Source organism: Notothenia coriiceps, unplaced genomic scaffold (assembly GCF_000735185.1).
Source record: "Notothenia coriiceps isolate Sejong01 unplaced genomic scaffold, NC01 NC01_scaffold00032523, whole genome shotgun sequence".
NCBI lineage: Eukaryota > Metazoa > Chordata > Actinopteri > Perciformes > Nototheniidae > Notothenia > Notothenia coriiceps.
In genome coordinates this window covers 174615-242780 of record NW_011365224.1, presented here as the reverse complement: position 1 = coordinate 242780, position 68166 = coordinate 174615, and the positions used below count along the sequence as shown (strand labels likewise).

The 68166-nt window shown below is 41.5% G+C and overlaps 5 protein-coding genes across 9 annotated transcripts in view; 1 reads left to right on the top strand and 4 right to left on the bottom strand.

Moving 5' to 3' along the window:
- pgfb (placental growth factor b) overlaps positions 1-3486 on the bottom strand; it is a 16685-nt gene extending 13199 nt beyond the window's left edge. Inside the window, exons 1-2 of the mRNA XM_010789133.1 lie at positions 3294-3486; positions 3135-3220 (exon numbers count right to left, since the gene is read on the bottom strand). Of these exons, the coding sequence (XP_010787435.1) occupies positions 3135-3220; positions 3294-3486 (279 nt within the window). The remainder of the gene's footprint in view (positions 1-3134; positions 3221-3293) is intronic.
- Positions 3487-11324: 7838 nt separating this feature from the next.
- exoc5 (exocyst complex component 5) lies at positions 11325-19778 on the bottom strand. Its single transcript, XM_010789113.1, has 18 exons — positions 19608-19778; positions 19118-19212; positions 17550-17697; positions 17238-17432; positions 15783-15847; positions 15578-15606; positions 15365-15474; positions 15155-15199; positions 14927-15067; positions 14760-14842; positions 14459-14668; positions 14194-14341; positions 13988-14096; positions 13328-13448; positions 13104-13190; positions 12899-13007; positions 12522-12737; positions 11325-11941 (listed from the first exon to the last, which is right to left on the bottom strand). Exons 1-18 carry the CDS (start codon positions 19632-19634, stop codon positions 11753-11755), a joined length of 2127 nt encoding a protein of 708 aa, XP_010787415.1. The 5' UTR covers positions 19635-19778; the 3' UTR covers positions 11325-11752.
- An 83-nt stretch (positions 19779-19861) lies between these two features.
- ap5m1 (adaptor related protein complex 5 subunit mu 1) lies at positions 19862-23081 on the top strand. Its single transcript, XM_010789114.1, has 8 exons — positions 19862-20062; positions 20192-20852; positions 20937-21164; positions 21246-21385; positions 22176-22261; positions 22368-22480; positions 22648-22744; positions 22834-23081. The coding sequence occupies exons 1-8, from the start codon at positions 19995-19997 to the stop codon at positions 22914-22916; spliced, it is 1476 nt and encodes a 491-aa protein (XP_010787416.1). The 5' UTR covers positions 19862-19994; the 3' UTR covers positions 22917-23081.
- A 98-nt stretch (positions 23082-23179) lies between these two features.
- On the bottom strand, positions 23180-27877 carry LOC104960928 (uncharacterized). Of its 3 annotated transcripts, XM_010789116.1 has the most exons (7): positions 27700-27877; positions 27381-27626; positions 27196-27263; positions 26968-27027; positions 26788-26871; positions 25854-25968; positions 23180-25775 (listed from the first exon to the last, which is right to left on the bottom strand). In XM_010789116.1, the coding sequence occupies exons 2-7, from the start codon at positions 27574-27576 to the stop codon at positions 25360-25362; spliced, it is 939 nt and encodes a 312-aa protein (XP_010787418.1). In that variant the 5' UTR covers positions 27577-27626; positions 27700-27877; the 3' UTR covers positions 23180-25359. The 3 variants fall into 3 exon arrangements, with proteins under 3 accessions (XP_010787418.1, XP_010787417.1, XP_010787419.1); XM_010789115.1 differs by having other exon boundaries at positions 27381-27877; XM_010789117.1 differs by lacking the exon at positions 26968-27027 and having other exon boundaries at positions 27381-27877.
- A 1764-nt stretch (positions 27878-29641) lies between these two features.
- Positions 29642-47350, bottom strand: slc35f4 (solute carrier family 35 member F4). Of its 3 annotated transcripts, none has more exons than XM_010789119.1 (7): positions 46977-47350; positions 32440-32740; positions 31975-32194; positions 31752-31877; positions 31461-31653; positions 30911-31000; positions 29642-30373 (listed from the first exon to the last, which is right to left on the bottom strand). In XM_010789119.1, exons 1-7 carry the CDS (start codon positions 47197-47199, stop codon positions 30132-30134), a joined length of 1395 nt encoding a protein of 464 aa, XP_010787421.1. In that variant the 5' UTR covers positions 47200-47350; the 3' UTR covers positions 29642-30131. The 3 variants fall into 3 exon arrangements, with proteins under 3 accessions (XP_010787421.1, XP_010787423.1, XP_010787422.1); XM_010789121.1 differs by having other exon boundaries at positions 46903-47069; XM_010789120.1 differs by lacking the exon at positions 46977-47350 and adding an exon at positions 37144-37569.
- Positions 47351-68166: the final 20816 nt, after the last annotated feature.

The following is a 68166-nucleotide window of genomic DNA, read 5'->3' as shown; positions in this document are numbered from 1 at the left end:
AACGACTGACAATTAACAGGAGGGAGCTAACACATATATACACAGGTAAAGGGGACCAGTTGGAAACAAATCAGGGCGGTGGGAAATAATCAAGGACGCAGGAGACAGAAAAGGGGCGGGGAGCGTGGAGGCCTGAAATGAGAGGAAGAAATAATTAAGGGTATAGACATAAAGCACAAGACAAAGGGACATGACAACTCTAACATAAAGAATAAACTTTCACTATAAGTTTCTTGGACATGACATATATAAGTCGTCATGAACACATCCGTCCATCAGACAGAGGGCTGATGTGCCTCCTGTAATCATTGATGGACGTCTCTTTAAAATGACCGCTCAGAGGAGAGGAGTTCTCATTTCTCTAACCGCCTGCTGCTTCCCCTCCTCTCTCCTCGGTTCCCCTCCTCAGTCCTCCGCTCGCATCTTCTGTTTGCGGGACTAAGTATCGAGGATAGGAGTCGAGGAAGGGAAATTAGAGTATTGAGAAACCTCTACTGTGAAATGTACTTTGCACTTCAATGGAGTAATAAAAAGTTAAAATGGGCATTTTCTTTGTTTTTCTTTGTTGATTGAGCTGATTGAATTGTGTAGTTATGGTACAATCCCAGTCAAATTTACAATATTATCGTATTATTTAGATTTGTATATTTACAGTAAATTACTGGCTACTGTGTTGCATTACTTCTACAGTAATAGTGTGAACATACATGTAATTACTGTAATTTATGTAAAGCAAGGTACCATAATACCACAGCTCTATACTGCTATATCACAGTAATGCCATGGGCATGGCAACTGTAAAGTCACAGTATTTAGTTGTACTTTTATTCTAATTTACTGTAAAATATCTACAGTAAATTACTGTGAAATATTTACAGTCAATTAATGTGAAATATTTATAGTAAATTACTGTGAAATCTATGCAACTAGTAGCCAGTAATTTACTGTAATTTTACAGCCAAACATTTGACAGTGTAGTAATATCAAACATAATATTACTATTAACTTTATTGTGAAATTAAAACAGAACGGTAAAGAAAAATACAGTTTCAGTCTCTCGATTTGAAGCTTATGCATTGTACCATGAACCTATGAGGGGCCGTACAGGCCATAATTCATACTGGTCCTCTCACATACATACATTCTCCTTATACATACATATATTTTCACTCTTACACACGTATATTTAAGCAATAGCTCACGACAGGCCGTGGTATATGCTCATTATATCAGAGCTAAGGGGCGTGGTTCGGCCGACGCGAATCCGTGTATCTACCACGGGCGTCGCAGCCATTATATGAGGGTGGGACAAGTCCCCCCCACTTTTTGAAATGATTAGTTTAGACCCCCCCACTTTTACCATGTGGAAAGTCCGTGAATTAGGGGTGGGCGATACCACAAAATCTGGATTCGATCCGATACCAAGTATTTCAGGGCCAGTATCGCCAATACCGATATCGATACCGATACTTTTTAAAATGAAAAGCGTCTTATGTACTTTCATATAGGGGGGAGCTGCATGACATGATTTTTGAGCTGAAAGCATCATAAATAGACTAAATCTGAATTCATTTTCATGAATACAGACACGACAGTTTTTATACTTTAGACAAATAAACGTTTTACTTTTGCAAATTTAAAGTGCAAACATGAAAAATAACAATACAAAGTGGCCAGAGTAGCGAACTGTCTTCTTGCACACATCACATTTCGCTAAGTTTGAATTGCCAGTTGTGAAACTGCTCCACACAACGCTGCTCTTTCTCTCAGCCATCATGCGTGTGTGTGTGTTGCACTCGCGAGTCGCTGGCTGCTGCTGTCCTGCCCGCTGCTGTCCTGCCCGCTGCTGCTGTCCTGCCGGCTGCTGTCAGTCAGCTTGATAATCGGCGTTCAGGCAGGGAGTGCGTTGCGCGTGCACGAGCCTCCAGGAGAGGAGGACAGCAGTGGAGAGAGAAGAAAAGAGCATATACTTGTGTTCGTCTGCACATAGTTTTTTGAAGAAATTGACGAGTAGAGGAGACGGGAAAAAAAGTATAAAAGTATCGATCCTATTCGCTCTAGTATCGATATTTTGAAACGTAACGTAATATCGGAAGTATCGATATTTTGGGATCGATCCGCCCACCCCTAGTGGTGGGACGGGGAAGGTGTTTTTATCGTCAGAGGAGAGTCTCGTGATCACTTTGAAAGAGTGTGTTCATAATCTCGATGGAGGGGTTACTGTAGTGAGAATTGTTTTGGTAATGGTGGTCAACTTCTGGCTGAGGAGCCGGGATGGGTCATCGCCACTGAACTTAATTTAACTTAGTCCTTCTGAATCCATCTGATATGAGTCCTTCAAAAACCCGCTCAAAAATCCCTGTATTATTCCAGCGGGGCTGTTATCACCTGCATGTGTTGCAACTGTATCACTCAGCTCATGTCTGCGACTGAGCTCTTGACCATGAACCCCTTTAACTTGTCAATACGCCATTGGAAATATTTGAGGGATTCTTTTGCATGGGCGAGTAGAAGAAGAGGGAGCTAGGTGAGTGTGGATAATTGAGCAGTCTGCAGGCATGGAGCCCAGAGATAAGTGAAAGAGTCAGAAATTGAGTGTGATGCTGAGGCGAGGGCCAGGCCCTTTATTTGATGGAGAAAAGAGGAAACAGAGTAAAAGGAGAGGAGGATGTCTCTGAGGAGGAGAGATAGACGGCAGCAGAGCGAGGGACTCAGAGACAGAGAAGAGGAAAGATATGGATGGCAGGCAGCAATTACTGAGACTGAGGCTCCATGTGAACACAGCCAAGTGTGTGTGTGTGTGTGTGTGTGTGTGTGTGTGTGTGTGTGTGTGTGTGTGACAGTATGTGAGGAAGAGAGAGGCACAGAGCGAGAGGGGGGGGGGAAGCGGAAGAGGGAGGATTGAGATCTCTGCCTGCCTGGGCCCCTGCTGACTCTCATACAGGCAGATCACAGGCTCATCATGTCAGCCCTGTTTGTGGAAATCCTCCCTCATCAAATGACAAATTTGCTACACGTTTACCTTTATCAGATCTGGGAAGAGAGGCAGAGGAGACGAGCGAGGGGTGTGTGCGCGAGTGTGTGTGTGTAAGTGCCTCTCTCTCTATCGCCGCTACCGTCAAGGGGCCAATTACTTGCTCCTCTGAGAGCAACTCTGCCATCTCAGGCCTTTCATTCAACCTGCCGCCCTCCTCCTCCTCGTCCTCGGAAACATCTGTCCCTGAATATGCAATGAGTGTGTCAAAGAGAGTACACCACGTCCTGCACAAAGCTAATATTTGCTAACATCAAACCTGTCTGTTCTGCCTCTAGTGCCGTGTACGCCGCTGGAGCAGGATGCCGCCGGTGCTGCTGGGAGCCTCTCCCCCCCGCTGTAAGATTACTGCCCTTGTTACTGACACCATGCCTCGCTGCCCTCCTCCTCGTCCTCCTCTCTTCCTCCCCTTTGGCCGTCCTCCTCTGCTGCCCCTTCTTCTTCCATTTCATCTATTAAGGTTTAATTACCTGAACTCATCAGCCTTCTTGAATAAACATCAATATTGAACAAAGTTTTGCATGTCAGCTTTAGTTATCTACGGCTCGTAGATGATGAGTTCATTTAACCTGGCTTTACCTGCCTGTTCTCTTTATAATATACATTGAAAAGAAGCCTAAGATAGCAAGATATCAAGATTTGATTATATATATTTTTGTAAAATGGGAGCATGTCAAATAAGAATATTCTCATGTAATTGTTGTTTTATTTTATGATATTGACTCTGCAGTTTATCTTATCAGTTAGTTTTTATAACAAGGAGGACAAGGTGAATCCAAATCCAAACCTGTTTTCCAGGTTTCCGAATTTAAGTTTAAACATGGTAAATATTTCAAAATGTAATTTGTGTTCATGTCTTTAGTTCTGTTTTTGACACACTGTTTCACGTCACTTTGTTTGGAAGACTTTAAATGTTGACCTTTTGACCATTGATGCATAACAACTAAGAATACACAAATATTGATGTTCATTCAGCCTCCTTCTGTATGCCTTTTACTTTCCCCCATAAAGTTTAAAACAAAAAGGATGGAGCAGAATCAGAGTTATCATATTATTTGAATTTCCTTTCTTGATCTTCTTTGTCAATACCTGGCACATAAATAGACCACAATCCAATGTTACCCAAGTTGAGTTGAAGATTTGGGTGTAAGGGCTGTAGCCTTGAGCTTCTAGCCTTCAGCAGAATGAGAAGGTCCAGTTAGTTAATTTCTTTCTAACTCTACATCACAATTCTGTTTTTCCTTTTTTAAACCTGTGGTATTTAGCTTAAACTAACGCTGATCGGTGACATCACTTGAGCTGACTTATCAGATTTTGCGCAGCTAAAAGGCTTTAAACAACTTGTTTTTTTACATATACAGCATAAACTGTCTGGAGTTCCCCTTACTTTAGGTATCATGTGATATAACATTTAATGCTTCAAGGAAAATAAGAATTCTGCTTCCTCAAGTGCTCCCGCCTAGGACTCCAAAACCTCTTGGTAAATCCTATCGATCCTCAGATCCATACACCTCACTGATGATAAAGTGACAGAGAATGGGATGGTTCCTGTCTGGTTTCAGAATCTCTTCTTGACCTTTTCATTTGCTTTTGTAGATTTTGGGAACCAACACTTTATGAATGAGATAGGAGAGAATAGAGAGGAGACACTCTCTTTACGCTGTCTCTGCTGACTGATGAAGATTAAAGAGACAGAGACACAGGGAGAAAGATTATAGGAGAGCAGAGATTGACTGCTAGAGAGTGAGGAAGGGTGAAAGAGGGAGGGAGGTAGAGAGAATGGGTGATAGAGAAAGAGAGCATTTGCATAATGTCCTCCACCACAGTAAGTCCCTGAGGCTCCATGCTGGATAACAGAGGACCAATACTCTTAATTCAATCTCTTTATTTTTCTAATACTTCAGAAATTAATCATTCGTCCCCATTCCACCCCCAGACACCCCCTCTCGTCCACAAAACCACCGTGAGCGCCGAGCTGAGCTGCCTAAGTTTGTAACTTTAACCCAATAAATTGATGTGAGCAGGCCTTGAGGCAGACCTGCTAATGAATGGATAGAGAGAGAAAGAAGAAAGTTAAAAGATGGTCTTTTATAAAGTAATTTAAGAAAATCCTGTTAGCTGGATCAAGTACAAGAGTATAATTTCTCAAAATGGGAAAAAGAGGAGCTTTCTCGCCTCTCCCGCACACTTAATAACAACATTAGGGAGGTAAAAAGATAAAGAGAGGGAATCAATTAGGCCAGGGCTGGTAAACAGTGCTAAGAGGGTGGGATGGCCCATGGAGGTGGGATGATGGGTGCTATGCTCAAGTGCTCAACACCCTCAGGCGGCCTAATTCCACACCGCCTCCCACACTGACACCCTGGGAGAGAAGTGGGCTGGGTGAGGCCAGAGGGGGAGGAAACTCAGAACAGGTAGACAGGAGGAGAGTTTTGCAACAAACATGTCATATCCCAAATGAATACTCTACATCATTTGTTCCTTTTAATATAGATGTATCCTCTCTGGTGTGGTGTAGCCTTCAGTCTCTTTTACCTCAGGTTCACGATGACACGATCATTCCCCTACAGCAGAGGAGAGACACCCATCAAGCAGACAGCCTGTTAACCAGGCACTAAACACACTGGAGATAAGAGGAGATTATCAGACTGTTATTGTTCCAAAGGGGAGTCCTCTGTCACAGAGACCTGGCCAGGCTCAGCCAGACAGAGAGGAGCGACGGATGGATGGAGGGTACAGTATGTGGCGGTGATTACTGAGAGGGAAGAGGCTCCCTCACTATCTCTTCCTACTCTTGTAAGCTTAACCTTGGCAGTGTTGCTTCAGGGACTCCAGATCTGATAAATATAGATGAGGGATATTTGATATTTGTTCTGAAAATGACACCTTTGTTATTAGTATATTTTAAATGTGGAGTGATGGGTAAATGGTGCAAAGCCGAGATGTGTTTCCATTCACTCTTTTCTGATATCATAATAAGGTTTCACCCATTAACAGCTTTTTATTTTTATTATTGATCCCTCACTATAGATTTATTTTTACAAATAATATATCAGCTGGTTCCAACTCTTGATATATCACTATATATATTAACAGGATTTTATTTTTATTTGACTGAATGAAAAATGAAACTCATAATTTCATGGTTCTATGGCTGCAACATTTCATTAAATGGACATATTGTAGATTGCATCATTTTATAAACATTTGGAGATCTGCTAAAACTAAAAAAAACGATGTTAGTGTACACGGTCTGAGAGCAGTCTAATCCAGGAGTTAATTATATTATCATTTATATTTGCTTTTTGTAATTAGGATAACCTTACGCCTTGCATCTAGATAATTCAAAAATGTATACATAGATACAGATTACATTCTTAATCCAATAATTTGGCCTAAAAAAATAAATATTATAATGTATGTTCTTTTTTTGATTTAACAAAACTGTACAAAGTGACATATAATGGTTTGATTCTATATGTATTTGTCAGTATTTGGATCTGCATTTAAACTACAAATAAAAAGTGGCATTTTGCATTTATCTTTGTATTTACTCATGATTTAAAATGACTTATGTCCTACTACACATGCGTTATATGAAGTCTTAAGACACGTTGCATAAATGATCATGAAATCTAAATATATTTGAATATTCAGTATTACATTATATCAAAGCAGATGATTATTTTATCTTGCCTTATCTCTACATTTAATTTGTCCCTTTACCTTACACTGAAACGTGACCCCTCTGACCTTTTATCCGGTGTTTCATTTCTGTTCCACTTCCTCAGTAGATAAAGTGAGGATGAATGGTCTCTGTGGGCATACCAAACACTGAGCATTATTTGATTCAGACTCCCCTGGGTGTTATGACTGGGAAATAATTGTACGTATTTGTTTTTGTTTCTCTTTCACTGTGGTGTGCTCTGGGTAATTCTTAATACCTTCTAGAGATTATACGGTAACTCCCAAACTCCCATGATTATAATTAAGCCTGACTTGGTTATAAAATGAGCAAATAGCAATTTAGTTTTGCATCGTGTGAGGGAGCATCTCTGTGTGTTCCTCCGCGTTCCCACGTCTTCATGCATCTTTACATTTCTGAATATACGTGTGATTGTGCTTGAGAGTTTGAATATGCATTGTGTTTGTGACTGTGACAGGGGAAAGTGCTGCAGAGGAAAGGCATATATACGCTGGTGTTTGGTTGGGCATGGAGACTGCTATCATCTTCCTTCTGGCAAAGAAGAAGAAAAGCCCACAAACATTCCCTCATCCATTCTATTTCTCCTCCTTATTCTCTATTTTGCACTCGCTGTTCAGCGTTCTCCCTCTCTCTTTCTGTATCACTTACAAAGCCAGCCGTTTCCTCCAAAATGAGGCCACGTACGGTAGGTATGCAAATGAAATCACTGCTCGTGGATTAGAATGGGACACCATATACCCTAAATCATGATTGTCAATCATGGCTGGGGATTAAGGGATATGGGCTCACAGACCTAAAAAAGCAACATTTCCCCCCTCAGGCAGATCCCCATTGTGAGGAGCTCTGAGGAAGAGAGGGCTCCACGGGGGAGCAGAGCAACTCTGGAGCACTAGTGCCCCCTTCTGTCTGATGTTCAGCGCACCATTTCATCATCAAACAGCAGCCAGTCTGAACGGAAATAGAGGCTGGCACACACAAGCCTTTTCATTTACATTCAGTGTAGCCGCAGGCAAAAGCTTGATTAGACAACTGCACATGCTTTGGTGATGCAGTGTTTCATCTTTGGTGGAGGAGAGAGAGAGAACTCATTTGTGTCTCTGGCATGTGTGCAGGCTTGGTTCAACATCAGTGGGTTAGGAGGGCCATAGGCCGTACAAACAAACAGATGTTTGTTTGCCCTGTTAGTGAATGTGTTAGACACTGAAGTCCCTTAACCATCAGAATCAATTTGTTCTCTATACTGTTACTGTGGGATTTTAATATGTTGTGTATGCATTTTCACGTGTAGTTGTACATCTGCCAATATGACAGTCAGTGGGTGTGTGTTGCAGGACTTTAAATATATATTATATCATTATAACAATATAAATATATACTTTGTTTCTGTATATTGCTGCTGCTACTACTTTACATCATTATTAATTGTAACAACGAGTGGTTCACATTAATTATTATAATAATAGCGAATTAAATAGGCCTAATATGTGGTAAATCAGGGCCCATATTTCATATTTGGGAGGCAGTGCAGCTCCTCACACAGAGACATGTTTAGTGGATTGTGTGTGCAGACCCTGGAGCCCTCAGCTAGAGTGCCAGTCTGTTCCTGTGGAGCAGTCAACCAGACAGACCCAGCCAAGAGAGCAAGGCACAGGCACCGGGCCAGGAAATAGCAGTGGAAAACACTCCACTATGGCAGAGAATTAATAGTGTTCTTATAGGAGAGAAGGCGTGGGGGAGGGTAAAAAAAAAAAAAGGACAAGCACAGTAGTTGAGGATCATCAAAACGACGGTTGTGTGATTGCAGGAATCAAGGGAGAGTTTCTTTAAGCCCCATCAGACTAGATCTTGGTAATGAGGAAAGTGAGCAAAGGAGGAGAGTTGGCACCGGTCACATCCTGCACAGTGCAGCGCCCGGCTGCCCAAGACTGAAGGTGGCGCCGCACCTGTGCCATTTTGGCCCCGGCATCGTATGGGCAGGAGGTCAAGGCCAGGGCAACATCTGCAGCACATCAGAGGGCCTGGCTCTGTGCCCTGAAGGACTCCCACTGAGAAACCCTTAAGAATGGATTTGAAGGGACCATGGATGCTCAGTTTATTCACTAATATCAACTCACCTGCAGTATAATTATCAATATTTATACTCTGATGTTTCTTTAATAATCAAACAGTTGCATTATTCGTAAATGCATAATAATGTTTGAAAATAGTAAGAGTTATCCTGCTGAGAGCATTAGGCTCTGCAGAGTGTCTAGTCACAATTACCTGACTATTTTTAACAGGGGGATCCTTAATTCCCTCCCCGTCTGTCTGCTGCAGCTAGACCACCTGAGTCATCTTTCCGATGGAGTGTAAAATAAACCACAGAAATTGATAGGAGCCGCCAGCACACTAAAGAGCAAATCATTATGCATCATTAGGTGAAGATTTAGTTGAAACGTGTTTAGCAGGAATTAAGCAAAGCTGTTGTTGACATGGATTGACTGCTGTAATGCTTTATTGTCAGTGCTCCAGGAGGCAGAGGGAGGGCCGGCCTAGTTGGGGTAGCAGCAATACGCCGAAAGCAAGGATTTATGGGATGTTGGAGGACTAGCAGGGCGTGCAGAAAGAGTGGAAAGACAGGACAGCATGGTTGATGGTTTGGCAGAGGAGACAAAGGGAGGGAGATGCATGAAAAGGGGAAACAAATGAGGGTGTCTGTGGTCAGTGGAACAATGGATTGAGCTGCAAAATTTCAACATTTGAATCTTAACTTGAATATGGATGTGTACGCGCTTTTACACTCACATGAAAAGGTTCTGTTTCATTCAAGAAAATGTGTATTTGATGTGTTATTGTATATTCAAAAGATAGTAAGACGAAGTTCAGTAGAGTGATTTATATATCGACATACTGAACGCTTAACTTTAAGAATCCATGTTTTAGTGAGTGCAAAGGTACTAATTTAGGGCTGCTGATCACTGTTTGTAGGAAGTTTTCCTAGTATGTACATTTATACCGGAGTTTACTTAAGGTGTTTAATGAGGGTTATTGTCTTTACAGGATGTGCATGAGTCATACTCCTGCAGCAGGAAACAACCTCAACGTGAAGTACAATCAAAGGTGGAACATGAACAACTTGTCCATGGTCAGTTCAACACAACAGATACGTTTCCCCCTCCTGTCCTCACGCCCCTGTGTTTGTGTGTGTTGGCGTCTTTCTGTGTCTGAATGTGTATGCAAGAGCTGCTCAAACCCACGAGTAAGAGAGGACAGTCTTATCCAGCTCTCCAGTGTTGACAGTATTACTAATCCCCTCCACCTGCTCAAACACCCACCCCAAAAAACACATCCCTCCCCCTCTCCCATGTGCCTGCGCTGGGAGTCCCTGGGGCCCGGCTGCGCCTCTGCCTCCGTCTCCGCGGCAGTTATCGTGCCTGGCCCGGCTCCGCTCCCCCAACCCCTTCCTGGGCCACGCACATTAATCGCCGCAAAAACAAATAGTTTTCAAATGTTTGGAAAAGACCCAGTGTTTGCATCAGGGCCTAACAAAATAATTTTTACAAGCTATCCAGTTGTGATTAGGGTAGCGAGAATTGAATTTATGTGGCATTGATAATATTAATATTAGCCTAATTAATTATGTTGTTTGAACTTGCACAGCACTGTGTGTACCTTCTACACAACACTAACCAGCCGGAGCTGGAACTGAGCTCTCAGGCGTCTCTATCTCCCCGGCTCTCCCCCAGTCCATGACTACTGCACACAATTCATCAACTCGTAGATATCTAATCCCCTCTGGCTCTGCTCACTTCCTGAAGTCTAAGAAAGAACTTTACTCTGGAGGCAAGAATTCCCATGAATACTTGATGACTTCTATAGAAGCGAAGACTGTTTCATCTCACTTTGAAAGTGACATTCGCGGAGAGGAACTGGCCAAACTTTCAAATCACAGCTCCCAAATTTATTGAGGAAGTTCAGAAGAGGGACAATAATAATAAAATGCAACATCTTTTCAATGAGTCACTAATTAAAGTAAACAGCTGTAGGAGACAGTTTCAGGCATCAAGGACACGATCAGCCCTCTTTTTTTAAGTGCAGAAGACAGTGACTGAGATCAAATAAAGCCCCGTGTGAAGAAGTCCCCTCTAGTTTGTTTCCTTAATCAGCAAAGGGTCAACATTTTAATGTCCCCTGACCCAGAAACACTGCCGATCCAGCCAACAATGTCTTTGGACTGTGTGCAATGCTGGATGAGCAGGTGTTGATTTGTGCAATTACAGTGACACATACCCACTGACCCATCACACCAGTCATCTTAGCCTAAGAGGGGACCACCCAGACCTCCAGAGAGATTCTCAGACCTGCTAATAGTTCAGATCACACTTCTCAGTGATGGCCTCTTGACCTCGACTTTGTGGTCAGAAGTCAAAGGTTACATAGGTGGTCATGTGTCTCTTTTAGCCAGACAGAGCTCTATGTCTCATGCTTGGTGGGGTTGTGTCTGTCAGGTCCCCTACACTTCATTACAGAGGGGTAGCTGTTCCCCACACAGGCCTGATGTGTGACGCTACATTCTCATTGTTGACTCTTTACAGCAGCTTCAGGGAGTTTTTCTCTGCACAACTGCAGCCACAGAATTTATATATTTGGCACAATCAAAAACAAGTTTCCTTTTTACATAAGCACAGAAATTGATTATGTCCATTTACTTAGATTATGGCAGAAATGTTATCCATGTGCATTGGTGTGTTGGATTAGTATTTAAAAACAAATTAAATTGTAATTCAATAGACATTTAAATTTCATCCGCTTGGAGAATTTAACAATGAAAAAAAAAAAGATAAAATGCACATTTCCCACATTCAAGGAGCAGTAGCCTTCGTCTCCATGGTGTACAAAGCAACCCCGCAATAGTCTGTATACCGGGGCCGGGCTGATGCGTCCTCTGCAGCAGGGATGGGTGTCTTCAAGGTGCATTGTTTCATCAAAGCATGGTTAACTGGACGGAGGGCAGCGCGGTGATGAACCAGTCATTAACTGAAGTGTCGGCCCAGTCTGGAGGAACGGTAGTCCACTCTGAGCTGGACGAAGGCGTGCAGGAGGTTTCGGTCCAGGTTGGTGAGCTGCTCACCTGAACACACCTGCTTCAGGTTGTCAGGGGCAACAACCAGGAGGTTACAGAGGGCGTGGAGCGTGTCGAAGAGCTGCAGCACCAGAGGGACCTGGAGGACAGACAAGCACACAAACCTATTAGACGTCCTTACTATTCTACACGCGAGGCTGTCATGACAAAATATATTAATAGTTTAACTCTAGCTCCGGACCTTAATCCTGTGGTGTGGAGCACAATACAAAATCTACAATAATATCAAAACAATGGCATGGATTTAAACTATATTTGAATATTTCTAATCTAATATCCATTTGTCCATAGCCACAGTGATGAAAACATGTTCTCCATCTTCTGCTTTTACTTGGATGGAATGCGTCATGATTGGCCATTAATTTTTTAACAAAGAAATAAAAGTTATTTATCAAAGAAACATTTTAAAGTTTTATCTTTTCTATCAAATATAATTATAAATCATTACCCTTTAACTGCTGTTGTCACAAAGAAAATAATCTTCAGGTTGACAGTTTCTAAACTTACTTATTTTGTGTAAAACTACCAAATATTACGAGCGTTCACCTGAATCGACCTAACCATTTAAATGTAATGACAAACATAATGAGGGTCTGTCAGAGGATCCATGTTTTGCCCTGCGAGCAGTGTATCCTGGACCTATGCCCCCCCCCGCTCACCCTGAATTCCTTGGCGGAGCGTCGGTACTCCGCCACGTCGCAGATGGCCAGCATGCCTCCCATGGAGCTGTAGCTGTACTGCTGCAGGTGCTCGTGGATCAGCCGGTGGAAACGAACGCCCAGCTCCGTCAGCACCGTGTCCACATTTTTCCCATCCATGGATTTTCGTACGTGCTCCACCTGCCGACTGACGTAGGAGCACACCTTGGAGCAGGCCTGCCGGGCGGGGACACACACAGAGACACATGGAAGATTTGCTGACCAGAGGCAAAATAACAATTCAAAACATTCAAAGATAAACAAATCAGCAAAATGCATTTCCTGCTTTGCTTTGCATGTGAGCTCAGTAGTGCACGCAGAGGCCTTGTATCTCTTACTGTAGTGTATTGGATCATCACGTTGTTCTCGTCTTCGGGCCTAAAATCAGTCTTCTTCTGCTCTGTTGTCAAGATGTGCTTCATTTGTCCCACCATACAGTTTGTCGTTCTGTACATCAGAAGAATACATTGGAACATATTTGTATTATGGGTTTCTGTTGGCACATAGGAAACATAAGTAAGCGCAACTTACAAACATACTGACCTGTCGATCCCTGTGTCCAGTTTCACTTCCATCTGTTCAATCACCTCTTTCTTCTTCTGCAGGCACTCTGCCAACTTTGGAGATGAGCTGGAGACAGATAAAAAAATTAAAAAAGAGAGGTAAAAATCACTTTCATCTAAAAGTATGAGAGATTCAAAGATAAGTCTTTGAATGACCAAAATCTGGGGAGTACACATGATTTTAAGCTTTGACCAAGAGCTGACCTTATTAGAGGCATGAGCTGGTCATTAAACTGCTTGTCAAACAAGTGGAAGATAGAGTTCGCCTGTTGAACCACATCCAGGAAGTACAGGTTGGCATTTTTGGCATCTGATGAGGGAATCGCTGTAGATCAAAGAGAAGGGGGGAAAAACATCACAAAAAGAAACCAAAAGCTAGGTGGAAGGATGGATCAATGTGATTTACACAGGGCAGACAACCACTGTAAATAAACATTCATAGCAAGGTTCTGCTTCAGTTGTTGGCAGTGTGGATGTGATCATTGCCAGATTTCACAGACAAATACAAATTGTTTGTATTTACTGCTGACCCTGTACATTGCTTTCCAGTTGTACATCATGTGTTCATGTAAGACATGATCAATTGGGCTGTGATTAGAATATCAAACAACCTTGCATAGAGAATGATGTTGTAAACTCTTTTGTTGGCTGTTTGGATGGAAATGTCGCCCATTAGTTCACACGATCTACCTAAATGCTTGGCCTTATCTAGAAAGGAGAATGCAGTGTGGCCTTTGGGTTCTGTGAAGGTCTTTGTGGCCTGCATCCCTAATAAAAACCCACTCCCTGATTTAGCACACAGCCAAGTTAGCATAAACATGAAAAAGATATATATCTTTTTTAAATCATCTGAATCTGATGTACCTGAGAGGCCTATCTCCAGGGCGTAGTCGACGTGCTCCACACACAGATGGTCAACCAGCAGCAGGAAGATTAAAAATGCGTTCTTGGGCAGGTCTGAAGGATCTGAAAGCTGTCACAAACAGAAAGAAAGGGAACAGAGTCAGATATTCTAGCCCACAGGATGGTCCGTTTGGATCGGCTTTTCTCAGTCTTTTTATTGGCCTTACCCTGTTGCATCTCTCAAAGGCATGTCGCGTCTCCTGCAGCAGGTTGACAACGAGCTCTGGGGACAAGAAGGTCTCCCCATGTGTGTCAATGATAGGGCCGAGTGGGAGGTTGGTGCGTTGTCTGATCCGCTCCTTGAGTTCTTGAATACTGTGGAAAGACACAGAGGATGGTTGTTTTGTTACACAATGTCTTATCCTTTTTGCAAAACGTACTTAAATAATCAATTCGGATGTGGGGGGGAAAAAAGTTAGATTAAAATCTGACCTGCCGGTGCCAATAAGGCGTTTCTGGTGATTCTTGGAGTCGTAGTAGCGCTGCAGAATCATGGCACCTCGAGTGCGAAGGTAATCCCTCTCTATGTCAATGTAGCTTTCCAGGTACGAGGAGAAGATGCTCTTTATCAGCTTGGACAGGAAAGTGTGCTTGTCTGAGCCCAGGTTGAACTCTGTCAGCTTGGTGGCCAATGCTGTACTCCTGGAAAACATAAAAGTGTGTAACATTGTTAGCATGTATGGTTATGTGTAGAAAGGAAGTGGATCAAATCATATGCGAGCAAGGTAAATACCTGGAGTAAAGGTCATAGAGGTTCTTGAGGTACTGTTCCACATCAGAGTGTCGTGTCTCATCCAGCTTTTCCTTAACATGGGCCTGCAGACGCAAAGGTGATGAATACAACAGGACAAATAAGGCATGTCTAAATAAAAGTAAACAAATGAGAAGTATTGAAAATACCTGTAGTTTGTTTTCAAAGATGTTCTGGATGAGTTTGGCCATCACAGTCTCAGGGCTGCTGAAGACCTCGCCCACCTGCTTGTTGACCCTCTGGCAGAGGACTGCAGTGTCCTCAAACACATCATTCCTCTGGTAGGCCCCCTGCGGAGACAAACAAAGGGTTAACCAGGAGTCTGAGGGTGATGAAAAGTGGAATGTTATCTGTCAGGAGAAACCTTTTACACTCACCTCCTGACACTGCTTGATATAGACGTCCACACAGTATGCATAGCCCTGAAACAAAAAGACCAAGAAGTTACTTTTCTGCAATTGCCGTACGAATAGGCTGTTAGAACACTATATAATGTATGACGCGAGTGACTATCCCAATAATATAAGACCAATTAAATGCGGTCTAAAAATAAAACCTAGACATCCAATGTGATTCTTTCAGGTCACCTTGAAATGTAATAGAACCGCTGCCACCTCCCGCATACGTCCAATCTCACCCCTGCGCTGGGCAGCTGTGAACTCCTGGATTAACTGCCTCTCCAGGTCATGGTACTTACCTGGGTAGAATCACAGAAAACACAAAGAAAGAAATAATCAGTTTTGGTAGCCAACATCTAATGTATATGTAATGGGAACATGAGGAGTTTTAAAAAAACTTACTTGCAATTTTTGCCTTGACATCAGCAAATCTGTCAGAGGAAAACAAAGTCAGTACTTTTCATTTCTATAAATATATAATGAATCTGAATAAAAGGCTTTAATGCTCGATATGTACTGCGAGGAATAGTCTACATCGCTAATACACCACCTTCCCCTTGTTTGACAGTGCTCTTGTCTAAAGCTGCCTGCAGGATTCCTGACTGACCTGTCGAATGGCAGCTCCTGGGCAATGAGATGCAGCTTCTGAATTATATCAGCAGCCTCCTTAATCTGGGGGATAGAGAGAATGAGTGAGTGTGAGAGAGAGAGAGTCAGGTGAGGCGAAAAGAGAGACAGAGCACGACAGGACCATGAGAGGTGGACACCCAGACAGAAAGCTGGCAGGCCGCCGGTGGTCTCTCCACCTGGGGGGGATCATCATTTCAGAGCTGCCCTCCTCCACCTCCCCATGTTGAACAGAGAGCTGATAACAGGCAGGCGGCGCTCACCTGGGCATCGGGAGCAGCAGCAGTTCTGACTTAGCAGCACATCCAACTCTATATTGGCATGCCTTTTCTGAATGGGCTGTAATCCCACAGGAGTCTAAATCGCCTTCAATAATCTGTCCGGCCAGGGATATCTGTCTTAAAAAAAGGGGGCCCTGTCGAGAACCCCCCCTCCCTCCCGTCCCTCCTGACACACACACACTGGCTGAAAAAAGCCCCAGACCCACGAAAGGCCCGCCGTCCGCAACTCCTCTGTTCCCGCAGATGCCTGCCTCAGCTAACATCATTACTCTGCTCCCGTGAGGAGGATCCAGCCTTTCTGCTCGGCGAAGGTTTTCTAAGTATCTGTCCCCCAGCTAAGATTAGCTAAATCCCATGTAAGTAATGTAGCCGTCTCCCTGCAGTCAGGGTTTAGCAGCACTTGTCTCCACGCTGGCGGCCCAGCCCTCCCTTTCAGAAGGATTAGCAAAGCCATCCCCCTTCAGCTATTCACTTGCAGCTTTCCTCTTTTCCCCTCGTCTGGAGGTATGCTGAGGAAAATGAATCTGGCCAGATATTTCTGCGTGCCTCTTCGGAAAAACTAGCTCCATCTCCATCTCTCGTCTCTGGGATTGACCCCCAGACTCGCTGCTCTGCATCAATTTATGATTTTGCAACGAGCAGGACTTAATCTAAAGCATCCCAATCTCCCTACTGTTACTTCAAAACTGCAAAATCAAACTTTCAGGGGTCTCTTGTCTAACATTAACATGGTCCCTGTGTAGGCAGGAACTTAGTAAAAGTGTGCATCTCATCTTCCTGCATGCATGTTATCACCGCCCTTACATGGACCATAATGCCACAAGCTATTCGCTGCTGTAATGCGACACAAAGCTGAGACCAAGCAAATTCTCGCTCCCAGACAACCTTCTTGAAATGCAATTAGGGTTGACATGAGCATGTTGACATCCATGCTAGTCAATCAGCCAGCTATTGTCAGACAGCAAATGACAGTTTAATAATCCAAATTAGCCAAGGGATCCAACTAAAGGGATAAACTTGACAAATGAATATGGATGGTTTACCTCATAATCCTGTTCCTTCTCACCTCCAGCAGTGTCACAGCGGGGGTCCGCGTCAGTGGTCACACACATATCCCCACCTCCAGTGAAGTGAATAGAAAGCAGATAACTCACCTTGTCTGGGTTATTAAAGACGTCGCTGCGTAGGTCTCCGTCCAGGAACTCGTTGAAGTATGTCATCAGACGCTGAGCTTCCACGGCCCGCTGCCGAGGCGTGTTCACCCCCTCCAGCTGGTCGCCAAGGTGACAAACCTTGGTCGCCACATAGCTGATATGCTCATCGAGCTCCTGGAAATGCTGGAAGGCCACCTGAAATGGCAAAGAGCAAAAGGAATGTCAAAAGGGGTAACTATGTAATGTGATAAATCAATAAAAGAAATCTAAAGCTCAAAGACTTTCAGGTGTTTCTATGACCATTTAACACACCTGGTTGCTTTTCTGCAAGTCTTGCACTTTGTGGGCAAATTCCTTGGCCTCGCGGTGACACTGATGCTCGAGCTTCTCCACCCGCCGCTGGATCTTCTCATCCAACTGCTTCAGCTCCTCTATGTGGTTCTCAAATTCTTCCAACAGCCTATCACAGAGGAAAGGAAGACTGTAAATTAGCACTCCACAGTGGTCTTATAACATACACTAAAGGTAAAACACACAAAACATTCTCCATCTCTGAAGGAGTAATTAAGTAGCACAAGGTTAAATCTGTCCTACTGACCTCACAGTTACAGTTATAGTTAGTTACAGAACAGTGTCGGAGGCTTAATTCCCGGGGCCCCAGACTTAAGAAGTAACTTCGTCAGCTGCATTTTAAGTGCCATCAGGACTGCAGAGCAAATGTTCTAAGTCAGCACCACATTTCACAGAGTAGGAAACATCCCAAAATGATGAGTGTATAATCTCTTGACTAATTCCCTCAGCACTGGCTACAGCTTAAAGACATCTCCCATCCCTTCCCAATAGACACTCATTCCCTGGCTGGTGACTCACAGTATGGTAGCCTCCACAGATACGTTGTCTCTGACTCCTCGCTAAGAGCTTCCGAGAGGTGGTGGCAACAGTTTTGTGGAGGAAGTAGATAAGGCAGGATGGATCCACAGTGAGTTAAACTGTTGTGGCATTTTTGCTTACAGGAAATAACTCGGTCCCCAAGTGTAAACATAACAACAAGCTGTGGAAAATACCATGAAACTAAATCGTCAACATAGATATTTCCTGTTTTTTTCCCTACCCAACCATCAAAAACACTTAATTAGCATAGAAGAGATCTTTAGGTGCAGGGGTATTAAGTTGGTATGAAGTTGTTTTTAAGGAAAACTTAATTTATATTAAGAGGTTCAACTTTGAAAACATCTAATTATTCAAAGTATTATGTTTGGAAGCAACATTATTGCTCTTAACCATTTTAAAACATGCCAAGAAGTGCACACGACAGCTAAAGAAAAAAGAGGCTGGTTAGGAAAGATGCATTATCATATGAATAGAACGTAAAATAACATGAGATAGATTTTCTGTTAGATTGATTCTATGACACAATATAGGAATAATATCTTAATGTCAACATCTAGTCAACATCAGTGACATTTTTCAAAGAGGGGTGTATTACATTGTGGAACAGGACAGGAGGGCAGTATAAAGTCGTACTTATGAGAGATGATAAATTGTGGTACACTGTTAGCAGACACTAGTGGAAAAGCTTAATTGCCCTTTAATAAGGCTTTATGATTTGCATTACAGTACAAAGCATCCATTTTATGTAAAATGAGTTTGTTCACTATCATATTATTTATTCAACTAAACTGGATTCATTTATATGGTATTGTGTAAATTACTCTTTAAAATGTGACAAAGCAAAAATGTGATTAGGAGCACAGTTGACATAATGTCAATGCTGTTCTTCAACTTGTCACCACAGGGTTAAACCTGGAGAATGGTATTTTACAGTTACTGCTGATTCCTATAATCAGGGGAAGAAAGATGTGTGCAGTAAATGTGAATACCTTTTGGGGTCAAATGCTTCAGCTCCTCCTTTGGAGCCCCCTCCAGGCGTCCTCCATGCTAACCTCTCGATGTACTCATCTGCATCAAAGGGCTCCTGAGGGGGAGAGGAAGTGATGAATGTACTGAGGAATACCTCACACCAAAACATTAGCACAACAAAGATTTTACCTCAAAATAATAGAAGAAGAAGAAGAAGAAGAAGAAGAAGAAGAAGATATTAAACCTACTACACGAATAACGTTACATCCTGCAATGACGTTTTACAACATCTGTCTAGCTTTAACTGCACCCTAACAGTCAATTATATTAACCTTACCCTAAATAAACTCAAATACATGATATATGTGTCTACTCTTTCCGTCTTACGACAGCTGTGTGTGTGAATATGTATCCACTATAAACACCAAGGATGTCAGTACCGTTTATGATAGTTAGCATCATAGCTAGCCTCACAGCTAAACCAGCTCTCCGCTGCAGAAGTCATTTTACCTCGAACAGCTGAGCAGTTGTCGCCATGTTCCAGATTCAGCTGACGGAGAAGTGAAATGCGATTTAGAGGAAGGAGCTCAAAGTCCGCAATAGCGCCGACTTCCACATGGATTTGCTGATTTGGTACAGTTTTGCCCTTTGTTGACAGCTAGCTGGTTAGCAGTCCTGCTTCCTGTATGGGTGGAGAAGGGTGGAATAGCTGCGAGCCAGAGCGCATGCGCAAATGTCTTGTGATCGGTCACATGAAACACAACCAGGAAGTGAGATGCTGCGTTAGATCAAAATCATACAGTAAGGCAATAAGAATTTAACAGCTGCACAATAAGATGCGAGTATTAATATTGCTGTCACATTCTGTAAATTGAAGACTTTATTGCAGCCGAAAAAATGAGTGTGAGAGCTTTGTGGATTATTTCGCACGAAAAGGGAGAACATTTGTCTTTACGCTTCGCAAAGTATGTATCCAAGACTCTCATATCATGTCCTGTTTACAAACGTATATACCACAGCAGCCTTCTAATGTATTAAAGTCTCTACTTATCGACTGGAGTGTTATGTAAAGCATTGTGTCTCCCCCCCAACAGGAGGTTTGCTACTGTGGAGCACCGTGCAAAGATCCTGGCAGGTTCCTCATATACAGCAGTCCCAGAAGATAACACTGTGCTGCAGCTCCTGCTCACTGAGTTGGGGCTCTCAGAGCCAGACAAACCCTTTGTAGCTCTCAGAGATGATTGCCTTTATCGTCAGCGGTCACCAGCCCTGGAGCTGAGGGTGGACAGCCCTGGAAAGGGAATGCTTTGGCCAGTGTTGGCAATCTCCCACGGGCCTATTACCCTTGCTTGCCTGCCTTTAGTGGATGCTCCTGCTGAGCCACGGCCAGCCCTTGCAAGCCTGCTGTCTGTCTCTCAGGGCCTCACTCTCTTGGCAGGTCTGCAGACTTTTCTCCTAGGCTCTGGGAGTAAGCCTGATAGCGAGGTGCTGGCCTCTCGCCTGGCGATGCTGCCCTCTGTACTCTTGCAGGTTTGTCCACTTGGCACACCCCTGGATGTGCCACTACCGGGGGCTCCTTCTACACCCACAGTGCCCACTCCTGCTGAGAACCAGAAGCAGCCAGCCTGGAAGACAGGGCTCCACCGCGGTCGAGCTGCGGTGAACGTAGCACTTATAGAAACCGTACGCTCAATGCAGTATGGTAACCGCAGCAGACAGGACTTGTGGGATGTTTACGGCACTGTGACATGCAAAGTAAGAGCACATTGTTAAGGAAAACAAGTCTAACTGTTTCCACTCTTTTCCTTCATTCTTCTTTTTTTGTCCTTGTTTCAACAGTGTGAAGTGGAAGGGGTCCTCCCAAATGTGATGGTGACCCTCACACTGCCACCAAATGGTTCTCCACTACAGGACATCCTGGTGCATCCTTGTGTCACTTCACTGGATTCCAGCATCCTTACTGCCAGCAGCGTGGATAACTTTGATGGCTCTGCTTTCTCCGGACCATATAAGTTCCCCTTCTCTCCTCCTCTGGAGCCTTTCAGACTATGCAGCTATACATCTCAGGTATGAAGCATACATACTGTCTTTCTTCTAATTCCATACATTAACACTAATGTCCCAAGGGATATTGCAATTTTTCATTAGGTCCCCGTTCCCCCTATCCTGGGTTCTTATCAACTGAAGGAAGAAGAAACCCAGCTGCGTGTGTCAGTAACCCTCAAACTTCACGAGAGTGTGAAGAACTCCTTTGAGTACTGTGAAGCACACCTGCCATTCTTTAACAGGTAAGAGACAATATTATTTTAGCACTGAGCACTTGCCAGTGGTTGTTTCCTGTAGATTGAAGACGTTTAATGCCTCAGACTTCATGGCATCTTTGAGGTTAAGTTCGATGAGATGCAATTCTGTTAATAAGAATAATAAATGATATATAAAGATGTGGAATAATTTACATCTCTAATTCAAAGAAGGTATAAAAAGATTTGTATTAACTACTGATACGTACATTTCTTGTCATTGGAAGCAAACTAAGGTTCTAAGGTTAATTCTATCTGGTAAGGAAATGCAAGAATTAACAAGATAATTACTAATTGCATTAGTGATTACTTTAATATATAGATTGCTGGAAGCAATGAATATGTTGTAACTGTTTTATGGTGTTTTACATTGGCCATTGTAATATGGAACAGAGCTATCCTGCATCTTTATTTAAACTGTATAGTTTTTTGCCAAAAACCATCACTGGTCTCATTAAAATGCAATAAATAAGTCCCCTGAGCTGATTTAATGTGTCCTCTAACAGCCAACTAATGCCCCCAATAAACTAAGTAAACCTAATAAACCTAATCTACATGTCTCAGCTCCATTATATGCAGCCATATTATAAAACACTCACAGAATTTACAGATATATCCCAAAATTATTGCACTTAAAAATGACCCAACCAGAGAATCGGTTTTGTGTCAAAATCTATTTTCATAAAATGCCTCTCTGTTGATTAAAGTGGTTTAACCTAACCACTTTAATCAGTGTTTCTACAGTAACATCTGCACATGGTCTTTGTATCCTGCGCAGGGATCAGTTTGGTGTTGTGGATGTGAAGGTGAGCTCCGGACAACTCGATGTATCAAAAGAGAAAAACCTGCTGGTCTGGGGCTTGGGTAGGCACTGTGCTCATTAGTATCAATGGAAAACATATAACCTGAATGTAGCTGCATATTGAAAAAAGTAACTAATGCGATGTTTCCCCTCCTCACTGATATTTAGGACAAAAGTTCCCTAAATCTCGCGAGGTAACAATGGAGGGTAAGATCAGCTTTTCTGGGCCGACACCAGGACCTACTGACCCCCTCTGCACAGAACTAACAGCCTATATCAAAGTGAGTTAATGTGTGTTGTGATACTCATGATCCAGTTTGTTTATTTACTGCAGCATGTTACAGCATTCTTTAAACAGCTGATTGGATAAGGTCAATTGGATAAGGCATCTATAATATAGACTCATTAGGTTGTAAAAGGATTAACACCTCAACTGTTATCTTCACAGTTATATTTCAAAGTGCCTGACATGACACTCTCTGGGTGCTCGGTGGACCAGCATTCGGTGCAGGTTTATTCCTCTTCAAAACAACGTATTATAACATGTAAGCTAACAATGGTTTATTAAATAGAAAATGTGGTTGTATGTGTGTTTTCTGAAACTAAAATAAATGTCCATCTGTCTTATTTTCAGCACGAGAACTTCAATCCAAAGAGTACTTCATATGGAATTCAACAGGAAGTGCTCCGGTATCCTCTGGGCAGATGATGCTGTAGCATGGATACATGGTGCTCAATAACTGGACTGAAGACTGTCAAGCATACACTGTGATCCAGACCGGATATGTGACCCCATGAAATGTGTTACTACACTGTTGTTACTGAGGAGCTTACAAATGATAGACCATTTAAATAACATTTATAATACATTTACATATAAAAGACTGAATCATTTTGTTTTTATTCAGTGCTGTTCACAATGTGCAAACCTTGACTGGCAGAGGTATTGATTTTGTTTACGGATGATTGCTCTTGAAAAAAACGACCTGCCCCTCTAGTCCAACTTCTTTTATCCCCCAACCCTCCCCTCAAATTTATCCCATTGCAGACACAAGGGCCACCCCTCGCTCTGACAGTCCCACTTCAGTGACTCTCCATCAGCCGGATAATTAGCAGCTGGGGCCTTGTCATCAGCTGTTGTGGAGCTGGAGGAGGGGGGGGGCGGCTGGGCTGTGAAAGACCTGGCTGCTCTGGCCAGTGTCTTGGCTACAAAAGGTTCCTCTTTTAGAGCTGGCAGGAGTCCTTGCCCCCTTCACCAATCACTCCCCCAACCCTTTTGACCCCATCCCCGCCCTGTCAACTAGTGGCTAGTTCAAACACTCCACCTCTCTAACCAGACGGTGATTGAGCGTTGACCCGCGGGCCCTCTGAGACTTTAAAGCAGCCGGTCCCTTTCAGTGAGCAGGAGCTGCCTAATTGGTGAAAAAGTCACAAGGATGGAAGTGGTTGGGACGCCTCTTGAAGTTACACAGGTGCTTTAACTTAATCCGTATAAAAACGATACAGTTACAATTTCAACATTTGTTGTTGTAAAACGAATAACAGTGTAGATAAACGAAGAACAGTGTAGATAACACTTTATAATCAATTCATACACAAACATATAAGATGGGCATACCAGATGTTTCTCACAATTTACATTTATTTTATCTGAACTATAATGGGTTTTATATGAACTCATACATACTAGGAAAGCTCAACTTCAGTGTATTTAGTTAAATGGATAACCAGCCGATGAAGGGTTAAATCAAAGGAGATTGTGCCCCCACTATTCCTCAGCAGCCAGACTCCTCTGAGTGCCCTCATTGTCTGCTGTTGGCCTCTTGTGCCCCTTGCTGGTCCAAATGCTACATTCTCACGTGGATTTCCACTCAGAAGGCTGACCATGACCAATCCTCTGTCAATTGGAACCAATTGCTCACACGGCATCTTTCACCTTCTTTTTATGTAGCAGTACGGAGTGGCAGACACCGAGACCTCTCGGCTCTCCCCCTCCACGATGATTTGGCTTTAAGGCCCAGTGTGTGTGGCTAGCGAACTGGAAAAGGAGAAGTTTTTTGAAGAGTTGGGCCACTCTAAATCTCCTCAGTATCCCAATATGTGGTCAGTCTGGCTCCTCATGTCTGCAGTCAGTGGCCTCTCACTGGCAGACTTTGCTTTGTTGATTGAACGGCTTGCTAAGTAGAAGGTCTCATTTTTTATGTGTTGCTCTGCTCCAGTGCCTTACGCTTACGCTCATACCTCTTGCTCTTTCATTCTACAGTGGTTTTCAGAACAATACATTATTTATTTTCTCATCGTTTACTATTTTCTTCAAGCATACAGGAAACATTTTTGTACAATTTTCTCACGGGCCAAAATGCATTTGTCAAATTAAAGCAGCAGTTTGGATTGTAATTAATCATTTTGAGGCTTGCATAGCCTTAATTTCTCAAGTGATCTTTTATACCTAAAGGTGTACAAAACATTAAATACACTATTACAAACACTGAAGCTGTTATCCTGTGTACTTCACTGTGTCCCTCAGCCCAATAATGACACCCAGTGGTTGAGTAATAAAGGTAATGTAAGCCTTTGATTTCTTTAATACAGTTAAATGCTTATTTCATCTATTCAAATAGCTCTAGTCAGCCACCGCCAGATAATCTTAGCTTGTTTAATTCCCGTCCAGCCCCCTGCTGAGCACTGTGATCCCAGCAGTGTTCCTCTAACGCACTGTGCCTGAGGACCAGGATTTAGTCGGCCACTGCGGCCCCAGGTGTTTGGTGGGAGTCCAGCTCCTCTCCGCCTCTCTAAGCCCGCTAAGAGCCGGCCTCAGGGAGACCACTTGAAGAATGATGGTCCAATTAGCAGTTTACTGTTTTCATTATAATTATTGTTCAAGAGCTGCAGATCTGTTTAAATAATGGGATATCTTTGTACAAACATGTTGTGCTAATTTCTATAACAAATGCCCAGTAATAGAAAAGAAGCTTCAAAGCTGGCTGATATGAATCCCAACTCTTTGAACTTAATCTAAAATGTTTGCTATCAACATAGTAGGTAAAATGAGCCTGACTGCAAGTGTGCTCACTGCTTTCACCCATAGAGGGCGTCATAAACTCAGCCATGAAGAAAGTATCCCCAGAACACCAAGAATTTTGTTTATATTGCAAGGTTTTTATGGCTTATTGTGCCAGATCCGTCTTGCACCTCTTACCCTTGCTGTCTGACAGCTTCTGGCAGATTCAGACCACATACAACCATCCGTCTGGGTGGTGTCCCTGTCTTCTATTCCCACCATTTCCCTTTCGTTTGTCCATAATATGTTTTTCTCTATATGGGCATCTCTTTCCAGTGTGTTCATTCTTTTCCTCTCGTTTCTGGGACCTCTCTCTCCCTGGATCCCATCTTCTTTGTTCAGCTGGTTTCGCTGTCTCCCTTCACAAAGGTGAGGTAGAAAGGTTGGGTCTAGAAGGCACCTGGAATCCAGCCTTTCTCCTGTGGTCTCGTCCCAGAAGATGTCCCTCTCTGTGGGACTCCTCACCAGTTTCAGCCTCTGGATGCCCTCTGTATTTGGACCTTCAACTTGAGGGCCTAATATAATCATATTTAGACCACATTCAGACATTTTGTATCAAGCTTCCTTGTTAGAATAACAATTTCCAATCTTACCGTTAACTGAGTAGACGACCTTATGTCTTCTCTGCTCTCTGGCCTGTCGGTGGTGAGCTCGCCGCTGCCGATGAGCCTGTTGGGTGAGAGCTGTTTGGGCCTCCAGAAATCCTCCCTAGAAGATCACAGAGCCACAAGAGGCCATTGGTGAAAGTACTTATTTATATTCTACTCTTTACTCCAGTATGTGTCTTTGACAGGTATGATTAAATGTTTATCTTGAGTAACCGGTTAGATTAATGTTTGATTGATTTTGACATAATAATAATAATAATAATAATACAATAAATAATAATACATTTATTTTGGCAGCACAAGCTGAGTGCTATATTCCTGTAATATTGGACAGAAGGTAAACGTCTACACGGCCAATTTATCCAACACTCAGCAATTTAGACAAAAACAATCTAGATTGATGAATAGCACTGCAGTATTTAAGAAAAATATGAATTTTTGAATTTAGTGGTAACAGTGCCTTAAAGTAAAGGCTCTGGCATTACTTATTCAACCACTACAACAAAGATGTATTACAATATAATTATATATGTAATTACGATGTATGTGATCGTGTTAATATATTCCCTTTGGACAGACATGGACTTGAAGTAAACTACTCTTTTTTTTTGTCTGCAATATTGGCAGTTATAGAGGGGGCTTCTCTGTTCCCTGTACCCTGAAAATAGATCCCATTGAGGGCCAGTCATGGCTGTAGACCACCCTACTTTCCAATCCGTATATACTTTAATCAGATCCACTGGGACTGGAAGAGCCCTTACTCACAGCTGTTTCCGTCTCTTCTTCGCTCTTTATTTCCCCCCTCATTGTAAGCACTGCTGCACACTTTAATTTTTCCTCAATTTAAAAAAAGCATGAACTGAATTATTGATGATACAGATGCACTTTAGCTCTTCCCTACTTTGACAAGCTGCTTTACCTGAATCATTCTGCCGGTGCCACAGCTTCCTGTCTGGCCGATTGTAGAAGACAGGGGGACACCCCCATCTCTGCAGTCCCTGCCCTGCAACAAACAGAAACATTTCTCATTGTGTCGTGAGATATCATGGGGGCAGTGACGCTGGCACAGCAACCATATGTTTATTTTCTTTTTTATTACCATGGCAATTTGAGTGGCAATGCTTGTGTGCCCAATTTGCAGGGCCAGTGGTTGGAGTGTCTGAGGAGGAAATAATAATGATGGCATGTCTGGGTACAAATCTCAACCAGTCAGAAACAATAATACAAAATGATGTCTGCCAGAGTCCTAGCCGGGGATTGAATCGATGAAAAACTTCTCGAATCAGGCAACAATAATAGCCTTTTATAGCTAATATAACATATTAACCTGCATTCTTCGGGCTGGATGTGAGTGAATGATGCTTGAATTGTTACTTTGCTTTGATGGGATGTTTCCTACAAAGCATGGTTGTTACAACACACACATGCAGACAATCAGTATCACAACACATAGTGGACTGTACAAATACAACTGAATGGGAATGAAACACCAGAGACATGAGACTTACTAACCTGAGAGTGTGGAAAGAGTTATTTCCTGTCTCAGTGGAGGTAAGGTTTTCTTTTTCTGTGCCAGAGATCCCGATGGCTGCTCCACACTGACGGGCAGAGCGGGGACGGTCCATTGTGGTTCAGGCTGTGCCCCCTCCTGCAGGCTATTACACGGAGCCACTTTAAACAGCTTGGGTCTGGAGCCTGTAGAGCCCATTGACTTGCCCCGTGTCCTAATGCTGTCAAGCCAAAATACTAAATTCTACTCTAGCACAAGAAAGTTCAAAGTTAGTTTATCTTTCTTCAGGTTTAGTTTAGTCTTTACTAATACTAATCTCACCTTTTTAAAGTCTTCTCGTCAGAAATGCAGGTTCTGTAACTGTATGTCCACCGTCCACATGTTAATTCCCTAAGAATTGTTTGGCTCTTCTCTTAAAGACATCAATAACAGAATAACTTAATGTATAACATTAAAACAAGCCTGGTGGTCCTCAAATCTCCCCTGCTGGCGAAATGAATGTTTGTCCCGACGCATCTCTGTCAAAGTAAAACCGCAAAAAACACTTTTGTGCTTAAAGGAGTAGGTGTGTACTTCAGCGCTGCTTCATACTTGACTTCATTATAATGAGCTAGGTTTCTATGGCAACTCTCCCTACAGGTTACTTTGTAACTCATAAGTTAATGCTTGAAAGAACCTGTTATTTCCATATTGGAAAGCCCGGAGGGGTAAGGAGAGACGGCAAATCTCTGGGAAATTGTTAACTGACTAAACAATGTGACTTCATGAGTAAACAGAAGAACACATGGACAAACTGTGTAACAAAGGTTTGTCCTTTTCGGCTGCATGTCAGATAAGACAGTAGTTTTATCAGCGCTTTATATTTCATATAGCCTAACTTTTGGCCTTGAAGCAAGCCTATGTAGTAATTATTTTCCAAACGGTTTCCCTTTATGTATTACATTTTTTAATAGACCATCTTTATCACTTAAATTATTCAACTTTTTCTTCTATTGCAGCATCTACAGTTTGGATAGAGTGTTTTGGCCTTGTTTGGAGCATTATTGGTTTTCTTATATTACTTTTCAGTGCTGAGTGCTTGCCTTTTTTAGAAAATGATACAGTTTGGCAATCAACTTGTTATCTGACACGACCTTGTCGAGTGTTGTAATTCTTTCTAATTTATGCTTTTCACACTTTCCTCATGTTCTGTCTGCCCTATATTTATCTACAAATATTTCCAATAAGAATGTATACAAAAATCTGTTATTATGGCAAACGCTGTATTTAACATTCATTACATAAGGCCCCTCTCTAACGTCTCTTATCAGCATCCAGCAGAACTAAATACTTAACATTATAATTCAGATTTGAACATTACAAATGCCTCTGCTCATTCTAGCTCATTTATTTTAATATGTTAAAAATGTCACTGCGGTTGTTTAGCTGAAAGTGTCACCTCAGCAAGTGCTTCATTAAAGCTTTCAACTCACTGACTGCACTCCAGCATGCAGTCATAAATACAGTGTGGTGTTAAACTCTCGGGATTGTGTGTGTGTGCATGTGTGTGCGTGTGTGTGTGTCTGTGTGTGAAGACTAAGATAGGTAATAGGTCCCCTGACACCCTAATCATCTAAACGAACACTATATGAACTAAAATGTAACGTTGCAACATGCTATGTGACACTGTTAAGTCATTTTGACGAGGCCTGTCACAGTCTTATGCTCTAAAGGCAAAACATGTCCCAAGAGCCTCCATTGCCAGGCAGATTGGTACGCATTGTTACCACAGATTGTGTATATGTGAAAGAGGATAAATTAAAGTAGAAACTATCCTTTCCAATCTTCATCAGTTTCCACTGCATGTGTGTGTGCTTGTGTGAGTAAGTAACAGCTAAATACACCATTGCGTAATGTATTATAGCGAGGATAATTCTGCAAAGTCATCACTGCTAAATCAATGCAATGCACTTACCATATTAGCCTACTAATATATGAACCACACCACCTAGTTCTGCTAAAAATATCTATTCATGATACAAAGTATACAGATGAAACAATAGTTCTTATAATGTCTCTGAAAGCTGTTCACACAGTTTGAGTTTTGAGGAAAAAATTGTGATCTCACCCACAACTTTACTCTAACAACAAAACATGTGTCTTTGCCATCATTAAACTATATGGTCATTTAGCGTCTTTTCCTGGTGAAGTGGGAAAATGAATGTAATTTAAAATTTCCGATTTTGGAAATGTGACTATTACTTAAACAAGTAATACATGCTATAAATGTGAGTTTTAAGTCTTTTATTACAAAACCAAAAGAGCCTGTACATTAAGCATAGTATAACTGCCATTCTTGTATATAATACTATTCAATAAGATTCCAAATAATACTCTTATTGATAAAGCTCTAAATAAATATCATAAATACATATAAGATTAAGCCAAATTGGCCATGTTAATATTTATATTCACAGAATACAGTCCGCAGAGCAGGTGAGGGGAGGTCAGTCAGCTCTTGTTTTGGGTGCGTGCGAGGAACAGGACTGAGCATCAGGAATAACAGTTTCCATAAATGTCTTCCTTCCCCCCCCTCCTGTTGTGAAGTGATTTAGTGAGAGATCTCCAGAGTGAAGTTCAAGACAATACTTCCTGTCTCCCTGATAAAGTCCTCGTGGACCAAAAATCCCGTCACACCTCCACACCATGGAGGAACATTTGCAGACAGGGCTTAAAGACTGGTTAACACAGGCTACTAGCAGAGCTCAGCCATGTCATGCCAAGGGAATAGAGACAGTGCCGTTTGCCCGACTGCGGCTTCGTGTGTGGACGCTGGAGTCTGTGAGCTCCTCGCCATGTTCCTCCGTCTTCTTGTCTGCGATGGTGGCCAGGAAACGCAGCGTGACTGAGTCCCACTCCTCAGGCAGCAGCAGGAGCAAGAAGCCCAGGCAGATGATGCAGGTGGCTGCCAGGCGCACCACACTGAAGATCACCTCATGTTTCAAAACATCAACGGCTACAGCAGGTGAAGGAAAGACAGGAAGTGTGGCAGAGGAGCAGAACAGGGAAGGAGGGGGGGAGAAACAAAAACAAATTGAGATTAATTACATGAAGTAAGATAAACCACAGGACACTGCAGCTATAGGGGGATGAGTGAAGCTAATGCAGATTGAAATCAGCACAAGCCGTCCACTTTATCCTCTGTGTCTTTGCGGTCTGGAGACAATTGGCCGTAACCCACTGACCTTCATGCAGTCCATCGTGGTCAAAGAAAATAACTCGTCTGCAGGCATTTAGTGTCGCCTTAGCAACCTGATCCTCCCTCAGCGAGAGAAGAGTTGCAGGGTGTGTTGAGGCACATTGATGATTGGGTTTCCAGGAAGAGAGAGGCAGACTTGCTGTGTAATCTGTTTGCTTCAGTAGCCTTAAGTGCTGACCTCTCAAAACAAGCACCACAGTATGTGTGGCCATTTACTCTCCTTCCCACAATCATATCAATAAGAAATAAGAAATTATAACCAATACATTGAAGACAATACTTAGGAAACTTTACCTGCATTGCCCGGCACACTGAGGAGTGTCCCTATGGAGATGAGAATGGGGTACGTCAGCACCACACCAACATGCACCAAGATGTTGAAAACTGTCAAATAAGAGGAATAGATTAGAGTTCACACACGACAGGTCATCTTATCAATGAGTTAAGTAAAAGAAGAAATTATTTTGCCTCTTTCATTAAATGTTTTCTTAAAAAAAAATGACAAAGTCATTAGTTACAGCTTTTAATTTGAAGGTACGTTGAGGAGTTTATGACCAATAGTAGTTTTTAGTAGCTTGCATGCAGCTAGTTTACATTGTGCTGTCTGTTTGTGGCAGCAATGCCCCAAAAAGCATACCAATAGCCAACGAATGCAGTGAAAAGCAGACTGTAAGCATGTAAACAATTATAAATCATCTTATAAATACATATATTTTTTAAGGAAACATATTACTATAAATTAAATGTTTGTTAATTAACAATTAACATTAATTCAAACACTTTTAACAGGTGGGTGAAACCCTGATATTCACTCTTTTCTTTACAGGTATTGATGCACTCTCACCCAGCCACAGTCCTGCCAGTCCACACAGGTATCCCCAGGGCAGGGAGGACAGTGAGCCCAAGTGCTCCACCTTGGTGAAGTAGAGGATGAGGGGCACACAGGAGATGAAGATGAGGTTGAAGAAGCCCATGGTGGAAAGGAAGTGAGCCACTTCTCCAAGGTTTGCACTTCCCAGAAACATCTTGAACAGCACCTGGATGGTGAGACAAACATTAATATACACATTGACAGTCACTGTTACAAGCATTTAGAGTCAGTCCAAAAGTGGTTCAAACTGAGAAGTGGTCTAACCTTGTAAAGAGCTGATGTGGAGGCCGAGCCCACAGCTAATGCCACACCCACAAAAGAATCGCCATGGAAACCATCAGCATAAGCCATCATGACAATACCTGTGATGGCCATGATAGCTGCCACAATCTGCAGGTAGAGATTCAGAGACATCACAGGCATTAGTTTACTCAGGAGGAACAGCTATTGAAAGTTTTATTATAGTTGTTATTGTGAGGATACTGACCCGAACCCCCATGAAACGGTCCTTGAGAACAATCCAGGACAAAAGAAAGACGAAAGCCTTGTGGCAGCAGTAGAGCGCAGAGACATCAGTTGCGGTCAGTTTCTTCAACGCCATGAGGTAAAGGTAGTTGGTCAGCGTCCACAGGATCGAGAAGGGGGCTGTCCTCTTTACGAAAAGCTTGAGAGTCATCCCATCCTCCCCAAAGAGCTTGCTGCACTCCCTGTTTTACAAGGGCCAAAAAAAGAGATGTCAGACTTGGCTTTGCTTTAGGTCTGCCCTCTCCAAATGAAAAACGTATATACATATACATTTAAACACTACTAGACTATTTATCTTCATTTTGGTGATGAACTCAAGTGACACGTCTGCCACAGCTGTTTTACGTACAGTCTCAAGCACACATTAGCAAAAGCCACATCAACGCTTCTTTCATTGGATTCAAATATCATTTTATTGTCAGTTTACCTGAATTTCTGTATGGGAGTCTGCTTCTCCCTTGTAGTAACCACCAGTCCAGAGTAGTAGATGGGGAAGAAGAGGATGTTCCAGTTGCTGCTGAACCAGGAGATGAAGAAAGGACAGGAGAACGACTGGAAGGTCAGCTTTACCACCTGAGTGGTACCCACCCAGGAGGAGGAGACGCACAGCACCAGCAGCAGACCCCCCAGCACCTTCAGAGCCGTGTGGGTACATGTCTGATAGGACCGGCTCTCTTCACTGGTCTCGCTGCCCGGTGTCTCTGCATGAGACTCTGAGCCATCCTCTCCTGGTGGGAGACACAACAAAAAGATTTATATTTTGTGGCTCTACTGTGACATTTTTACTGTGGCTTAAATGTTGAAAAAGGTCTTTAATGCTGGCTGTGCTGCAGCACCTCTTTTCACCCGCTGTCTGAAACCAGAGCCCAGTCTGTTCTGATTGGTCAACCGCATAGAAATGTCCCACCCCTTAGACTACAATGTGTTGAAGCGCTGGTCAAAAGAAGCAGAAAACAGAAAATCCATCACTGGATTTCTACATGTGCACTTTGTACTTCCTGTTCTAAGGACAATGTTAGCGTGACATAATATAAGCATTTAGCTAAAAGCCGTTCTCGCATTGCTTTGCATAAATACAGCTTTGTATTTTAAACCCTTTATATTAGCCAAACCTTGTATATTCCGTATACTTTATATTAATGTATATACAGGTTGGTGCATGTGTCTCCCTGGCTGGGGTCCAGCACATAAGCATTTATTGATCAATTGCCCTCAGTGATCACTACCACAGTTTGCATTTCATGCTGTAAGGGCGCTGATGCACAAGACAAGACTTTGTCAAAAATGTGTTGGGTTAGCATTTTGGCTGTGCATGTCATAAATAGCTTTGTGGCCTCATGAGGCAGCACGTACTGTAGTCAGGTGTGCACAGAAACCTGATGCCCAGAAAGCAAGAGTAAACCTAACCACATGACATTCCACAAGAAAGTCATGTCAACCTTGGAAGCCACTGTTTGACTGTTGGTACATTCCTGCTATGAAAATGTTGCCTTTGAGATATATCTGAAGATGGAATCAAGATTGTCATGGAGTAGCACTGGGAAAGATGTACACTACCACCAACATTACATATAGATCGAAAGAGAGGATTATTCCTAATCTTATGCCAGTGACGCATGGTTGATCATGCCCAGTGCCTAAATCGACTGCAGGACTTCTGGACCCTTACTGTGCTGTTTAATATGTGAAGTGCTGTGTGTGGGAGCATTTCCGGAGAGAGCTCAGATTCCGTTCTTTAACTTTCAACAGTGTGATCAATTTACACCAGGGCAGGAATAAAAGATGACATGTGCTGGATGTTTGCTGCCTGTGCCCCCTTTGCTAGCTCAGCACGGGAATCTCTGCCATTTCCACCATGGCTGCAGACACTGCAGCGCTGCAAGCACCTGCATTTGTACCCAGAGTATCTCCCTCTGCTGCAGAAGGGCATCTCGTTTTCCATCTGACATTCTTTTGTCTGTCAAATGCAGTGAGACTTCAACAGGAAACAGTGACAGGTCTAATGAAGGAAAGTGGATTGTACGTTAATTAGTTTTAGTTTCATCCAAAAGAAAGCCGCAACAGTATTTGTTAAGCGCATTCCTTAGATCAAATAACGATAGTGATATTTTCTGGCTTGTTTGTGTGAAACCCTTACACTGGTGAGTCCACCCCACACTACATTGGCAGGTATCTTTTACAGAGCCACCTATTTCATTCAGAAAATAACTCAACAGTCTTGCCAAAATGACTTAATAAGATCAATGAAAGCATGAGATCATAGCTGGCACCCAGTAACAGTATTACAGCTAACCCATGGCTGCAACTGTTATACCTGAGAAAGAATGGTGATTAGATTAGACCGATCAGATTCATGTTAGTGCGAGGAGAGGATCATTTGCTTAATACAAAATAAAAAAAGTGATCTGTTGTATCCAGTCATGTTGGAGCGTTTTAACAACCTAATACACATTTGGGTAATTAAGTCCAGTCCTAACCAAGGTGAAGAAATGAAAAAAGATATTTGGCTACACAAATTGTGCATTCATATGTTTTACTATTTTATAGAATTTACATTTTCTGAGAATTTTGGAAAGTTGTGCCTCCTTGCGTTTCAATAAGTGACTTCAATTAAGCCATATGAGAGGTTTGGAAGGGTTAGGGGTTTTCAAAGATCATAAAATGTTCGACTATGTGTGTTTAATAGAGTAAATAACACAATATGAAATGTAGTTAAGCAAGTACAAAGTTGCATAAAACTGAAATACTCAAATCATGTAAAGGCACCACAAACTCTCCATATGTGCAGCACTGAAGTATACTTAGTTTCTACATCAGTGCTGCATTAGCCTAGAGTCTGTAAAATGTTTCACCTTGACTTACAGCAGAACTAGAGCTTGTGGGGAAAACAAAAATGTCGAACACGATACAAGTTCTTTCCTACAGGATCATCGAGGGATTGGTGTAATTACATTCTGTCACAGCTACAATTCTTAATCAACCTAATGAGCCTGGTGGTTGCTAAACACTGGAAAACTAAGATCTGATATTGCTGCAAGAGAGAAGCAGCTTTATTATTCTTTTGATTATTTTTTCATTATGTCTGCTATTCCTTGTCCAACAGCTAAGATGGTTCGTGTTTCACAGCACTGACAAAAAAAGGAAAGCTTTTAGTGTTGGATACGGGATCTTCTGTCCTCTTTTGATGAGGTAAAAGCCACTACAGGCTGATCTGCTGCCAAGATGCAGTAATATTATAACTCTACTATTACCGTGCCTCATAAAAGCGACTCTCGTGGCCAAAATAACAGACAGGTTATTTGCTGACTAGTATTGATGCTAAAAGTTGCAAGAGAAACAATAATGCCTGACAGATACAGCCTGTCAGCATAGTTTCACTGTTAAATGAAGTAAAAAAAGTGCTATTCAGTCAACTCAGAGTAAGTGTACTTGTTTGGCTAAAATGTAAGAGTGCTATTAATAAAGTTCTTAGACCTATACATGGAGCATCATCCATCAGACATCATTTGGTGCATTATTAAAATTAAAGGTTTATTTTATTTAAATATGATGATCCAAAGCTTAAACTTTAAAATATAGACTCTCCAAAGACACAAACCACTAACAATAGAGCTGCTTAGAGTATGCACCTACATTTGAAGTTGGGACAAGCTTCCACCTCTTTTCAAACTAAAATACCTATGCCTTACTATATGAAGGCTATCCTGAGTTATACTATACTAAACTTTACCTTTAAGAAATGTGTTCAAAAAGCATTAGCCAGCGTCATCATCATGCCATTTCATTACAGCAATCCCATTGCTGCAGAGGATCACTCACTACTAGCACCCATTAACAGAGCTTATCCAGTCTGTGTGACGCAGCTGGTTGCTCGAACCTCACATTTCAATCCATTCTGTGTTTTATCCCACTGACACTGCATGCCAGTGACATTGATGGATGGACCCCTGTCGAATCCAATATGAAGCTCAGAGTTGCCTCTGCAGCGTTAGGCAGGCTTACTGCGGGCCAAACAGCATTACGTTTCTATCCAAGTCACGGCAGGAGATGTGAAACATAGCTATGATGATATTGATAGCAGCACCAGTCAGTCATTTGTGTTACAAAGATAAAAAGTAAAGGGATTTAAGTGAAGTACAAGGCTGTTGGTTATGGGATGAGGATGAGTGAATTGTAATGCTCAGTGAGATGAATGGAGGGCAGGTGGACAGAATTACCAGATGTGAAAGCCGCTGAATTTGGGCCTGTTTGGTTTTATTTTCCATGAGCGCCGGGCAGCCAGAAACAGATGCTGCTGCTACAACTACACTTCCTGTCAACATTAAGCTTCCAAACTCTTCCAGCAGGACACTAAAGTGATATGTTTCAAAAAAGCCCAGGTGGTAAAACGTGTTGAATTAAGCTGCTCATTAGATTTTGTGGTGGACAGTCACATGCACATATACAAGTAGGGCCTACTGTACTTAAGTACAACTTCTGATGTACTTGTATTTACCTTGAGTAGTTCAATTTCCTGCTACTTCATACTTATATTTCAGAGGCAAATATTGCACTTTTTACTGCCCTACATTTATTTTAAAACTGAAGTGACTGAAAACTTTAGAATAATGATACAAATATATAATCAACAAATAATGAGTCATGCATTATAATAGGTTAAATCTAAATTGATCAATTGGTGATTTCCACACATTTCAGTTGATAAAGTAAAACATGTCCAACAATAATTCTAATACAAATCTATATAATATATATTCCATTGTGCAGAATGAATACTTTTACGTTTGGTACTTTAAGAACATTTTGATGCAAATACATTTGTAAAGTATAGGCAACATTTTGAATGCAGACTTCTGCTGGTAACAGTGGACCATTCTGTGGTACTACTACTTTATCTGAGTACTTTATCCACCTTGAATAGAACACATTCACATCACTTCATTGATGCCTTATGGAAAAACGTTTTTTATCTGTAAAATGTGTCCAAAACAATGAGCACTATTAATTAGTTCTAGTTTAAAGCAACCTATCTGTGCTAACGCTGCCAGTATCTCATGCCGACACATGCACCTTCACTATTCATAGTTGATTATAAATGGCGTCCTGGGCCTCTCCGGTTCTTTGGGTTTACCTTCAGAGATGGGGCAGGTGAGGACCTGGGTGCTGTACGAGCTGAGAGGAGCCACTCGGGCTGAGTGCTTCTTCATCCTCCACTGGGGGCACAACGCACTGTCCTTCCTTGGGAAGTGTGTGAGGATGTGTGTGTGTGAGTAAATGTGCCCAGGCTGCTCGCTCAGCAGCTCGTCCTGCTTGCTCCGTGCATCCTCAGACTCCTGACTCCTCTGCTTCTTCTTCACGCTCTCGATTGCCCCTCCTCCCAGAGCTCTGTCAAACTCTTCTGTCTTCTTCCCAGCACTCCAGTCCTGACTCCCTGTTCCTCTCCAGCCCAGCGCTCTCTGTTACTGCTGCTCTGACTCTCTGTAGTGACACAGCTCAGTGGAGATAGCTCAGAGTTAGTGCCGTGAAGTGGAGACTCTACTGTTGCACTGTCATGCCGTGATCCAGTGCTGCCACTGTCTCCAAGGGAGACTGAGCTTCAAGTGTGTCTGGCATGGCGCAATCACTCCCCTCATCTCTTTCCATCCTCCTCCTCCTCTTCTTCTTTTCTCTCTCGCTTTTCCCCTCCTCTTCTTTCGCTCCACAAATCAGCAGCTTTGTTTGGAAGGTAACCAAGCAGCCCAGGCTAATTATGCTGCGTTAGCTGCTGCCTCCCTCTCTCCCTCCTTCTCCTCCGCTCACCTCTCTACCTGACCAGGCTCTTGTCATGCCTTCCCTCCCTGTCTCCCTCTATCAATATACTCCTGTCCCCAATCTTCCAATGACTCTCTCCCTTCTTGGCACAGCTCCTGATCTTCTCTACTTCTGAGAGACAGATTATTCAAACAGCTTTCTTCTGTTGCTTTACACCACAGCATAACAAAGTGAGCTTCACAGAAAAGTGAAAGTCCTATATATAAAACAAATCCACTGAAGTATCCCATTGCACTAGGAGATAAGCGAGCCTCTGCCCACAAGGTACTTACACCAATGGTACACATTTACATATCACTACTATGATGTGCTGCACACATTATCCACATTACCATCTTCCATACAAATAGGAATATGCCTGCTACCTTAACTTGTGTCTTTCCAATCCAATGGGTCTAAATCACTGTAGTTTACATTATTTGTGCCTCTCATGTTGACTCCATGAAACAGGTGACCACAACTTCTGTGTGTTATTCTCCTCAATCTGATCATATATTGCTTTTTGTTTCCATTGGCAGATCAGCAATATTTGCCTTCTCTATTGTGGTAGACAGTAACATTTACTCAAACACTAAGGTACAATTCCTTTATTTATACATTATGGTACTAGATTTTGTAGGAAAATGTATAAGAGTAAGGAACATCATAATGGAAACCGCTGATGCTACTCGGCTCTATTGCAGGTCCAACTACGGTAGCCTACTTACTGTAAGCCCTTTTGACTGGCAGTCACTTTAATCAAAGTTGAAATGTCTGTGCCGGACGTTTTAACAGTGTTTTTACATAAATTATTTACATTGTGATTATACTATTTCAGTAAGTTATTTACATTATTTTTCCATCACAGTTCACAGTGAGGGGAAACCCTGACACTGGCAGAAGGTGAGGACCTGGGGAGGGTGAGTCTGGGCCGTGTGAGTCACTGCGGTCTGGAGTTTCCATCTCAAGGAAAGCCCTCCGTCTAATCTATCTCCAGCTGTGGTTAATCTGCCTGAACATTAATGGACCTAAATATTGCTTGAGCCTTGACATAAACAACATATCAGTGTCTAGTGCATGCGGTCAGACACATGAGGCCTTGCAGCCTGTAATGTGATCTTAATATAACCTATGCTATGCTTAGCCTCGCACCAGTAAAATCAATACTAGCCAAGCCAGGAACAGTCACACTATTACCTTCACTGTTCCCACCTGAGATAGAGAAAGCATTTAAAGTAAGCATGCAGTATGCTAAACGTAATGTCTATGCTGGAGAAGAATACTCAATAGCTTTCACATCACTGTAACTCTAATGATAATTTATACCTGACTTATTCTATATGACCTTGTTTTTTGTTTTCTATTCTCTTGACGGGTTGATGCCAGTTTTGAGTTTTACCTTTTATAATGTGTTTCCTTTGCACTTTGTCTTTATGCTTTTGAAGTGATTTGAATTGCCTTTTGGCTGAAATGCGCAATATATTTAAACTTGTTTTGTCTAGCCCCTCCCTTCCTGTTTCTCTCAGCTACATTCCTGGCACTTTTATAGAGAGCATAGCAGATCAGAGTTCTTCTGTGTGCATCCTCAGGCTGCGAGACAGCACAGTTATCGTTTGGCTGTTTGTTACAATGGAAACAATGCAGGGCCATTTTCCAGTAAAACCAAGGTAATAAATAAATATTTGTTTGGATGAAATATCACATATTGAGGAAACAACACTGTGTTTTTTCAAGGAAAATATCCCATTGCAATCACACTTAATTTCCATGGTCAGAGTCAGTGTAACGGTATGAGTGCTACACTAATGCATTGAGTGACGTTGTGAGGATGAGGCTTCACATGGTGGCTGAACTAATATTTGGCTGGGTGTAAACCGGGATGAGCTGGGGGTATGGATCCCCTGAGACAGGAGGGTTAAACTTAAAATAGCCCGGCTGATGAGAGGAGCCAACAACTAGACAGCGAGGGGATGGAAAACGGCCGAGTCAGCAGAGCCAGGGATGCTTATCGCTATCAGATTAAGAGAAATACCTGGAGCACGTGTCGTACACTTACAGGAGGCCCCAGTTCAATTTCAAATATAAGACACAAAGGGATCATTCCATTCTCTATTGTTTATTTTCACATTGTTTTTAGGTGTTCAAATGTTCATACTTATTGCAGCCCTTAAGCACCATGTCGTACACCAGGACATCAACACCAACATAAACTAATGCACCAAAATTACCATAACGTTGAATTATTACCTCTCAAACAACAAAACCAGCTTCAACAAAAACCAAACATCCTAACCGTCTATAACCTAGATATGTGTAAATAATAAACAGGAAGCTTAGTGTATTTAACACAATGGAGCTGTTGCATCACAGATCAAAGCACACTATAGTACATCATCCTCTCTCTTTACCTCCATAGCAACAGATGGCCTCCTCTGTACTGACGCATTTTCCCAATTCAGGATCTTTTGTCATTTAGATGAACCGATGCTCCTCAGTTTATGGTGCAAGCTGCTAATTGTCTTTCGCCTCTCTCTTCACCTCTCAGTGAGGAGCAGAGGATGAGAGATGAGAAACAGAGGCATGAATGTTTCCTGCAGCTGAGGTTATATTTGTAGTGGAGACTGGGCAGACTATGAATTAAGTCCTGCAGACTGTTACTTTCCATTCATTGGAGCTCATATCATCACTCAATGCGTTTAGAACATTTGATGATGAGGACATCTAGTGGTGAACATGATGGATTACATTAACATTTACCCACAGTCAGTCTGTTTTATGTCACTTAACCATAGCTGTGTTTCCCTTGGAATTGTTGTTTTGTGTGTTGAGGTTTATAAATCTATTAGCTGCTGAACATAACCATCACCAATGGAAATGAATGGACTTTTATTTGCTATTATTAAAGCAATGAAATCATACGTTTCTAAATTCAACAGCAATGTGTGTTTAGAAACAGTGTTGGATAAATCACATACATTGCTAAAGACAGTGTTCATAGGGCCTATTTATTTTGTAGTAATAGTCCTGGTGTTTGCAGTGAGGTTTGTGCATTTATCCCCAGTGGAAAGGACATTATTGGAAAAAAAAAAAAACATGGTGGCATTACCCTTTTTTATGAGTACCCCAGCAAAAACAACTTCCAAATAATGGTTGCAATATCTTCCCATAAAGGAGGTACAGAACTGCTGACCTGTAGTCATGCAAGTGTCCTATGGGTCATATGAAAAATGCATATATCAGTGATTACATATGTTTTGGTGACCAAAGTGATCCACTGTTGGATTCCAGAGCAGACTTAATTGTAGCTTTATTATTTACCCATACCTGTCTACCTCTCTCTACCAGGCAAAGTCACATACTCAGGTAATAATGGCGGACCTGTCTTTGTTGGTACACTAATCTTTTAGCAAATTTGCAATTAGGTAAATGTCCTCTGGGCTTTTGAGTCCCCAGAGCTTTGCACTACTTGGCCCAAGACAAGTTATTCAAATTACACTTTTCATTTGATGCTTTCAGCAGCAAGTGAATTCCTGTCATCTCGGTTGATTTGTGATCGCAGAAATCTCAGGGAAACACATTTCAAAGCCACTACAGGTAAGAATATGTTTATGCATTTAAGTGATTTGGGGGAAATAACCCTTTAACTTAGCCCTGGATGCTAAGCACATGTAAAATCAGTATTCAATGCAATTATACAGTACATTAAAATACAACTTTCAGGGAATCTGTGGTTAACTTTGGCTTTTGCAGACACACAAATATATACATTTGTTCATGCTGATTTAACACGGAGGTATTAGATTTGGTACTAAAATGTTCTGTCTGTCATCTCATTGGAGGACGTGGAGGACGTGGACCCCGACACCAGTGAACATCCAGGGAGCGGACATTGGGATTGTGAAATCTTACAAATACCTGGGTGTTCATCTGAACAATAAACTGGACTGGACTGATAATTCTGCTGCTCTGTACAAGAGGGACAGATGTAGCTCTTTCTGCTGAGGAGACTGAAGTCTTTCGGGGTGCAGGGGGCACTCCTTCAGACCTTCTTTGACTCTGTTGTGGCATCAGCCATTTTCTATGGTGTGGCCTGCTGGGGCAGCAGCATCTCGGTTGCTGACGGGAAGAGACTGAACAAACTGGTAAGGAAGGCCAGCTCTGTCCTGGGGAGTCCTCTGGACACTGTGGAGGTGGTGGGAGACAGGAGAATGGCAGCCAAGCTGTCCTCCCTGCTGGACAATATGTCCCACCCCGGACACCCTGTCCTCACTGTGCAGCACCTTCAGCGACAGGCTGCTGCACCCCACCTGTCACACGGAGAGATACCGCAGCTCCTTCCTTTCTGCAGCGGTCAGACTTTACAACCAGCACTGCCCCTAGTAGACCCTCCTACACACACCACAACACAGACTATAACACCCCTTGCTGCTAAATACAAACCAACTTTGTGCAATATGTGCTATATGTGTAATATATATGCCATTAATAACCGTGTAATTTATACCTGGCCACTAAATCAATATATATGCCGTTAATAACTGTGTAATTTATACCTGGCCACTAAATCAATATATATGCCGTTAATAACTGTGTAATTTATACCTGGCTGCTAAACCCTTGTTACTGTTACAAGGTATGTATCTTGTATTTTGTAGATTGTGTAACTTGCTGCTGTTAAATACCGTCAAACTATGTGCAATATGTGCTTTATGTGCAATATATACTTTATATACATATGCCATCTTTAATAACTGTAATATATACCGGGCTGCTAAATCCTAAGAACTGCTACAGGATTCGATTTGTAGATTTGATTTGTTTTTGATCTCTATTTTTGAAAATGATGTAACTTTTTTATCTTTTTTTTTAGCATATTGTTTATTATATTATAACTTAGTACTTTTTTAGCATTTTGTTTATTATATTATAACTTAGTACTTTTTTAACGCATGTAAGATTATGCAACACTAAGCTGTCTGTGGCTCTTTCCTGCTGTAACGCTGCAAATGTCCCCTCTGTGGGACAAATAAAGGTATTCTGATTCTGATTCTGATTCTGATTTATTGTTGTTGTTACATTTACAGACCACAAGAGGGCAGTGTCAGGCTGCTGAAAGGAGTGTTTTTTATTAAGCATGATTGAAAGGCCATGAAACACACTTCACTTAATGTGCCCTTCTATTATTTAATTAATTGTTTTGCTTACAAATAATTGCTCAAGGGAAAAATCTATCAGCCATGAAGTGAATTGCTTGGGCAGGCCACAAATATTGAGTCTACTGACATACAGTTCTACAACATGCGTGTCATGACTGCAGTTCTGTAACTCCTGTGAGGAAATATTGCATCCATTACTTGGGTTTTAACTCATTCCCAGAAGCGTGATAGACCAGCAGCACTCCAGGAGTCGTTCAGGCAAAGCTCATATCCCATTTGACGCTGGGCTGCTTATAAATAGCCATGACAGAGCAGGCATGGGAACGGGACAGTCCAAAATAAATGCATGCACATACAGAAGGTTTTAGGCAATGTTTGAGGAAGACAGTCCTTTTACCAGCTGTTAACACTGGATATAAATGCTTTTAAAATGCAAAAGGAATTACCGATCAGTACAAGCATGAATGTATTCTAAGGCAGCTTTCTTTGAACATCTCCCCAGACATTCTCTGTATACTGAAGTGCACAAAACAACACACCCCATTGGGATAAATGCTTGCTTTTCACGCCCTTCCCTCAAAATTCTCCTCTGAGTGCCTGTGTGTTTTTGTTGTCTTGCTGTGATGCCTGCAGTGAAAAACACAGTCACAGTGCTGAGTTAGACTGCCAAAACAAGTGCCTGTCATTCCTCCTGCATCCTACCTTTTTACCCTGCGGGGTGAGCGCCCACACTACAGGCTTGCTCTTTTTCTAAATTAGCTAGACTCAAAAAGAGATACACAGTGAATTATTGTAATAGTTTTCGGAAGATGCTGCTGAGGAAGAATTTACTGCACACACTCTGGTTTTTTCCTCCAGCAGCAGCCAAGTCGGTTGTATAAAATATGTTGTCCTGTCTTTTTCTGTGAATTTCTTGACAATTTCTCTCTTTTTTTTTGAGTAGTTGTCCATAAAGTGTACTTCAACTGGTGCATTGCACCTTGCTTTTTTGGAAAGATGTCTACCTTCCCATTTTCTTTATATAATGACCCTGCTGTTTGAATTACAGCCTGTACCCAAATGTAGTCCACAATCCCCCTCAGAGGCATCTTCTAATTCAACGCAGATGGCAAGTGGCAATAATAAACTGGCACCAGAATCTTACTAAATATGTCATTACCCCATAAGCTTGGCAGGGTGAGCCTACTTTCCTATTTATGCAGTCCTTTGTCCTACCCTTCATAGGATATGATACTCAGAAGGAGGGAAATGTGATTCTCAACTCATGGAAACAAAGTGTGTGATGCTTTGAGGCAGCAAGCAGCATGCAACAAATGTGACTTTTCCACATTGTTGTTTCTCAGGAGGATCAAAAACATTTAAGAGAGAGTCGGGTGTGAACATAACCAGACTCCTTCACAGTGACAGCACCAGCAGCGGCTTGTTTAATAGCTGTGCCAGCAGGAAAAATGGTGACAAGTACGCTGCCCTGAGGAATACCTTCTGTTGACTCTGGCATACATACAAATCAGTTGATGGATGGATGGAGAAACACAGAGCTACAAATGGTATATTTCATCGGAGAAATGTAATAACCGCGAGCCTGGCAGATACACTGGCTCTCATAGTCCTGGCATTGATGCTTTTACAATCCCCACCTGCTCCTTATACCTTCAATTACATCACAGGCGACATCCAATCTGTTATCCTTGTCTGCTACGGTATACTCTAGGAGAGATTGAGATGGGACAGGCAGAGGCATAATGGCAAACCTGCAACTAGCAATTATCTTCATTATTAACTAATCTTCTATTTATTTGATAGTTTGCTATGATATAAAGAAAGGCAGCCTGGTTTGACATTTGAGAAGCACGAAGCATTGTATTTGTGCTTTAAAAAATATTTAAATTATTAAGCGATTGTCAAAGTTGACGTTTTTATTCAGACAACTTATACATGAATCGACTGATAGATGCAACACATTTAGGGACTATTGCTCCAATGAACAATTATTTGAATGATCTATTAACCTTTAGGTTTCTTTAGCGGCTAATTGATTAGTTGTATGGGCATTTCCGAGATATCCAGTTTACTCTACTGTATAGAGGAGTAAACAAAGCATATCATTTGCCAACTTAAGGAGGTGGAATCAGGATTTTTACCTTTTTGTTCAGAAAAACTGCCAAAACAAGGTAATCAAAGTAGTTGGCGTTTCATATACGAACAAACAACTAAGCCATTAATATTTGCAGCTCTCTTGTGAAAAATATGATCTCATGAAATATGGCGTTTCATTTTCTCCTTTGTTACACGATATCACCATTCTTTGAAGGCCCTTGAAATGTCAAAGTTGTTCAATCTGATCCCTCTCTGAAGTTTCTGGTGCTCCTTGTTAACCAGGTAATTTTTTCCAAGAAATGAATCTGGATGAGTAGATATATTCCCAAATGAAAGCGTTTGATTGCATTCATGCTTTGATGACTGCAACTGACAGCCCTGATACACAGGAGGCAGTTAATAAGAGACAGGCTCGTTTCCTTTTCCTCAGTCTCTATCTAACAGACCATTGAGGTGCTCGCAGCTCATCCAAAGAAGCCTCAGCTGAACTGATTGAATAAGGCCCTATCTTTGTTTTCCTTCTAGATTCAAAACAAGTTTGTCAGAGTAATGCGCTGTGTCACAGAGGATTTGGTACTAGGTCTGAGTAGGAATTTTAAAGCACCTCTCTTCTAAACACACATCTCTAAGTCATGTATTTGTATCTTAGCTTACGTAACAGCCAGAAAGGGAAGTTAGGATGCTTACACGACAAGTTCAGTTCACTTGGGGGGATAGTATATACCAGCATTTGAAAGGGGCTCACAGAGAGACGATCTATTTGATTTTGGGGGGTTTGTTTAAGAAAAGCACCAGTTAATCCAAATTGTATAGCATAAGGACACAGTACAATGAATAAGCCAATTATTTGTATTTTGTATTGTGTATATTGTGTACTGTATGTAAAGCACTTTATACAGAAGGGTGCTATATAAATAAAGATACATGTACTTACTTACTTAATTAGGAAGCCCAGATGAGAACCTGTGACTTCTCTAATGGTGTAAACTTTCTAAAATGCTGCTCTGCACCCATTGCTTCATTACCATAAAGCCATTTGTAAAAGCACTGATTAGCTGTGCAAAGAACACTGCAATGTTTGTTCTTTTCCCTTGTTATAATCCCACTAGCACGGGCCGTACTTCAACAGAACTGGAGGGCAAGATTTCACTGAACAAAGTGCACCATCAGCTCCCTTCTCCAATCCCAGACATTGTCTCAGAGTCAGCAAAATTCAGAGCATTGCTCTACCAATCAAAACCACATTGATGGGTGAAAATTACAGGCAAGCTTAAAGTACTGAAGTGCTGTTAAATCACAAACACGTCAGGAGATAGCTGGCATCATTCACATGCACCACAGCAGCAGCGGCTGTGTTTGTCTTCGGGATATTTATTGTTTTAATTAAATATTTGGAATTGAACATGAGGCTGCTGCGTAAGTGATGTTTGCAGAACATGAGTATCTGATGTGGACAACATTAGGCTACAGTTAAACAATTGACTTTGAAATTTGAAAATGATCATTTCATTCGGGCATGACACTCTGCTGTGTAAATGCTCAGCCTATGTTAGTTTTGTTTTGTCTTTCCCCCCTCTCTCTATGTATCTCTCTCTGTCTCTCCTTCTCTCTGTCTCACCTCAGAGATGGATGGGCCAGCATCACCCAGCCTCCAGCTCACAGTGATTGACATCATGCTGCTCTATAATAGCAATGATTAAAACCCAATTAGCTGAGTTGCAATAGTGGATTTTGCACAATTAAATACTGATTTGCAAGATAGGATGATTTGTGTGAATGGGGGTACAAAAATAAACATTGATACACATTTATTTCCATTATAAAATTGTTATCTTCAATTCACGCACCTGTCAAGGAAAGGCGTGAAATCGTCGCATCCAATGGTGATGCCATCAGTATACTTTATTTTCTTTGAACTCACTTCTATGACTGGAGTACCCCGGGTTGTAGCCGTAGTAGCCGGTGATCCTCAGAATCCGGTCCTCTATGTCGTTGGCTGTCACTTTGGTGCTGCCATCTGTGAAGACAACGCAGCTGCCACCGGTCGTCGTCGTCTTTCCCGATAAGTGCGTGTTCACCAGGGGCTCCAGCCGGATGCAAGACTGGTCTGCAGCACTCTCCAAAACACTCTCGGTGCTTAGCATTGTTGGTCCGAGCGGACAGAGATGAGAAGAGACCGGGGATGAGCCCTGATCACCCTGCGAGAGACCCTCGGGGCTGCATCAACAATTAGAAACACGAGCAGGACATCCACATTCCTTCAGTGATGCTCCTGCACGCAGAGCAGCAAGGTTATCACTGCCCATGAGTTTGGCACACACCGACCACCAGGGGGCGTGTCACAACTATCACATGCTTTGAATTCAATTAGGAAAGGTACAAAAAGAAAATGCTGTATTCAGCAGCAGTGTGGAGCAGAAGAGCTGACCCACTGCACCCTTAATAAAAAAACATTCATATAAATACAAATCTGTATGGTATCTGTCAAATACTAAAGCTTTAATATTTAATACTTTTTTTCCTCCTCCATTATGGTATTATAATTCCCTAAGTGAGAATACGAATTGGTATTTGATTTAAAACCTTTGATGAAGGCAGTAACCATGATATTTTTTGTAATGTTCATGTTCGGGTGATGTTAAAAGTATTCTTTGGCACCACTGTGATATTCTTGTAACATTTCAATTGGTGCTTGATAATTGCTTCTTTATTGAGCTTTATTGGTCTAAAAAAATATTTCTCTCTGAATTGCATTTTGTATCTAAAAATAAATCACCAGTAGATAACCGGTCTAAAATAACTTTGCTTTCACAGCTGTTTGTAAAATATAAACACCAAAAAGATTAAACAAATCCTCTCATTTAACTCCACACAAAAATATCAAACCAAGAATACATGTTGACACCTTTATCATGCTACTTCTTTCCAAAGCCCTCAGTGTTACGATTTGCTGTTCACTATAAAATATGTATGAAAAACGAATATGGCACATTGCTTCACTCACTGGTTGTAATGACCCCGCTCTACATTTAAATACAGGCCATGAGCGTTATTCACTTTTTCTAGAATGGCTTACAGATTAGGAAGTGTGTGCACATTATGTTATGCTATATAGAATGTTTTTCATATTTTTTCAAACGCTTATCATGACATGAATTTCATACTAAATTTAAAACCAGAGCAATCCCTTTTCTTCTTTCCTCTCTTTTCCTTGGCCATAGCTTTTCTGGTTGGCTCGAGGAAGCTCCACTTGACTGGATCCCCCAGCTTGCAGATGTGAAAACTGGGCTCCAAATCCAATAACACAAGATGCAGTATTCCAGTGTTTCTCCGATACGCCTCTTTCCAAGTCCTTTCCAAGTCCTCCTCTCTCTGTGTGAAATCGATTCCCGGTGTGTGGAGAATTTGCGCCCCTGTTGGCATTGTTGTGCAGACACATGCTGGGGTTTATGATGCCCTTGGACTCCAGAAGTGCTTCCTCCCCCTCTCTTACTTACTAAACCAATCTCCACCTCATGTTCTTTTGTTTCAGTTTGTTTGTGCTCCAAAGCACTTATCTCACACATTCAGTGCAGGGACAGCTTTGTGGCTACAACAATAAAAAGCCAGTGCCCAGAAAGTTTCTCCACGCTCTTTGAGATTTGCCCATTTATTATTGGACACCCTCTGACAACAGTGTGCAGCTACAGTCCAAAAAAAGTTGTCTCCAATCACCTACTTTTGTTGTGGCTTTTTACAAGTTGGTATAGTTTATGCAAAACACAATTTAAATAGCCATATTGGAAGATCATTTGTTGGTGAATTCCCCTCATGTTCCAGGTACCACTCTGTATTATTTTCTATCTGCTGCTTATGCTTTAAAATAAATCAACTCAATGGAAAAATATCTCTATGACAGCATTGGGCTCATTGAAAGTCTATGCAGCCATAACCCACATTAAGAATCCGGTTTATGCATGAGCTGTGACAATGCAAGTTCTAGCCTTTTAGATTTTAAATCCACACATGCATGTCATCACGACCAAGTGACCTCAATAGAAATCATTCTATCCTTGGAGTCTTATCTTAAAAGCCATCATGAAAGGAAGATTCTCCTATCTTTTTTAATATCATGTCTTATTGTCCCCAAGCCACGAAGATGGAATGAGGCTGACTTCAATCTCAGACAACACGATTAGCATTCATTGCATCCCCAAACACAAATTCTCTGTGCATGCTGAACGTTGCCTTGCATTCCTCTCCTCTAACCTCGTCTAATTCAGGAGAATATTTCAAAGAACCCAAAGCGTATTATCATGTTCATTAGATCCTCAAACATGTTCCCGTTATTTGCTTCACGTGTGATGTGACACACAATCTTTCTCTTGTTGTACAGCTGTGTTTATTATGTGCAGAGTGTGCCTTCTATTTTTAGATCCTGGTTCTGATTTTCATGCTGAGATTTGATGGCATTTTTTGGATATAAATCAAATAGTTTGACCGTAACTGCCTCACTCTTCTGTAGCTCATTGACTTTTATCCTCTGCGCTTGCTGTAGGCATTCAACAATAAAACCTAATCCTTTGCCTAAGTGGAATAAAAGGACACACTGAGGAGACAATATGTCCCATGTGACTCCATCCCAGGCAAACCCAAGCGCGCCAACACCCCCCACAGAGGCTCAGCAAGTCACCTTGGAGATCAGTGACCAACTCCCCAGCCACCTGCTGTATAAATATTCAATGTGCACTAAAGATAACCTGGCTCGTGCAGCGGGGAGAGAGAAAGGGGTTCTGTTCGGCAGGAGAAGGAACAGTCATTTGAATATGGCGAGCTCAACAGTGGCTGCATGGCTGCAAAGGTCACGTTTGAAAGTTTGGTAAATAATTAATAACTTTGATCATGAGTTCTCTGTGGTAATGTATGGCTTTAATTAGACCGAGTGCATTGAATGTATGAACAATTAGGAATAAATAATCCTATTGGAGCATATTCACAGAATGAATATTCAAATTTCCAAGCAAATAATGTGTGACCAATGCCAGAAAATAAATCTGACATTTCTCTTCCTATAATACAGCATACTCTCTTGAACAGCATCACAGAGTTAGGTTTTACTTACTCTCTTTCATTCATTGTGGCTGCAAGATGAAATATCAAAATGTCCTTTAAAGTCTCGTATGACCTTTCTTTGTTGTTTCCATGCAAATAAAAACTGTTACCTGCTTATGAAGTCTTGCAGAGTGGCCTATTTAGTTTCCTCTTTGTCTCTCTTCAGCAACAGAAGTTGTTTTGCCTCAAGGCACCGATTGCAGAATGAGCTTGCTTGCTCTCATTTAGGGATACCAGTCTGCATATAAATAAAATATACAATGACCAGGCTGCATTTTTAAAAATAGACTATTCACAGACCCTCGCCTCTTCGTCATGCCAAATCCTTCCCTGCCATGTTTAATTCGTGTTCGAACATTCTTTTAGTTGAAGGTGGTTAAATACTGTATGTGCATTACACAATACATAGTGTAGCTCATAGGAGCGCCAGCACTGTCACATGTACTGTACAACAGACCCAGCAGGCAATTAGCCTACATGCTGACTACATCTAACTGAGAGGGTATTTGCTCATGAAAATGTCACATGCAACTGTCTATATATCCACTTCTCGGAAGGTCATCCCCACATGGACCATGCATTGTAAAGCATGTGCACATGATTTAAACGTTGCCTGACAGGAGACGTTGGAGGCATTTCACTAAAATCCATCAGCAAAATTGAAAATCACAATATGCTTTAAACATGTGGCTTGCACATAAGAAAGGCACCTAACCTTTGACCTTATATTATATTGCCTAAAGAAAAATCCATATACAATTCCAAATGCCTGGATGTCACTGTGAGGCTCTCCATCCCACCAAAGGAGATTTCCAAGAAGAGGAACATGTTTATAGAATACAGCATGAAGATTATTCATTGTGCGGTATATTACTCTATAAACATTATGTCTCTGGGTCTTGCCTTGAATGTGAGTATATTTAGACACATTTGGAGGTATTACACAGATTGTCCATTTCAAGATAAAGATAAAGAAAGAGATTTACAGAGCTGAACGGCAAAAAACAATTCATAGATCTCATGTGAAAGTGCTTTTCTTTGATTAATAATGTATGTCTTTTTTTCCCAGAAACACAGTAAATTACAGGGAAAAAATCCACATCACACGTTAGTGAGTTGCTTTTCTTCTGAAATAGTTGATATGTAACAAAATCATACTCATAATACCTCTAATTCTCGGATTTAAGAAAAGTACAACTGAGTCCTACTTTGGCGTAATAATTTGAAAACAGCTTTCTAGCGTCAGAAGTTGTACAAAATAAACTTCTGCACAGTTTAAGCTCAAACATCAATGTTCAATTACAGCAAGTAAAGCTTATCAGTGGAGAGGCACCTTCAGTTTTAGATGTCTAAATGTGTCTGTTGAGGATTGGTTGGAAGGTTTGCTCTCCGTTAAGGCAGACTGTTTCTGATATTATTTATCCTCGAGGCAACTGAAGGACTGCTCAAAACAATAATCAATTAATTAAGTTGTTACACAAACCGATGAGAAAGCAAAAAAACACTATCATAACAGCCAAATGCACATAACCCTAACCCTAATCAACACATCCTTCATGGCATGTTTCATCATTTTACCATGAGGCAGGGTGTTTCTTTTCCCATTGTATTGAAGTGGACAAAGGCTGCGTTTCTCGGGGTGAAGTTTAACCTGATCTCACCTGCAGAATCTGGGAGGAGAGGACTGGCGGAGATTTATGGTCTCTGGAGATAACAAAGTTAAATCCCTCGTTGCTGCTTTTCAGCATGCTCCATCCCTCCTCACTGCAGTCAGGATGATGGATTAGGCCGCCAGTGTGAGGGGGCCGAGGAAAAAGGCAGCAGGGACGGGGTGTTTAGTGTGATTGACCAGGCAGGATGGCTAGTTACAGTATGTTCACATCGATATTAGCTAAAGGGCTATCTCACGCTTACACGCTCTGAATTTAGATTGTTTCAGGATATTTATTGCAACAGATGCTGTCCAACAAATTGCATCTGCAGATATTTTATTTGTATTGCACCATTGTTGTGTTGACAGGAACACGGCTACATAATACCAAACAAAATACACATCAACAACGAACAACCAGGCGCCTCTATCTGCTCTTGATAAAGGGTTGTTGGATGTTTTCATTAACGTTACATTAATAATTGATACGTTTTTGTGCTGTCTGGTGTTGCCTGGTTGTGCTTAATGTGTAAGAGTGCAGTCATACATGTTTGTGTTCTATTATTAAAAACTCACCTTAAAATGTTGCAGCACTGGATGGGGAGGAGGCACGTGAGTTCACCTGTTCACATCCTACACTAGGATCAGAAGGAGATCAGTGCCAGAAGCAGTTACTCAGTTATAGCAGTATAACTGACAGACGATCAATCGGGACTAAATGTTCTATCAAATACACGGCAGCTTTTGAGGTGAGTTTTTGTGGGGATTTTGGGGATTATTACACTATAGTATCCTCCACCTGCAGCTCAGCCTGAGCTTTAGTGCAGGGGATTGGATGATCAAGAGATGAGTGTCCATATTCAGCTCCTACGACAGATTAATGCCCCATGGATCATTAAGTGAGATCTAATACAGGGAGGGGATCAGCCAGGAGGGTAAATTCTCAGACCGACTCGTTGAACTCTGATGGCATGCTGACACGGGGAAGTCAAGGTCGAGATGGGTATTGAGTGGAAGCTCTGTTAAGTGGTTTGTAAATTATCCACAGAGTCTTCTGTACCTGCTGCTGTCATTTGTTCTTGAATGAAGAAGGCTATGAGGACAACACCCTTGTTCTCGCAGATTTGTGTCCTGTAGCTTGTGCCCAGAGCAAGGTGTTGGAGATGCTTGGATGAACACATTCTCGTGGGTCAGAACTGGTGTCAATCTCGATCATCTTCTCATATACATGTTGGTACCATACAACCATGATCAAAATGACTTTGATTGCAGGGCTGTTGCAGGGTATTTGCCGAAATAGGCAACATGCTGTGTTTTGCACTGAATCTAAATCTGTTCTTAAGGTTGAAGATATTCTCAACTGGGAGCTGCTCATCACAGAAGGACCATCAAAGGATAAATCTGCCAGTTTGTTTGATGTTAACTGCATTAATTTGCTCTAATCATAGATGTATGCATTATTAAATTCAATGTTCGCTCTTCTTCCACTCTCTGATTAATAGGCTAACCATTTCCTAGCCGACAATGTTGAAACTCTTGATGAGCAAGTTGTTTACGACTTGCACTTTTGCACAGACATTTCCGATCAGTTCCTTATAGAAATATCGATCCTTATCCCCGCTGACTCTGTGCACCCTTGAGCGTCACCCATAATGCTGCTTTTGCCCTCAGATTCAGATTGATTTAACTATTATTTCATCAATGGTGGCTAAGCGACAGGGTCAGACTCCCTCTCACATGTCTCAGCACAGAGGAGTTTACAGAGAATCAATGTTCACTGAGAGCCGAGTTCCTAAGGAGTTTTATAACAGGAAAATGTCCCAAGCTCCTGCTGTGCAGCAAAACTGAGCAATGACCCCTAATGGTGATGGGATTATCTACTCTGACTGTGCAATCTTAAATCAACATTGCAATGTTGTAAATCCACTCATATAATAATTTGGGTTAATATGAATGGAAGATATCATATTACTTTTGGCATTTTTTCAACTGTGGTACTCAATAAAACATTATAGTGACCTTACTATACTTTTAGGCAGTTTTATTTGTATACATTTTTGTAGTATAACTTCTCTTTAGATATATTATGCCTCCATAGAGCAGATAACATGCCAAAGGTCGAATTAAATTTGATTGAATTGGCCGATAAGCAAAAGCTGTCGTTTTGGGAGAAAATATGTTCTTTAAACCTTTTCTACATAATCTACATCAATAATGCTACATACACATTGACTTTGCAGTGTAAAGGCTACTATTTCATACAATACAAACACAGGGTTTAAAACACATCTACAATCTGTCATCTTCTTACTTTCTGTTGAAACATGAACACTTCAATTGAATATAAAAAATGTATGTGGACTCAAAGTAAATGCAGCCATTACCAAGAGTCATCTCATTAGCTTTAATGATTAATAGCTTGTGAGATGTGCCCGCCCTTCACACTCAACAAGAGCGATGATGATGATGTTTTTCATTATCGGCGTATGTCATAGATTCTCATATATCTTTTTCTTGTCTGTTCTGCTTGTCTTTACTTAAACGTTAATATTATAACACATTATAAGCATTACCTAAGCAGCAATGCCTCAATTCATAATTTATTTATAGTTTTTTATAAATTCATAAATGCTTTGTGAAATAGAGATCAAATTCTATTTTCAGAACAGCTTACTGAATTCATTGTATTTGACTAAAGATGAAACCAGGGTAAGTATAATATATGACTTTTAAAGAATTAAAGAACTTCAATTTTGTAAAAACATGATTATTTCTTAATAGTTGTGTTTTCTTTCCGTTCTCTGGAACTGAGCTCCATGAACACATCCTGATCCAACAGTGTGAGTATAATGATATTGTTGAATGTATCCTTCCTTTCTATTACATGATGTTATGTTGTTTACCTTCAGTTTACAGCTGTTACCAGAGTGCCCCCCTCTGGTTGATCTGCTAATTGCAAATCCAAGACCATTTCCAAAGACACTGAAATATACAGTGCAATAAATGGCTGCAGAGTTTGCACCAAAATGTTCAAGATGAAGAAAAGGGACTTGTTATTGTTTGGTGTGTTTCACACTTATATTGGAAAGAACATTTTCTAAAGGATGTTCTCAACTGGGAGCTGCGCATAGGGAAGGAAGGCCATCAAAGGATAATTCTGGCAGTGCGCCTGAAGCCTCTACTAACCGCATGAATTTGCTCTAATCCTATATCAATGTTAACTTATGTAAGTTAAAATAATGTAATACCAACAAATGCTCATGTGTTGGGGCTTTGGTTTATCTTTGTAGATAAAGTTTGGTCATTTGTAACGGTGTTTTTTTAAAGTTTTGAGTACAGGAAATCAGATAACTGACTCTAGAGGGACACAAGAGGCATTTTAATGCAATTTAGTGTCTACTGACAACAGATCTGCCTTTCAGGATTTCCAAACATCCAGTGTTACTTCTAAAAACATTGTTTCTCATTCGTTTTTTTTGTTTCTATTTTTATCCCCTGCGTTTAATCACTTCACGAGTATGACAGTATCAGATAAACCACAGATAAATGATGTTGTTTTTGACAGTACAACAGCCATTATTAATAATATGTCATGTGTATGAAGGTTAGCATTCCTTTAAAACAACTTGATACAGAACAGCAGATACACTCTGTGAGACACAGAAGACAGAGTCTGGCTAAAGAGGCTGTCTTCTTATACCTCCCTTGAGGGATTTAAATATAAAGCTTTCACTTTTCCTAGTATGAAGTGTTATGAGAGCTTCCTTAACCGGCATTAAACAGAGCACCAAGGACACATGAAACACTGTATTAAAGATTGAATGTAAGGTGAAATCCTCTGGTAGACTTCTTCCTCAGATACATTAAAAAGTTAGCTCTATTCCTATTTTCCTTTTCAATTCCTCTTTATTCACAATGACCCAAATGACCTTAAATTAAAAGTCAGTGTCACCACCTTTATCTGATTTTGCAGAAGTCTCATGCTCAGTCATCCCAGAGGAAATGCTGCATTTCACTCCATAGCCTGCCGCATCAGTGCTCGTTGTGAATGTAGTCTTTCTTACAAATGCCAGGACTTATCGCATTGGCTACTCCCGAAAAACAGCATTTACTGTCTTTATGATTGAGGGTGCTCCAACTGCACAGCAGGACACCATTTTCAAAAAATGTATGGGAAATAGGATTAGAAGCCATTTCAGGTGTTATTGCGATTGCCAGAGTCTGAGTCCAAAGGGACGTTCTGTATAGTCAGTCAGTGCGATCTGTCTATAAGCATGCAGCATATGGAACATACTGATCACTTCAAAATGATCAATGTTACTTATGGCACGCGGTAATATATCTGCAGGCTTATATACGTTACCCAGATGTACTGAAGTTTATAAAACAGTCTTTGAAGATGGAAATTCTTCATTTAATTTGATGATTTACATGTAACCCAAATTTGGACTGTAAACATGTTCTTACTTTCTTTAATGGCCGTTAGTTGATGTCACCTAACGCTGCATTACTGACAATTCTTTTCTACCCTGACTGGGCTGGTGGCTTTTCAAGCCAAGTAGAAACACATGATTTACGTGGTTTGCCCATATATTTTCCTTGGTTGCATTTTCTTAATGTTTTCGTCTTTGTTGTTGAACAGCAATATAGTATTTGAACAGCTGAACCTTAAAAAAAGTCTGCTGTTCCTGACGGTTGATTCTTAATTCTGTTTATAAGGCCAATACTGATAAAATTAGTTTTTTCCTTTTAGTGAGAACGCTTCAAAATGGGTTGAGAAAAATGCCGATCTGATACCGACTTAACATCTGCTGGCTTTTAAAAGCTTTGAAGATATAACTCTTTGTACTATTGAGGTCGCACAGTTTATGTGCTTGAGACAGATGCTTGTGATTCTTGTTCTTGTTATTCTTGATGACAGCATTATAAATGTGTAATTTGCAGAGATTCTGTTCTCAATAAAAATACAACATAATAACACCCGCTGGACAGACCACTGGTCTTTCAAAAGTGCCTTTTTCTGTTCTCCAAATCTCAATCAAGTGCACTGCTACAGATGTTCCTGTGTTTCCACATTTATGTTTGCAGTTGAAGATACATGTATTGTCAAAAGGAAACACCTATGCACATTTTGATTGATTGTTTCTTTGAATTGTATTCCAAAACTGTCCAAGATAATAACCAACATACATAGTACCTTCCCCCTACCAGTTCATGGGAATGAGCACTTCTTGTTAATTTGAGGTTTTTCCTACTAAAATATGTCCGATATCTCAAGAGACTAGCTCTTGGCTTACATGCATCACATCATCTCAGACACATCTGCTTTGGACAAGACAATGAGTGAAATACTTTAATTCCTATCTGTTTCTATCTCTAAAATTGTCATGTACTCTCATCTTTTCCTCTGCTTCAATCTCATTTCCACAACAGGAGAACAATATGCATTAACTGTCAATTGGGCCTTCTTCAGGTTGAGAACATTCACTTAATAAAAAGCACAGAAATAGGAAAAGTGATGATCAATTCCACTGAGCCTCTCCATGCAGAAATCCAATTTGTTCATTCCAGTTTGACTATTCCTGCAGTAGCTCTCTATCTCAGAGGTTATTAAATGTACATCTCAGCAGTGTGAACTGTATATCATGAGTACTTATTTCCCATGCTGTAGTTTCTGATGTCTACCAGCTGTTCAACATCTGCAGATTTGTGTTTCCTGCCCAGAGTAAAAAGGTCTCTCTATTCATGAGCACATTTCCCATGCTTGCGTGCTCAGCCTGATCGTGCTGCTTCCAGACACTGTGCCCCGTTTCCGAGACATGTAATCTGATCCTGGACCCTAGTGCTCAACACAAAGTTTGGTACTCGTTGTCCACAGTGCACACAAGGCACACTGCCTAATAGCTAGGACTCCCCCTTGCTGCTGCAAATCCCTTGTCACTGCAGACAGAAGATGCACAGCAGTGTGCAGGCTCCTCAAGTTAAGTTGGCATTTCCTTTAGTGACTTCTTCACATTGATAAGAGCCCTCCCAGGGGACACATGGGGGGAGCAGCAGTGTAATTGCTGATATCACGTGAGTGTGTAAAAACGACTTGCCAGAACCCATTTGTCAGAGCTTATCTGTTGTGTGGAGTTTGGTCCCTTGGGATGGCGATCCTCTTACTAAGCTCGCCTCCGGCAGAGTCATAAAGCTGCTGGGTACGTCTGCGGTGAAAGTGGACAAAGTCACGACAGAGAGGACCCAGATTCATTCTGGTCACAGTGTGGGAATATGTCCTCTCAGGAAGAAGCCGTAATAGCAATAATAATACGAAGAGGAGGAAAACCACAGGGGAAGAGGACTAGAGGAGGGGGGAATCACTTGTAACTGAGGCATCAAAGGCGGCAGATGTGGGACAGCTCCTTTCCCTCTGTTTCCCTGGTTAGGAGTCAGGGACACCCCCTTTGGTTTGAGCGGTAGCGTTGCATTCAAAATAATGGCCCATTTAGTCTCCTGCCGTACCGTTTAGTCTCCAGGCCATCCCGCATACACAGTCTAAATGTTATGACCACACTGTCACAGTTTCCCATAAATCACCAGCATTCATCCGCTGTGTGATTAATCTCTCCATCTGCAGCGTGCTGGCTGCGCAGGTGCCTGTGGGCTGGGGTTTCTTTACAGCCAGGTGTAGTGGAGTGCGGACGGAGAGACCTCTGAGGCTAGACAGTGGAACATTAGAGCAGAGTGGCAATTGTTCGGTTCCAAAATATGTCAAAATGATAGATGAGCGCGGTGCTAAGTGCTTGCTTTTGTATGTTGGGAGTATTCAGGATCAGGTGTTAACAAAAAGACTGTGATTCTCCTCTGATCACAGGCACATAGAGGCCTGATAATTGTCAGAGTTTCAAGTCTGAAAATTATGAAATAATTGAGTTAATATCAACAGTCATGTAAATCTCCTAACTTTAAAGCTTCAGAAGTTATAAAGGAGAATCAACTTGAGAGTAAGGGTCAAACCCACCCACTCTATCTGCCCATTTGTAGGTAGCTAACATGCCATACAAATCCAAACTACCCCAAATATCACCCTAACCCTAAACCTCTGCGCTTTCAGGCAAACAATTGTCAGAGTGTAAGTGAGGGAATATTTTGTCCTTATCTGAGTATAACCTTCTAGATTACATAAGTAACACCACATGTGTGCATTTGAGTGTGTTTTATTTTGAATTTATAAGTCAAAATATTTTCTGCAAACATCTGGAAGCCTGAGGAATCGCATTCATAATCAGGACCATGTGTCACAGTTTTTGATTTTCAGTTGTTTTAAAAGCTTAGCTAAAGTATATGTGTGCATTATTGTCAACTTTATGAACTATGCACAATGTAATATGGCTTTTACTATAAACCAATTTCAACCCCAAGTAGTTTACAAGTAGATTACCTGGGCGTACATGCGTTTTGGGGTTTTATTCAATATTAATCTAATGATTTAATGAAGGATGTTAATAGCATACCATTCAAGCAATCCTGCTGATATGAAAGCACTCAGTAATTTGCGGACACAGCCTTCAAAGCCTCATCAGCTGTGTGTGTATATATGTGCGTGTGAGTGTGTGTGTGTGTGTGTGTGTGTGTGTGTGTGTGTGTGTGTGTGTGTGTGTGTGTGTGTGTGTGTGTGTGTGTGTGTGTGTGTGTCTGTCTGCAATCAAGCCACTACTAGCCCCCTTTTAATCCCGGGTCATTCAGGTCTGCTTAAATGTGGAGCCGCAGAATGTAAACACAGCCTTATTAACTTTGGCAGCCTCAGTAATCTTCCTCAGTAACCTTCAGCCATGACTCGGGCATCAGCCTCAGATGAGCTTTGCTCATTATAGCACAGCAATGTAAAGTTTATATAGTCAAAACTTTTCTAGAATTGATTGGTTTGATTTTTAATAAACATTAAAAAAAGGATTTTAATAACAAAGCGTTAGTGAATAGATAGTAGTGTATTATTAAGCTGTAACCAAGGCTGATGCTAAGGGATGCAGATATTGATGTTGTGTTGTTCCAAAAGGTCCCCAAAAGCTCTGGTTCATCTATGGTTGTTTTTAAGTGAAAAGAGCAGTGTACCTATGTTGCATTGCACTCATTAAATTATTGTTGGATTCACGATGTATATTTTTTAAGTATGAAAATTGATACCCACAATGCAATTGGATCGCCAACAGTGCAGTTCCCCTTTAAGAAATATCACAACAAACCATTTTGTCTTTTGTCAGGGATTGTCCTGAACAAGATATTCATTATCCCCAAAGGGTTGTTCTCTTTTGCTTGCTCTTCTCAGTGAGGGAGTAACTTCAGGAGGTTCAAATCTGGGTCTTTAACCTTGGTGCTTTGACTGAGGGATGCTCTGTAAGACATTCCTGGCATCCAAGCTGCCTAAACAATCTCATACTCATACACCTTATCTCTGATGATGGCACGGCAACTTGGACATTTAACAGGCATCCACATAAGCCTTATATCTCATCCCGGTGCTCTGACGTCTCAGGATAGTGGGTTAGTCTCATCTCCACTGGGAGCTCCTGTTCCTCCTCTGGCTGATCTGTTTACAGACCACAACCAAACACCCAGTAACTGGCCCATAGTTTGTCTCTGTCTGTTTACGTTGTAAGACAGAGTATGAACGTCAGAGCTGGCCACAGGAGCCAAGGGGTTGGACTCTAGGGAGGCCAGGGCCCAGGGACCTGCAGGTGCATGAGGCGGAGCGTCAGAGTATTTATAGGGGAAGTACCAACTCCAGGGGCACGATGAGAAGAGGAGGCGTGGACTGTTCCCTCCAGTCTGATCCCCATGATTCCTCTCCCCGCCAGAAGACAGGGGTCACACCCTACATCAACACTGGGAACAAAATAGTAAAGTCAAATGATCTCCAGTCCACCTAAAGCCAGCACTTCTTAAGTGGGAATCGTTTTTATGAAATCGCCTTGTTTGTGTTTTCCATGAGAAAGTTTGAAGTTCTTGGACCGGCTCCATATGCTCACAGCTCTGTACCTAATACAGTGCCTCCCACTAAAGGGCTCACTGGTCATGTTATTGGGCTCTGGGGATAGCCACCCTTCCCATGGTGCTCATGTTCCTCCCCATGTCCATGGGGGATGGAGGGCCAGGTTTGACTGAACAAGGGAGGGAGAAAAAAACGTAGTCGGTGCGACAGCAGAAGAGCAAGACAGAAAAAGAGAGACATCTGCTTCTCATCTTGATGGGAAAATTCCCCCGATCTTGGAGATTAGGATGGAGTCCCCCAGACAGAGAGCACTGGCTCCTCCGAGGCTCACCATTTGTGAAGCAGGCTCCCTCTGGCTTTTGAATGAGTTAACCTTTCAACCAGTGACACACCCCCAAACAAGTCAAAATCATAATCGTTGGTCCAATGGTGCTTCTGCTTTCAAAGAGAAACGAATATGTGTTGAATGTGTCTCATGATATTAAGGCCTCACCATCCTGCAGTCATTCCTACCACGATGCCCGGGGAGTACTGCTCTGTTTATTTTCTCCTGATTAGCGCTGCACATTTTTACTTGTTCACAGCTCGGGGTGTTGGGAGTCAGTCAGCGGTCTGTGTTCATTCAACACCCGCTCTTTCCACTGTGGTTCAATGCTTATCATGACACCCTTTAACCCCCAATCCTTTCAATGCCAGATCTGCTCACAAACGCCCAGACGAGAACTGTGTCCAGCCTTTGTTGATCTTACCACTGGAATTGTCAAACAACAGCTTTCAATCATTCAGAGCCGATCACTGAGGAGATAAAAAGCATTCGCCTTTGGTAACAGATTTGTATAGTCTGAAAGCAATCATGCCTGTAATTACGCTCGATATTACTTGGATGTCACAGTCTTAAAGACAGGATGGATGTTCTGTTCTTCGTCAGAGATGCATATTGGAAGTTCCTCACAGTCTGTGTCTAAAGAAAATAGTCTTAAGGCACTGCATTACTGGAGTCTCTGCAAATGAAATGAGGGGATCAAAAGGTCTCGCAGTGTTATGTAAGAGCTGTAAAGGACTCGATTAGCAATTAGCTCAGTGATCAGCTTTTATTTGGATAAAGAAGTCAAAGATTACTGAATTGTAATCACTAAATAATGAAGATTGAATATTTTATGCATGCAATTATCTTCAATCATTTCTAAATATGTGAGCCATATGTGTGTCTTGATAAGGGTTTTTTGCTGTGCAGTGCAGCTGACAAAGGGTTACTTAGTTAGATTACTTTTAACTGCTCCTCCTTTCTCACAATCCCAGACTCGTCATGCTGGAAATTGTGTATTTATTTGCCTATTTTATTTTTTACAGTAATGGAAAAGGAAACGTCACCCAATGTCACTGGAAATGTTTCCTATATAAATGGAAAGTCATACAGACTGTTTCACAGGCCCATTCAGTTGAGCAAGGGAAAAAAAGAATTCGAGTTGCACTGCAGCCAAACCTTTCTCTATTTGCATTTGCTTTATGTTAATATAATGCATGTCCATCAAGCGAAGCCAGTATAATTGTCCGACTGTTTTATCCACTCTGGTGGTCCTCATTTATCTTTTCCCTCAAGGCACAGAGCCATCTGGGACTGGTTGTCTCCAGCATCTCCCTGGCAGCAACACTTGAAGACCAGACACTCAATCGCAGGTTAAACAGCAAACATACACATTGTCTTGATTAATGGAACCTCCTTTTACCAGCAAGTGCACAGTAGCAACGAAGCAGTGAGATGCTCGGACATTTATTTTTGAGCAAACTGAACTAACTGATGATGATAAATGGCACTGCTGCCAAATTCCCATCAGTGTGCTGTAATATTTATTTGTTCAAGTTATTAACTTTCCCTAGCTCTTTGACCTCCGCCAACCCTCCCCCTGCTCTGCTCCAATTTTCTTGTTCCCTGTTCTACAAGCAATAGCCATTCGAGTCCATGTATTCCTCTAAACATAAATAAATCATAGTGTACGATTTTGTTTGGCTGCAGATTGTGTAAACACTTGCACACAGATGAACTTCACCTAACACTTGCTCAGGCCACGGCTTACTTCTGTACTTTTTCTCTGAGGGATGCTTTTCCGAGAGTCAATCAGCCATTTTGCCACAGTCGAAGTCGTTGCCTTTTAAAAGTTATCTCCATCGGTTAGAATTAGGGCGGGTAATTCCAGCTTGCTCGCTTTGCTGTTTTGACACTTTAGATATAAGCCTTGTGAATGTATGTCATCTTTCCTACTTATCCTTATAATCAGGATCCACACATGTATTCAGTTATTAGAGAAACCAGATTAAACAAACTTGATATACATTATTTAGAGAGTTTAGAGGCGCTGATATAGGTTTAGTTAACTTAGAAACCAGCTATTTGTTTTCCCTTGTTTCCAATCCTAATGCTCAGCTAAGCTAACCGGCTGCTGCAAATACAAATATTTCCAGAAATCCCTTTTAAAGCAGCGATAAAGGTGCAATGAAGGAATATGTTCACACTTATGTACATGTGGGCTGCATTACATAGTAAAGCATTGCAGCATTTTAGTTCGTGTGCAGCTATAAAAATGTTAGTTTGAGTTTTTAAAAAAAGCTTATGGTAACTGCACAAGTGTTACAGCTACTGTCAGTTTATTCAGCTTTACTTCATGAATGTGGCTGATGTGTATGTTTTCTGAGGGAACCTTTTAAAACTCTTACACATAGCCCCTGAGGGAGGATAAACTAATTTGAGGTTTAAAAAAACATTCTGTAACTTGAAAAAATAAACAGCAGCACTCAAGTACAACTGCAGTCCAGTAAACGTAGCTGCTTGATTGAGTTCATGTTTACTCAAGTGTCCCCCTCTAATAAATCTAATCTCACTGTCAATCTCAGATCGCAGTGCAACACGTAGGCTACTATTAAAGGGTATATTCCATTAGCCTTTGCCTCCATTATCTCTTTTAATAACATGTCAGAGGGCTGAAAAAATAAGTTTGCAAGGAAGCTTGTTAGAGAGTATGGCTTCTGCATTACACCTGCTAGAGCTCGCGTTAAAATTCTCTTCAAATTAAACATCATTTTGGGGCTTTAATTTGGAGAGAATGTTCTAATATGATAGAAATGTTATCCGTTTAACCAGGCTGAGCAACCACCAACAGCGTTAACCCATGAACTTGTGAATGTGCTTCCCATGTGGGACCTCTTAATGGAATTTAGAGTATCACCACAGGCCTGAGTTATAACCTGCTCTCTGACTGCAGGAACACTTCCGCGCAGTTCCTGTTCTTCATTTATAAAGTTAACGGCTTTTACAACCAGCAATGACACAGCCCGTGATAACTCACTCTCAGTGCTGTTTTTCTTCTTCTATATTACCAACCGCAGGCCCTTGTCCCCGCAGCTTGTAGAGGTGATGATATTTTATCTTAGACAAACATTCAGCTTCCTTTCAGAGGGCTGCTGCAGCTCCAGGTCCTCTGCACAGTAAATCGGGGGTGCACAGCCTCATGGAGAGACAGAGAAATTCCACATTCCTTACTGAATGTAATTTCAAGACATTTGAAGCTCAACTTTCTCTCGCTCATTAAAACTGACATTGCGTGTTTCAAACTAAGTTGCATGTGCTTTAGAAAGTGATTGATGAACAATTTTTCCATTAGTGCAGAACTTCTGTGTCTAAAATAACTTCAGAACATAATTTGCCAAACCACAAACAGTCATTTTTCTGTTTCTGTTTGAACAAATGAAATGCAATACTTCATGAGATCTTGTAGTGCTGGTAGTGTTTTTAAACTTTTGACTAAATCAGGCAAGCTGTTGTGGTTTGCTTCCAGTAGTTATGCTAAGGTAGGCTAAGCTAACCACCTCCTCACCCTAGCTTAATGTTTAATGCATTGAAAATGGTATCAGTCTTCTTATACAAATCTTGTGGAAACAAAGCCAATTAGTGGTGTCAAAGCTAATGTATAAACTCTTTACCAAAAGTTTTTCTCTCACTTTTCTCTTTTGTTTTGCAATGAACTAACCATATGATTTGCTATAATTGCTCCTCAAATGAAACAAAGTAAACTGAGCCACATTTTCTCGTGACATGAAGAATTAAATTCTCAAATAGCAGGCGGGTACCACAGCCAACTGACATTGTGATGTCAAAGAAACAGCTGCATAAAGTTAAATAGTATCTGGAGATTCCTCCAAAGACTGATTCATGATACCTCCAGACTAAAATACCTTCTGATTGTCTGTTTAGATGTTGACTGGCTTCCTATAGAATGTAACAATGCTAACACATGCAAAGGCATGGGCATGAAAACAGGATGACACCTGACAACCTTGGAACAAAAATGTGTCTGTGACAAAAATATGTCAATGTAGAGCGGAAGTGTAAACAGGATTTGACATTCATTTTAAATGAAAGACCTTGTTGTGGTATAATGCTAATCGCCTTAGGCAACGATAAGCAGCTTTTTACTCATGGCCGGGGTACTTCCTATTTACCATTTCAAATATAGTTTTCGTCACAATAATACAGTTGGCGCAAGAGGAAAGGATTCATGGTTTGTCACGTCTAATTAATGACAGGAAGAAAGGGTCTGGATATTGTCGTATCCTGTTTGGGTCGGATGTCCAGGTGGTCCAACATGACTAAAATTATATTACATCATCTCCCAGAAGCCTTATGTTCAGATTGTCCTCTCCATACTTGCACATTTGCTTTCTTAATTTTAGTGTTTCAAATATGTATTCAGAAGCAGTCAAGGTTTTGAGGCACATCATTTAAAACACCCATAATACACAGAAACGTTGCTCTCACTGTAGGGCTCAAACTGTTGTTGATAATGAGAACCTTCAAAGTAATGGAGTCTGGCCTTCCACCTTCCCCTTAAAGGCCCCACTGTGGAATAAATCAAAAGCTGCCTCTAAAATGATAAATGGACATCATTAATGTTGGTCATCTGTTTACTGTTTATGGTGTCTCTGCAATCTGGGAAAATGAGGGGTCAAAAGCAAAGTGGAAATGTGCTTACTTTGGCACCAGTTCCTAAGAGCAACCCGTTTGGTCTTCAGAGCATCAACAGACACCGCAGCCTGCGAGAGACGGACTTATGCAACCAGCTGACCTCCCCTCCATCACAAAGCCTTATCACCAAACCCAATTAGAGAAGATGTTTAGTTGACATTTTGATCTTCATATTCCAGATCAGTGAAAAGCTTTCAAACATTCTTCATATTTTTGAAGAACATCCTATTTTTTCATCGCTGCTCATAACAAGTGCTGCTATCTCAGTTAGCTGGAAGCCATTTTCTCTTTTAAAATGGATTTCATTAAAGATACATAAATCAACTTGAAAGTGTCTCCCTTGAATATAACAACTTCTTTTCACACACAACAACATGAAGACACATGTTTCACACTATCATTGTGGTTTCAGCAGAAGCAATGAGGGCCTGACGGTTGTTTCATGACCCGACAGCACCAGCGATCCCTCTTCTCCTGGGATATACCTTCACTCCAACCATGTTGTTTGTCTTCTCAGCGAGTGTTTATACTGCAAACATTTTCCGTCATCTTAATAAACCCTATCAGCTTGTGCACCTTTACAAACACACGTAGATCCCTGGGCAGATGGCAAGACGGCTGGAAGAGTCTGGCAGCAAATGGTGCTGCTGTCGGCAGAAAGAAGATGATAAGCATTTCTTTTAAAAATATTTGATGTAAAACCTGAACTTCTCTTGCACAACAACAGCTTAACTTTATTTTGGCTTTGGGTTGATGTATAAATGTAAGTTTCCTAAATTGAGAAAGCCTGTGAGAAATATTGGGTGGTTGCTAGATGTCTGCAGCAATATGGTGGATAAAACAGTACAAAGGGATAAAAGAGAACCACTCTTTATTCCAGTTCCCACGAAGAATCACTGTTCACTTTGCTTTAATTCTATCCTTGAATTTTCGAAAAGTATCCATCATTTAGAGATACTATTTAGAAAAGGACTTCTGACTGCCCAGCATAATTATAGGAAATGTCTTTCCCAATCCCTGCTTGTTTGCTCTCACTGATGCTCTGTCCAGGATGATGGTAATGGGGGGATGGTTAACTCTGCCTAAAGTGTCTGAGATGTTTAGAAACACCACACTCCTGAGCGTGGTCTGTACAATAGCAGGAGCAAGTAGAGCTATTCAGCACTGTTGAAGGAATGTGTGGAAGCCCACAAGGAATCCTTTCGTTCCAGGGTTTCTCCAAACACTGAAGTCTCACACTGAAGATTAACTCTATGTGTCAACAGTAATGGAATCTCCCTTTCTGTCTCTGCAAATACTGAAGCCTCAGAGGAAAATCTCCTCCTGGGACAGCAATGAGTTTGTCACCACTGCAAAACCTCTCTATATGTTTACCTTGCCTGAATAGCTCTCAAAGAAAGTATTGAGAAGAAGTCTGTGCTCTACATCTACCTGTTGTATTGTCTAGAGTTAAGAAATAAAGTATCACCAGCAGTGCCATAATCTCTGATAACCAATTAGAGCATCACATACATTGTCATTACACATTGGAGTGTATATATAGGAGGCAAGAAACAAATCTGATCAGTGAGCTGTATGAGAGCAGATGAAGCAGAGCAGAGAGGAGAACAGGGAAGGGGAGGAGATTTAAATGGCCAGCTTGTGAAAAAGGTAGTGTGGGGGCAATTAGAAGCAAGACCGGAGCTCAGAGCAGGACTGGAAACTGAAACTGTCGGTGCAACTTTACGCACGGGGCGGATCGTCACACGTTTTTTGGACTGAATAGACTGCTTTTTTTTAACTTTTTGCCATGAAATTGTTTTGTCAAAACTGGCTGCCATATTATGCTGAAAGGTCGTTTTAGGACTTTTGCTTTGACCTGATTTCGTCTGTGGGCCTTATTTATTGATAAACACAATCCACTTGATCAGGTTACACGCGGCGTCAGAGCTACGTGACTGCACTCATTCTCAACATGAAACCAACCGGGAGTGGATGAGTAGGAAATTCCCCGGTCAGCATTTTTTTCCCTTTTCTGAGTAGTGTGGCACTTTAGTTGGATTGTTTCATTGTGTGCACCGGGAGCCATCATCCCATCTCCACTCGCAGACATCGCGAAATGAAACTCGGTTTCGTCATCCAGACTGCGGTGACGCTTTATCTGCTNATATATTCTCTATAGGGTTCAGGTCAGGCCAGTTTGCAGGCCAATCAAGCACAGTAATTCCATGGTCACTAAACCAGGTCTTAGTACTTTTGGCAGTGTGGGCACACACTGCCAAAAGTACTAAGACCTGGTTTAGTGACCATGGAATTACTGTGCTTGATTGGCCTGCAAACTGGCCTGACCTGAACCCTATAGAGAATATATGGGGTATTTTCAAAAGGAAGATAAGAGACAC

Coding starts and splice junctions, on each gene's coding strand:
- exoc5 (XM_010789113.1), bottom strand. CDS start 19,634: ATGGCGACAACTGCTCAGCTGTTCGAG. Junction 15,848..17,237: donor TCTTTAATAACCCAGACAAG/GTGAGTTATCTG, acceptor TCTATCCCCCAG/ATTAAGGAGGCTGCTGATAT. Junction 13,008..13,103: donor CTGGACACAGGGATCGACAG/GTCAGTATGTTT, acceptor TCTGATGTACAG/AACGACAAACTGTATGGTGG.
- ap5m1 (XM_010789114.1), top strand. CDS start 19,995: ATGAGTGTGAGAGCTTTGTGGATTATTTCGCACGAAAAGGGAGAACAT. Junction 20,853..20,936: donor ACGGCACTGTGACATGCAAA/GTAAGAGCACAT, acceptor TTGTTTCAACAG/TGTGAAGTGGAAGGGGTCCT. Junction 22,745..22,833: donor AAAACAACGTATTATAACAT/GTAAGCTAACAA, acceptor TCTTATTTTCAG/CACGAGAACTTCAATCCAAA.
- LOC104960928 (XM_010789115.1), bottom strand. CDS start 27,576: ATGGGCTCTACAGGCTCCAGACCCAAGCTGTTTAAAGTGGCTCCGTGT. Junction 27,264..27,380: donor AACTCTTTCCACACTCTCAG/GTTAGTAAGTCT, acceptor CATGCTTTGTAG/GAAACATCCCATCAAAGCAA. Junction 25,776..25,853: donor GGTCGTCTACTCAGTTAACG/GTAAGATTGGAA, acceptor TGATTATATTAG/GCCCTCAAGTTGAAGGTCCA.
- slc35f4 (XM_010789119.1), bottom strand. CDS start 47,199: ATGCTAAGCACCGAGAGTGTTTTGGAGAGTGCTGCAGACCAGTCTTGC. Junction 32,741..46,976: donor GGGGTACTCCAGTCATAGAA/GTGAGTTCAAAG, acceptor GTCTCCCACCAG/GAGAGGATGGCTCAGAGTCT. Junction 31,878..31,974: donor ACCGTTTCATGGGGGTTCGG/GTCAGTATCCTC, acceptor CTCTACCTGCAG/ATTGTGGCAGCTATCATGGC.